The sequence below is a fragment of the Ranitomeya variabilis genome, chromosome 2, assembly GCF_051348905.1.
Source record: "Ranitomeya variabilis isolate aRanVar5 chromosome 2, aRanVar5.hap1, whole genome shotgun sequence".
Lineage (NCBI taxonomy): Eukaryota > Metazoa > Chordata > Amphibia > Anura > Dendrobatidae > Ranitomeya > Ranitomeya variabilis.
This window is the reverse complement of record NC_135233.1, coordinates 775,814,459-775,886,547: the sequence shown is the minus strand read 5'-3', so window position 1 is coordinate 775,886,547 and position 72,089 is coordinate 775,814,459. Positions and strand designations below refer to the sequence as shown.

At 46.2% G+C, this 72,089-nt stretch overlaps 1 protein-coding gene across 3 annotated transcripts; it reads left to right on the top strand.

Annotated features, from left to right (window-relative positions):
* The first annotated feature begins 40,730 nt into the window (after positions 1–40,730).
* SMIM8 (small integral membrane protein 8) lies at positions 40,731–59,291 on the top strand. Of its 3 annotated transcripts, none has more exons than XM_077289763.1 (3): positions 40,731–40,829; positions 45,429–45,626; positions 57,604–59,291. In XM_077289763.1, exons 2-3 carry the CDS (start codon positions 45,489–45,491, stop codon positions 57,760–57,762), a joined length of 297 nt encoding a protein of 98 aa, XP_077145878.1. In that variant the 5' UTR covers positions 40,731–40,829; positions 45,429–45,488; the 3' UTR covers positions 57,763–59,291. The 3 variants fall into 3 exon arrangements, with proteins under 3 accessions (XP_077145878.1, XP_077145876.1, XP_077145875.1); XM_077289761.1 differs by having other exon boundaries at positions 40,738–40,922; XM_077289760.1 differs by having other exon boundaries at positions 40,739–40,892.
* Positions 59,292–72,089: the final 12,798 nt, after the last annotated feature.

Below are 72,089 nucleotides of genomic sequence, written 5' to 3'. Positions count from 1 at the left end.
AAACTAAGGCCCGGCTGTTTCAACACTTCTATTGGCCTAAGATGGGGACAGATGTGTCAAACTACTGCCGCTCCTGTGTCACCTGTCAAAGAGTGGGGAAGGCGGGGCCTGCTCTTAAGGCTCCCCTGATCCCTTTGCCAGTGATAGAGGAGCCTTTCCAGAGGATTGCGGTGGACATTGTGGGCCCGCTGGCCGTCTCCAGCAGCTCTGGAAAGCGATTTATTCTTACTGTGGTAGACTACGCTACCCGGTACCCAGAGGCAGTAGCTCTGTCGTCAACTAGGGCAGATAAGGTGGCGGATGCCCTGTTGGCCATCTTTTCACGTGTAGGATTTCCCAGGGAAATGCTTACTGATCGAGGGACCCAATTTATGTCTCACCTAATGGAGGCTCTCTGTAAGAAAATGCAGGTGAAGCACCTGGTATCGAGTGCGTATCACCCACAGACCAATGGCTTGTGTGAACGTTTCAATGGTACCCTCAAACAGATGCTACGCATGCTGGTTGAGACACAAGGGCGCGACTGGGAGCGGTACCTCCCACACCTGCTATTCGCTTACCGAGAGGTTCCGCAGGCCTCGACGGGGTTCTCCCCCTTCGAGCTCCTATACGGCAGGCGAGTCCGGGGACCCCTTGGGTTGGTAAGAGAATCCTGGGAAGAGGAGCCGAACCCTTCTGAAGTGTCCATAGTGGAGTATGTCATGCGCTTCCGTGACAAGATGCAGACCTTGACGCAGTTGGTGCATGACAACATGACGCAGGCTCAGGCTGATCAGAAGCACTGGTACGACCAGAACGCCCGGGAGCGGACCTACCACGTGGGTCAAAAGGTGTGGGTGCTGGTTCCTGTACCAACGGATAAGCTTCAGGCAGCCTGGGAGGGCCCGTACGTCGTCCACCAACAGCTCAACCCGGTCACCTACGTGGTCACGCTTGACCACGCTCGGGGTAGGCGAAAGGCCTTTCACGTCAACATGATGAAGGCTCATCACGAACGTGAACCTTTCGTCCTACCGGTCTGCAGCTTACCCGAAGACGGGGAGGAAGACACCCTCCTGGACATGCTGGCCCAAGCCAAGGCCCGTGGGTCCATTGAGGACGTGGAGGTGAGCGCCTCGCTAGATGAACCACAGCGGTTGCAGTTGCAAACCACACTGGAACCCTTCCGGGTCGTGTTCTCCAACCGGCCTGGAAGGACTGAGTTAGCGGTCCATGAGGTGGACACCGGGAATCACGCCCCACTACGGCGAACACCCTATCGAATCTCTGACCAGGTGCAGCAGATTATGCGCCAGGAGATCGATGAGATGTTACAGCTGGGGGTGATTCGACGGTCAAAGAGCGCGTGGGCCTCACCTGTAGTTCTCGTGCCAAAGAAGGACCGGACCACCCGGTTCTGCGTGGACTACAGGGGGCTCAACGCCATTACAGCCTCTGACGCGCACCCAATGCCGCGCATCGAGGAGCTGCTTGAGAAGTTAGCTGGCGCAGAATACCTGACAATAATGGATCTGAGTCGCGGATACTGGCAGATTCCCCTGAGCCCCGAGGCGCAGGAGAAGTCCGCCTTTATCACACCCTTTGGACTGTACGAGTCCACGGTCATGCCCTTCGGCATGAAGAATGCCCCTGCCACTTTCCAGCGGATGGTCAATCTCCTGCTTCAGGGACTGGAGAAGTACGCTGTGGCGTACTTAGATGACATTGCCATCTTCAGTCCCTCCTGGGATGAACACCTGCAGCATCTCGAGGAGGTGCTCGGGCGAATTCACCGAGCAGGACTGACTATCAAGCCGGGAAGGTGCCAGATGGGCATGAGGGAGGTTCACTACCTGGGGCACCGGGTAGGTGGAAACACCCTAAAGCCAGAGCCTGACAAAGTGGGCGTGATCGTGAACTGGCCCACTCCCAGGAACAAGAAACAGGTGATGTCCTTCCTGGGCACTGCAGGGTACTATAGGCGCTTCGTGCAGCACTATAGTAGCCTGGCAAAACCTTTGACGGACCTCACCAGGAAGAAGCTACCCCACATCGTCAACTGGACAGATGGCTGTGAGGGGGCCTTCCAGGCGTTGAAAACCGCACTGTGCAACGCCCCTGTGTTGAAAGCAGTCGACAGCAGTCGACCATTCTTGGTACAGACCGACGCCAGCGAGTTTGGCCTTGGTGCTGTGCTCAGCCAGGTGGACTCGGAGGACCAAGAGCACCCCGTGTTGTACCTGAGCCGGAAACTTTTGCCGAGGGAAGTGGCCTACTCCACCATTGAGAAGGAGTGCCTGGCCATAGTCTGGGCCCTGCAGCGCTTGCAGCCCTACTTGTACGGGCGCACCTTCACTGTGGTGACCGACCACGACCCTCTGCGCTGGCTAAGCACCATGTGTGGAACCAATGGCAGGTTGCTACGCTGGAGCCTTGCCCTTCAGCAATTTGACTTCACCATTAAACACAAAGCGGGCAAAGAGCATGGTAATGCAGATGGACTCTCCCGCCAGGGTGAACCCACGGAGGTGCGCATGGAGGCATACCGAGAGGTCCTGCCGCCGTAGCGCACGCCAAAAGGGGGAGGTGTCACGATATGGTATGAAATATCATAAGTTAGTTTTCTTGCTAGCATGCGGGGGCTAAACCCCCCCTCTCTCTGGTTCTCTTTCCTTCCCTGTGTTTCTATCTGTCTGTGTAGAAGAGCTTGCCTTGTGGGGGAGTTTTATTGACGGAAGGTATTTACGACGGTCATAGCTGCAAGGGAAATTTGTGTTAGCAGGAACTGTTAGAGAAACTTCTAGAATCATGAAAGTCTTTTGTTCCATTTTTGTAAGATATTACGCAAACCGTTTACGTTAAAAACACGAAAATAGATGTTCTTATTCTCTCTCGGTGGATCTATCAATGACTCTAATCACAGGCTTGTAGCTCCCTCTGGTGAAGAAGTAGGGATTGCTCTGTAAATAATAGGACATATTTGATCTCATAAGAAAGCTCATGTTAATACAAGCTGAATGCTGGGTGTGCTATGATTCTGATATGTACTGGAACGGAGTTATAAGCATTAGACCAATTTGTATTCAAAGTACTCAGACTGAAAGGTAGGAGGATCTGGAAAAGCCAGCCCTTTCTGTGATGTCACTAGCTGTAGGTCTTAAGTTTGTGGCCAGATCCCCAGCTCCTTCTTCTTGTCTTTTCCTGTGAGGCCTGAGCAGCACGACAAATGAGCTGGGATGTCTGGTTGCCTGCAATGCAATGATCTGAGAATATGTGAGTGTTATCTTTTCTTCATTTAATCCTTTTATTTTCATAATTACCTTGTACATATTTACAATTGTCTCATTTGTAACATCTTTGTAAAATATTTTATAAACACTGCCTAAAAATCATTTATGGGGTATATTATTTAATACTAGTTCGTTCTTCCTGCCCTAAACCGTACCCTGTCTCTGAAGGGAATTACGCTACTGTTTTTTTGGGGTTTGCTCCAGACCCGTTCAATTGGAGCTGGTGGCAGCGACCGTGTGCCAGCTTTTGGGGGTCCCTGTAGCGACTGCGGCTTGATAATTATTGTTCCTGCCTGAGTGGGAGTAGTTATCGCGTTGCTGCAGTGCACCCAATAGCCAGTACATAGCAGGCAGCGTTTCTGGCGACTAATCACCCTAGGTGCAGTACCTAATCTGACCTGAGAGAAAGGGGGGCGCCAGAGAGCTGCAAGGTTTAAGTGGAACTGCAAGCGGGATATACACAAATCCCTGCAGTTCATGGTATACTGAAGAGCAGTGGGATACCTAAAATAAGCCCCTGCTGTAAACAAGAGGTCAATAGCCTCGTGTGTGTTTTTTTCATCACATTGTGGCAGTGGAGGGATAAGTAGGATAAGCCCCCCTGCACATGTGACAGCCGGCTGCTGGTCTAAAGTCACCCCGATCCGTGACATATTGTGGGCAGCGGCTAAGGGATCTTGACAGTCACGGTGTGAATCGTGACACCCCCTGTCTTAATTGGGTCTCTAATTGGTCCAGCCAGACCATCATTGACCTTGCCGTGCAGGCTGACGCCACCGCAGGTCTTAAGGAGCCGGCTGCCATTTCCCAGGTCCCCTTTAGGAAGGTATCCACTTTCCTATCCAGGGGATCCTTAAGCGTTCCCATATCTTCAAACGGGAGAGAGGACCGCTTTGCTACCTTGGCAATTGCCGCGTCCAGTTTTGGGGCCTTTTCCCAGTTACCCACTGCTGGGTCATCAAAAGGATACCTACGCTTCTGCGCAGGCGGTAAGGAGCCTTTTCTCTCTGGTTTTCTCCACTCCCTGTTGATAAGTTCCTGTATCTTTTCATTCAGGGGGAAAACTCTGCGCTTCCTCTGTTCTAAGCCACTGAACATCATTTGTTCTTTAGAAAGTTGAGGCTTGGGCTCTGTTATACCCATTGTGCCTCTGGTTGCCTTTATTAATTTGTCTACCCTCTCCAAGGGTAAGCAAAAACGAGCAGCGTCTTCTTCCGAGGAGGAGGATGATGCTGCTGAATCGTCCGATTCTTCGCTTTTGTCCTTATCCACAGACGAATCAGACGTCCACTGAGCTTTCTGCTTAGTCTCCTGTCTGTGAAAGGTTCTTAATGGACTGTCTGACCTCCATTCTAACCATTTCCTCTAGACTGGCCGCAATAGAAGAGGATTCTTCCGCTACCTAAGGGGATAAGTAAGGCAGACTAGTGTATAAGAACTAAATGCCATACCCCCTCCCCTCCTTCCAGGACCTCACCGTCTGCTGGATACAGGGGTCACATAGTTTTTTAGGGTGTGAGTCGGGCAAGGGAACCCCGCAGATGGCACACTCCCTATGCTTCGTCTTACTGACGTTTTTCCTTCCCTGCATAAAACATATGAGGGGAGACTAGTCACTAAGTGAACTTTCTCGGAGATCACTTACCAGTGCTGCCCACACCCAGAGAGATACCGAAGTACGAGGGGGATCTTTTTTGGCTGACACTCCAGACCCCTGTCTGGAGGAGCTTCTGCGGCCCGAACCATCGCTCCTTTTTTCGTGTTCCTTCTCTTTAGGCTTCTGGGATGCTTCGTCCAGCAGCACAATCTGCTGATCCTGATCAGACTCCATCTTCAGTAATCTGGAGCCAGAAGCCAGGAACACGCAGCTGGAGCTTCCTTATAAAGCCCCTCCTTCGCTCAGCACACCTTGCTCAGCGTTCGTTTTGACTTCCCCGCCTTTCCACAGCTGTGGGGAACCATCCGATGCTCTGGGGGAGAGCGGCATGAATCTCCGGTGGGCGCCGCCATCTTGGAGCCCCCGCGCATACGCAGGAGCTCCGTGACCCGGAAGCCATCGCCGGCTTCGCCTACCGACGTCACCACAGCTTACAGCGCTTCCTGTCAGCGCTGCAGCCATCGTGGGATGCCGAGGCCAGCCAGCTGTACTCCGGCCGGCGCCCCCTAGACGCTGCCACCCCCCACACGCAGGGAGATCCACAGCACACGAGGGGACTATACTTACCGCACGCTGGCTCCTGGAGACCGGACACCCCCTGGCGACCGCTCCTTGCTGATTAGTCACCGCCGTGCAGCCCTGCCAGGGCCACCGTGACCACCTCAGGTACACGCACCGGCCGAGGTAGGAGACCCCCTCGCTACCAGATTCGGTCCGGCTGACCTGGAAAACTGTAGAAAGTCTTCTGTAGGTATCCAGTCCCTTCAGGAACAGGAAACCAACTGATGCATGGGAGAGGTGCCGCCCTTTTTGTATCTGTAGGTTTCCTGTTCCTTAAGGGCGGATCCCCTCTCTCGTAGTGCTGTCATGGGAGTCCGAATAAAAATAGTTTTTGCGTCTCCACATTTTGAGAGCTATAATTTTTCCATATTTTGGTCCACAGAGTCATGTGAGGTCTTGTTTTTTTGCGGGACGAGTTGTCATTTTTATTGGTACCATTTTCGGGCACGTGACATTTTTTGATCGCTTTTTATTCTGATTTTTGTGAAGTAGAATGAACAAAAACCAGCTATTCATGAATTTCTTTTGGGGGAGGCGTTTATACCGTTCCGCGTTTGGTAAAATTGATAAAGCAGTTTTATTCTTCGGGTCAGAACGATTACAGCGATATCTCATTTATATCATTTTTTTATGTTTTGGCGCTTTTATACGATAAAAACTATTTTGTATAAAAAGTAATTATTTTTGCATCGCTTTATTCTGAGGACTATAACTTTTTTATTTTTTCGTTGATGATGCTGTGTGGCAGCTCGTTTTTTTGTGGGACAAGATAACGTTTTCAGCGGTACCATGGTTATTTATATCCATCTTTTTGATCGCATGTTATTCCACTTTTTGTTTTGGCGGTATGATAATAAAGCGTCATTTTTTGCCTCGTTTTATCACTGAAGGAGTTAACTAGTGGGACAGTTTTATAGGTCGGGTGGTTACGGATGTGGCGATACTAAATATGTGTACTTTTATTGTTTTTTTATTTAGATAAAGAAATGTATTTATTGTAACAATATATATTTTTTCTTTATTTAGGAATTTTTTTTTTTTTTTACACATGTGAATATATATTTTTTTACTTTTTTGCATTGCCCCAGGGGGGGACATCACTGTATAGTGTCAGATCAACGATCACACAGGCACAGAGGCTTCCCGACACCTGTTCTGAGCAGGCGGTTGAAAGCCACCTCCCTGCAGGAATCGGAAGGCCCCCCGCGGCCATTTTGGATCCGGGCCTGCAGGGAGGAGGAGGTAGGAGACCCTCGGAGCAATGCGATCACATTGCGTTGCTCCAAGGGTCTCAGGGAAGCACGCATGGAGCCCCCTTCCTGCACGATGCTGCCCTATGCCGCCGGAACGCTGCGATCATCTTTGATCGCAGCGTGCCGGGGGTTACTGTGCCAGGAGCGGTCCGTGACCGCTCCTGGCACATAGTCCTGGATGTCAGCCGCGATAGTCAGCTGACACCCGGCCGCGCTACCCCCATGAGTGCGGCTGATCGACTATGACATACTATCCCGTCACTGGGAATTACGTTCCAGGTCACCTCAACGGGATAGTACGTCATATGGGATTAAGGGGTTAAAGATGACATATTTCCTTTGTATTTTAGGCAAAAAAAATACATATTTTCATCTTTTACATTTTAAAAATTACAAAAAGTAAAATGTAGCAATGCAAATGTTTGGGCACTCTGCATGGTTATTACCAAGTAGCACCCTCTTTTGAAAGGATCATAGCTCGTAAACACTTTTTGCAGCCAGACAAGAGTCTTTCAATTTGAGGGATTTTCATCAATTCTTCCCAGGCCGCCTTGCATGCACTGCTCTTTTGAGGTCTAGCCACAGATTTTCAATGATGTACAGATCAGGAGGACTGTGAGGGCCATTGTAAAACCTTCAGCTTGTGCCTTTTGAGGTAGCCTATTGTGGATTTTGATGTGTGATTAGAGTTGAGCGAATTTGTTCAGGTTCCCTCTTATTCGCCAAGCTATAGCACTTATCGAATAAGCTGCAGAGGGAACCCGGCTTCCTGGATAGCGCTGGCTGATCGGCGCTGCAGCTGTATGTGTCGCGGCTGTGTCACAGCACATACATGGAGAGCCTCTTTCTCCTGATGACTCTTCCATGGAGGCCATAATTGTGCAGGTGTCTCTGAACAGTAGAACAATGTACCACAACTCCAGAGTTTGTAGTCAAGCGGGGGTTCTGATTTGATTCTCTAGCAATCCTACGAACACCTCTGACTGAACTTTTGCTTGGTCTTCAGACCTGATCTTGAACTCCACTGTTCATGTCTACTGTAATTTCTTAATTACACTTGGAACTGAGGAAACGCTTTGTTATCTTCTTATAGCTGTCTTCTGCTTTGTGGGCCTCCACCATTTTCATTTTCAGAGTGCTAGGCAGCTGCTTAGAAGAACCCATGTCTGCTGTTTTTTGGCACAAGGTTAGAAAAGACTGGGTTTTTATAAAGCTGGAAAATTTGCATCACCTGATCTTTCCTAACAATGACAATGAAGCCATCTGAGCAAATCTCTAAGGGTACCCAAGCCTTTGCATTGTCCCATTTTCCTTTTCATAAATTTTAACATGTTAAAAATGAAAATACATATATTTTTTTGCCTAAAATGCAAAGGAAATGTGCCATCGTTAACTTTAGCTCTTTCAGAGATCATATAATTTTCAACTTGCTTCACTGATCACAATAACAGTCATTTTGACCATTCCACTGTACCTTTATGTTCTCCAACACTTTCAAGGTCAGTAAGCTGTATGTAAAGTATAGAAGGGGTACAGTTGTACACCAGCTGGAGGCTTGACATCATGGAACAGCAGCCAAACAATGAAACTTATAACTAAAAAGTGTGCGCTGCAGGGTAAACATGATAAATAAATAAGACAGCTGTTTAAAGATGCATACACTGCTCAATGGATCGGGCAGGTGTGTACAGGTAACTATGGCACCGAAACCAGTCTGTAACTTGCAAACAGATCGGCTAAATGTTACCGCCACTCACTGATGTTCCTGCAAAAGGAAAACTAATGTTTATGAAGTTTTTAAAAGGAATCTGTAAGTAGGATGAACCCTCTTAAACTGTCTATATGGATATGCAGATCATAGACAATTGGATAAAATTATACCTTGATTTCTGCAATACACTTAATGGTTTAAAAAAAAAATCTATATTTTTCTTATTTTGTTAAGGAGATGTTAAGATCTATGGGCATGGCTTAGATCCCTATGGAGATGTCTTATCATTTAGGAATATATGGCATGCCCAAAGGATATACTATAAATGTCTAACAGATGCAGGGTTCCCACCTCTTGGACCCACAGCTATCTCAATAATTCCCCTGGTTCATCTAATCTAGGAGCTCCCATAAAAGAGAGATCCATGCTTACGCATCCACCTCTCCACCAACAGTGGCCATGAGACAGAGGACCTCAAAGTTCATTTTGTCATGTACTAATACTTTACAAAATTAATATAGAATAGAAACAGAAGTTTAACATTTGGACAGTTTCATGTCTCATGGTACTTATATTATTTTACATTTCTGAGAATGTGCGCCTCCTTTCTGGTAATTTGTTTAGCCGTAAATAAGGGAAGCAGCACATATCTAGCATGCTCTACATATTTACTAAAAACATATCTCCTCAGTCTTCAATCAGAACCATACACATGTGATATATAAGTCAGAAAAAAAGTGTATTTATATTGACAGGTGTCATTCCACAAAATCCAGACCTTGATATCAAGCACATTTCATACAGGTTACAATGGATGACACATCATGAAAACGTAATTCCCCACTAACCTAACTCATGAGCTCCAGAAATGAGAACCTTCATACAATCATCAGCAGATTGGGGAAACTGCTGTCTCACATACTGCTGTTAGACACTTTCTTACGCTAGATAAATGGCACAGTTCTCATTTGACCACATGATGGAGGTGCTTCTGTTTGTGTTTGCTGTAGTCTTGGCAGCAGAAAAAGATTTTGAAGGTTGTAGCTTTAGTTTGTTTGCATTCGCTTTCATGTGGAAAAGTAATCTCATGGGTAATCGTATAGGTAGAAATCTCAAAAGGTTTGTTTAATTTCATCCAATGATGTCCTCTACCCATTATCTCTACATTACAATGTTGTCATGATCTAGCCTCCGTCCTGGTCAGGTCAGGGTTAATGCGAGCTGCCGCTTTCTGGTTCTGGGGTGGCTATTTTATTCTGGTGGTTCTTGGGTCTGGTGTCGGTGACACTACCAAGTTCTCGGTTAGTGGTTGCTGACCCAGGTTACTCATCTGTAATCGTTGTGCCTTAGCCTCAGGTCCTGTGTGCACAGCATGCCCTGCTCCTTTCACCACCGGCTCTCGGTCTCGTGCCCTCAGTTTACGCCATCTGGGCTTTCCACAGTGACACTCTCTGTGTCATTACAAATGTGTTCTCCATATTCCCGTCATACTGTGTACATAAAGGAGTTTCAGAAAGTAACATGATGTCAACCTGGAGCTCCAGTTTCAGAATATGCCCAGGGCAGAGTTGGTTCATAGCTGGTAACCTACCGTCATGGTCCTGTAGCATGGCTAAAGGGTGTGTAGTCGACGGGAGGTATGTGCCACATAAGTGCCTTGTTGCTGTAATGTAGCCCGGAGTATTTCTTTGTTGTATATAACCATGTATATATGTGTGTTCCAGGACCTGTGGTGATGTCAGACCACATGGCTAATCATGTGATGGGTTACTGGGTGTGGTTAGCTCTATATAAGACAGGCAAATGCTTAACACAGTGGATATGTGTGGAGGTGAAACCCTCCTGAGTGTGTTAAGGCTACAGGAGTGAGCCTGGCGGACTGGACACTTTGTTTTTTCTTTTCCTGAACTTAAGGCTATTTGTTTGCTGTTATTTTTCCATGTGGTTTATGACGCAATAAACCCTGTGAACTTTAAAGAAACGTGCCTCCTGAGTGTCAGCCATCGCACCTGAGTGAGTGAAATCCCTACAATTGGTGGAGAATGCGAGCAGCATTCCCAGTGGAGACGTAAGTCTATTATTGGATGTCCTGGGTCAAGTCTGTTGTAAGCCAGCAAGCATTGCCGGGGAAAATGGAGGATCTGCTGAAACACTTGGTCCAGTTGCAGTCACAGCAGGAGCAATGGCAGAGCCAGCAGGAGCAACAGCAGCAAGAGACCAACAGGCTGTTGATGCAGCAGATACAACAGAGCCAGCAGGAGCAACGGCAGCAGATGCAACAGAACCAGCAGGAGCAACGGCAGCAGATGCAGCTTCTGGCAACCGCCATCCAGGGCAAGATGAGTGCCCCAACCCCAGGTTTGGCTGATGACACCCACGTCCGGAAGACGGTAAGACGCGCATTGCAGAAAATGACTCCCGGGGATGATGTTGAGGCCTTCCTGACGGTGTTTGAGAGGGTCGCTGAGAGGGAAAAACTCCCGCCAGAGCAGTGGGCAGAGGTACTGGCGCCATACCTGACGGGAGAACCCCAGAAGGCGTACTATGATTTGACCTTGCAGGATGCCAAAGAGTATCACAAATTGAAAGTCGAGATTCTCGCACGTTTGGGGGTGACACTGACTGTCAGGGCACAGCGAGTTCACAGCTGGGCCTATCACCGGGACAAACCGCCTCGCTCTCAAATGTTTGATCTGTTGCACCTGGTCCAGAAATGGCTGCAGCCAGAGTCGTGTACACCTGCACAGATGGTGGAACGGGTGATGATGGATCGGTTTGTGCATTCCCTCCCGAGGTCCATACAGACTTGGATTGCCCAGGGTGATCCCCAGAATGCCGACGAGCTGATCGGACTGGTTCAGAGATACCAAGGGTTGGAAGGCTCCTCCGGGAGGCAACCCATGCCGTACTGGGGGTTCCAGAAGGGAGCTGAGTCCCAAAAAGGGGTGGCGCGTCCAAGGTCACAAAGGGCGGGGGAGGTGGTGCCCAAGGTCCCTACGGGTGATATTATTTGTTGGAGGTGCCACAGGCCAGGACATATAGCTGCCCGTTGTTCCCAGACCACTGAGCAGATGGAATGCAGCATGGGACGCCGTTGTTCATACTATGCGTATCCAGCCTGCAGTGTGAACTCTCCGCCCAACGAGGGACCTCAAGCGTGTCCCGTAAAGGTGAACGGTCGAGCAGTCACGGCACTGTTAGACTCGGGGAGCCTAGTGACCCTGGTGAGGGCCACTTTTCCTCTCCACCTGCTCCCGGGAAAGAAGGTCAGACTGCGGTGCATACATGGTGATGCAAAGGACTACCCTTTGGCCAGGTTGGACATTGAAATGGCATGTGGCACTGAGTCCCACATAGTCGGCGTCGTGCAGGACTTGTTGCACCCTATAATTATTGGCCGGGATTTCTGTTTGTTTTGGGATTTGTGGGGAAAAGGTTCTGAGCTCCCTAGCAAGAGTAGGGAACCAATGAACCCTGGAAGGGTGTCGCCACACCCAGAGACAGACAGGTTTCCTTTTTGTGTTCTGGTTGGGGATGAGGAGGAAGTGTCCCCTGCATCTGACATTATGGAGTTAGAGGTAACCGGTGAAAATTTTGGGACTGCCCAACATAGGGACCCCACTCTGAGGGAAGCCTTTAATAATGTCACAGTTATTGACGGGGTGGTACAGGAGCCGGGGGCAGACACAAGATTTCCCCATTTTCTGATGAGTGGGGAGTTGTTGTACTGGGTCACGAAAATAAGGGAGGAGTTGGTAGAGCAATTGGTAGTGCCGGGTCCATATAGACGGAAGGTGTTGGACATGGCCCATTCACACATCTTGGGTGGACACCTAGGGGTGGAAAAAACGCAGGAACGGGTTGTTCAGAGGTTCTATTGGCCTGGGTGTCACCGGGAAATAGTGAACTATTGCAGGTCCTGCCCTACATGTCAGCTAACTGCTCCCACTCCTCATTTCCGGAACCCCCTTGTGCCACTGCCCATTATTGAGGTGCCATTCGAGAGAATTGCCATGGACTTGGTCGGTCCCTTAGTTAAATCAGCCCGGGGCCATCAGTATATATTAGTCATGCTGGACTATGCCACACGCTATCCTGAGGCAATTCCTCTGAGAAATTCTTCCTCGAAGAGTATAGCCCGCGAGTTGGTCCATGTCTTTTCCCGGACAGGTCTGCCGAAGGAAATCCTGACTGACCAGGGGACACCTTTCATGAGCAAAGTGATGAGGGAGTTGTGCAAAGCCCTGAAAATCTCCCAGTTGAGGACCTCGGTGTACCATCCCCAGTCAGATGGCCTTGTTGAGAGATTTAACAAGACACTGAAGAGCATGCTGAGAAAAGCTATAGAGAAAGATGGTAGAGACTGGGATTGTCTCTTACCCTACCTGATGTTTTCCATTCGTGACGTTCCACAGGCCTCCACAGGATTCTCACCGTTTGAGCTTCTATATGGCCGACATCCACGAGGACTCCTGGATATAGCCAAGGAAACCTGGGAAGCTGAAGTTACGCCCCACAGAAGTGTCATTAAGCATGTGGCCCTGATGCAGCAGAGGATTGCAAAGGTGATGCCTATTGTGAAAGAACACCTCCTCCAGGCACAAGAAGCTCAGGCCAGCGTCTACAACCAGTCTGCAAGAGTGAGGCAGTTCAATCTGGGAGACCGAGTTCTTGTGTTAGTTCCGACGGTCGAGAGCAAGTTCTTGGCCAAATGGCAAGGGCCATGTGAGGTTGTCGAGAAACTTGGTGAAGTAAATTATAAAATTCACCAACCAGGAAGACGGAAACCATTCCAAGTATACCATGTCAACCTCATCAAGCCGTGGCAAGATAGAGAGCCGACAGTAACTCCATCGTTGTTAAGCAACCCAGAAGGTGAGGTTGGAGCGGTTACTATAGCGGAGACGCTATCGAAGACCCAGAAACAGCAGTGCCGGGAGTTACTCCAGAAAAACAGGGACCTGTTTTCAGAGTTGCCAGGACACACGAAGGTCATAGAGCACGAGGTCCTAACAGAGCCACATGTGCGGGTGAACATGAAGCCCTATCGTATTCCTGAGGCTCGTCGAGAAGTTATCTCCAAGGAAGTGGAGCGTATGTTGAAGCTTGGAGTCATTGAGGAGAAGATGGATGCTTCCAGTATGTCCGGATGCCGTTTGGCCTACAGGGAGCTCCGGCGACCTTCCAGAGGGCTATGGATAGAGTCCTTGCACCCCATAAGGCCTACGCTGCTGCGTACCTAGATGATATCGTCATGTTTAGCCCGGACTGGGAGAGTCATCTGGAGAAAGTCCAAGCGGTGTTTGATGCTCTAAAAGAGGCGGGGTTTACAATAAACCTGAAGAAGTGTGCCTTGGGTAAGGAAGAAGCTAAATACCTAGGCTATATAGTGGGTCGTGGAGAAATAAAGCCCCAAATCAGGAAAGTGGAGGCAATCCTAACATGGCCGAAACCACTCTCCAAAAAGCAAGTTAAAGCCTTTCTGGGAATCGTGGGATATTACAGGAGGTTCATCCCGAACTTCGCCACAGTGGCTGCGCCTCTGACTGATCTGCTAAAGGGGACAAAATCGGTGATGGTTAAATGGGCCGAAGAGACAGAGTCAGCCTTCCAAGTTGAAAGGGGCTCTATGTAAGCAGCCCGTTCTGATGGCCCCAGACTTTAATAAAGAATTTATTCTTCAAACAGATGCCTCAGATGTTGGGGTAGGAGCAGTCCTTTCCCAAGAGCTACATGGGGAGGAGCATCCTGTTCTCTATCTGAGTAGAAAGCTGTCGTCATCTGAGAAGAACTACTCAGTCGTGGAAAAAGAGTGTTTGGCCATAAAGTGGGCGGTGGACACGTTACGGTACAATCTGCTGGGTCGTAAATTCAGATTGATATCTGACCGTGCCCCACTAAGATGGATGAGGGAAACAAAGGGTAGAAATGCTAGGGTCACCTGTTGGTTCTTAGCCCTGCAGGACTTCAGTTTCCATGTGGAACATAGGGCCGGAAAGCTGCACGGTAATGCGGATGCCCTATCAAGAATCCCTTGTTTAGTGGGGAAAAGTGCCAAGCCCCACGGCTTTAGGCAGAGGGGGGAGGTATGTAGCATGGCTAAAGGGTGTGTAGTCGACGGGAGGTATGTGCCACATAAGTGCCTTGTTGCTGTAATGTAGCCCGGAGTATTTCTTTGTTGTATATAACCATGTATATATGTGTGTTCCAGGACCTGTGGTGATGTCAGACCACACGGCTAATCATGTGATGGGTTACTGGGTGTGGTTAGCTCTATATAAGACAGGCAAATGCTTAACACAGTGGATATGTGTGGAGGTGAAACCCTCCTGAGTGTGTTAAGGCTACAGGAGTGAGCCTGGCGGACTGGACACTTTGTTTTTTCTTTTCCTGAACTTAAGGCTATTTGTTTGCTGTTATTTTTCCATGTGGTTTAAGACGCAATAAACCCTGTGAACTTTAAAGAAACGTGCCTCCTGAGTGTCAGCCGTCGCACCTGAGTGAGTGAAATCCCTACAGTCCTTACCGACTGACACTGGTCTTGCTGCTGCTGTCGCCAGTCTCCTCTTGGCAGGCAATGCTCTCCTCTTCCAGTTAACTGACGCTCTTCAGTTTTAGGACTGTTCTGGTTCGTCCTCTAATGTCCCTCTAGCACCCATCTGCTGGTTGTTTTAAAGAGCCAGCATATGCCAAAGCATTCATTCCAGCCAATGACAAATCACAAGTCTCTTAAGGAACCTTCCTCTATTGATCAGTGTCCACAGCAATAAGTCCTTTAGGTTACTATTTTGTGTAATGATGTTTACTTGTTTTGTATTCCTCTACATCAATCTGGCTTGTTTTTTTTCTACCCGCAACCAGGGAGAGTAATGGATGAAACTCATGCAATCCCTTAGATGTAGTCATTGCTCTTCAGTTTAGTCATTTCAGGTCCGTTTCCAATCATATTTTCATTGTATGTCAATATCTTACCAGTTAGGCCCCTTGTCACCTATACTAAAATTTTAGGAATAGCAGCTCAGCTCTTCCATAGAAAACCCCAATATGTGCAAGCAATTCAATTACTAAATCCAAGGATTCAAATCACGTGTCAAAACAGGCTACAGCATCCAAAAGTCGTAGTAAAGTATCCATTATGTACCAAACACACGTGGTTTCTGGAGTCTTTCTTGAGGTTGAGGGGTTGGCTCTAAATATATATATTAATGTTCAACAATACTGCTAGATAGGAAGTGGTTCACATAGGATTCTAACAGGAAAAAGCTTTCTCCCCCTTTCGGTGTCAGTGACATGCTTCACCCCTTCACGACCAGAGATATTTTTGTTTTTGCAATAATTCAGTAAAAAGTATGCAGCACTCACCATGGCAGCTTGAATGAAAAGTCCTTTATTTCATGACATTCATCTTAGATGGTAAGGTGCAGAGGGGTGCGGGGTGATTCACCTGGACCCGTTGAAGTGTAGTAACGCGAAATGGCCGTTGTCCTCTCTCCTCTCTCCCTGCACCTCTCTGCATCTTACCATCTAAGATGAAAGTCATGAAATAAAGGACTTTTCATACAAACTGCCATGGTGAGTGCTGCATACTTTTTTTCTGAATTATGTATATCTACATGTTGATATATACAGAGCCGTATTTAGAGTTTCTGCTGCCCTAGGCACTTTTAGTGCTGCCTCCCCCTTTGTCGAGTCTGACACTATCGGCAGTGACTTTGGCAAGAATCGCTGATGTGAAAGTAGCCTTTTGCAGCAGATCGGGCAGTTTTTCTGCATCTGCCACGTAAAGGATCACTTACGGCAACACTGCGCTCGGCCTCATTCATTCCCTATGGGATTTGCGGCACTTGCCGTGATCTGGCAAATGCGGTATCATACCTCCCAACTTTTGAAGAAGGGAAAGAGGTATAAAGTTTGTGGCGCGCGTAGTGCGCCGTGGCAAATTTTAGGCCACGACTCTGACCACATCCATTTCACAACTAGTCACACCCATATCCACGTCCCAACCACACCCATTTAGCACTGCTGATCACACTGTTTCATATACAATAATTATAAACAAAAAACAATATGGCCACACAGAGCTCCATACTGTATAATGGCCACATATGATGCTCAATACTGCATAATGGCCACATATGATGCTCAATACTGTATAATGGCCACACATGATGCTCCACACTGTATAAGGACCACACATGATGCTCCATACTGTATAATGGCCACACATGATGCTCCATACTGTATAATTGCCACACATGATGCTCCATACTGTATAATGGCCACACATGATGCTCCATAGTGTATAATGGCCACACATGATGCTCAATACTGTATAATGGCCACACATGATGCTCCATTCTGTATAATGGCCACACATGATGCTCCATACTGTATAATGACCACATATGATGCTCCATACTGTATAATGGCCCACATGATGCTCCATACTGTATAATGATGCTCAATACTGTATAATGGCCACACATGATGCTCCATACTGTATAATGACCCCACATGATGCTCCATACTGTATAATGGCCACACATGATGCTCCATACTGTATAATGGCCACACATGATGCTCCATAGTGTATAATGGCCACACATGATGCTCCATAGTGTATAATGGCCCCACATGATGCTCCATACTGTATAATGGCCCCACATGATGCTCCATACTGTATAATGGCCACACATGATGCTCCATACTGTATAATGGCCACACATGATGCTCCATACTGTATAATGGCCACACATGATGCTCCATACTGTATAATGGCCCCACATGATGTTCAATACTGTATAATGGCCCCACATGATGCTCAATACTGTATAATGGCCCCACATGATGCTCCATACTGTATAATGGCCCCATATGATGCTCCATACTGTATAATGGCCCTACATAATGCTCCATACTGTATAATGGCCACACATGATGCTTCATACTGTATAATGGCCACACATGATGCTCAACACTGTATAATGGCCACACATGATGCTCAATACTGTATAATGGCCACACATGATGCTCCTTACTGTATAATGGCCACACATGATGCTCAATACTGTATAATGACCCCACATGATGCTCAATACTGTATAATGGCCATACATGATGCTCCATACTGTATAATGGCCACACATGATGCTCCATACTGTATAATGGCCACACATTATGCTGCATACTGTATAATGGCCACACATGATGCTCCATACTGTATAATGACCCCACATGATGCTCCATACTGTATAATGGCCCCACATGATGCTCAATACTGTATAATGGCCACACATGATGTTCAATACTGTAAAATGGCCCCACATGATGCTCAATACTGTATAATGGCCACACATGATGCTCCATACTGTATAATGGCCACACATGATGCTCCATACTGTATAATGGCCACACATGATGCTTCATACTGTATAATAACCCCACATGATGCTCAATACTGTAATGCCCCCCTCCCATCTTGTATGCATGGCTCATCTCCCCCCATCCTGTATGCATGGCTCATCTCCCTCCCACCTGTATGCATGGCTCACATTCCCCCCCTCCTGTATGCATGGCTCATATTCCCCCCTCCTGTATGCATGGCTCATATTCCCTCCCCTCCTGTATGCATGGCTCACATTCCCCTCCCTCCTGTATGCATGGCTCATATCACCCCCTCCTGTTTGCATGACTCATATTCCCCCCGTCCTGTATGCATGGCTCATATCCCCCCTCCTGTATGCATGGCTCATATCCCCCCCTGTATGCATGGCTCATATTTCCCCCCCTGTATGCATGGCTCATATCCCCCCTCCTATAGGCATGGCTCATATTCCCCCCCCCTGTATGCGTGGCTCATATTCCCCCCCTCCTGTATGCATGGCTCATATTCCCCCCTGTTTGCATGGCTCATATTCCCCCATCCTGTATGCATGGCTCATATCCCCCCCTGTATGCATGGCTCATATTCCCCCCCTTGTATGCATGGCTCATATTCCCCCCCTGTATGCATGGCTCATATTCCCCCCTCCTGTATGCATGGCTCAAATCCCCCCCTCCTGTATGCATGGATCATATTCACCCCCTGTATGCATGGGTCATATTCCCCCCCCTCCTGTAGGCATGGCTCATATTCCCCCCTATATGCATGGCTCATATCCCCCCCTCCTGTATGCATGGGCTCATCTGTCAACCCCCCGCTCCCATCTTGCATGGCTCGGCTCCCTGTCCTCCTTCATCCCCCCGTCCCCTGTCCCCCCGTCCCTCATACTCACCTTTCCCACACCGCGTGGCCACGCCGAACATCCCTCTAGCTCTGTCCGACGCAGCACCTTCTTCCTGAGTGAGCGGTCAGGTGGTACCGCTCATTAAGGTCATGAATATGAGGGTGGGTGGGGCTGGGGGGCGGTCGGTCGGGAGGTGACCCAGGACTTAAATAAATTAAAAAAAAACCTTGCTCAGGTGCCGCCCCCCCGCATTGTCCCGCCCTAGGCACGTGCCCTCAAGTGCCTAGTGGCAATTACGGCCCTGGATATATGCTGAGCACCTCCAAATTGGACATTTATGCTGATAAAGGCTCTATAATCCGGCTCAACTCTTCCGTACAAAAGATTACATGTTTTAACACTGTTGCTGCTATTCACTTTCCTCTGTGACTTACAGATTTTCATTTTTGCGTTTTCGTTTTTTGCTCCCCTTCTTCCCACAGCCATAACTTTTTTATTTTTCTGTCCATATGGCCATGGGAGAGCTTTATTTTTGCAGGACAAGTTGTTCTTTTGAACAACACCATTGGTTTTACCATATCGTGTACTGAAAATGGGAAAAAAAATTCCAAGAGCAATTAAAAAGTGCAATTTCACAGTTGTTTTTTTAATCTTTTACCATGTTTACTAAATGCGAAAACTGACCTGCCATTATGATCTCCAGGTCATTACGAGGTCATGGACACCAAACATGCCTAGGTTCTTCTTTATTTAAAGGGAACCTGTCACCTGAATTTGGCGGGACCAGTTTTGGGTCATATGGGCGGGGTTTTTGGGTGTTTGATTCACCCTTTCCTTACCCGCTGGCTGCATGCTGGCCGCAATATTGGATTGAAGTTCATTCTCTGTCCTCCGAAGTACACGCCTGCGCAAGGCAATATTGCCTTACACAGGCGTGTACTATGGAGGACAGAGAATGAACTTCAATCCAATATTGCGGCCAGCATGCAGCCAGCGGGTAAGGAAAGGGTGAATCAAACACCCGAAAACCCCGCCCATATGACCCAAAACTGGTCCCGCCAAATTCAGGTGACAGGTTCCCTTTAAGTGCTGAAAAAAAATCCATAGTTTGGTTAAAAAAAATGGTGGCATTTTCCGAGATCTGTATAATCTCCATTTTTTGTGATCTGGGGCTGGTTGAGGGCTTATTTTTTGCGTGCCGAGCTGACGTTTTTATTGATACCATTTTGGTGTAGATACGATCTTTTGATCGCCCGCTATTGCATTTTATTACAATGTAACTGTGACCAAAAAATGTAATTCTGAGGTTTTGAATTTTTTTCTCGTTACGACGTTTAGCGTTTTTTTTTTTATATTCTGAACGTGGCAATACCAAATATGTGTATATTTGATTTTTTTAATTATTATTTTATTTTGAATGGGGCGAAAGGGGGGCGATTTGAACTTTATTTTTTTATTTAAAATTTTTAAAAACTTTTTCTTTACTTTTTGCATGCTTTAATAGTATCCATGGGAGACTACAAGCTGCATTACTTTGATCACCTCTGCTACACACAGACGATGATCAGATCGCCTATGTATAGCAGAAATGCTCACTTGCAATGAGTGCCGACTACTGGGCGGTGCTCATAGTAATCCTGCAATGACAACCATAGAGGTCTGCTGGAGACCTCTGGTTGTCATGCTGACTCATCGGTAACCCGTGATCATGTGACGGGGTCACCGATGGGCAGGATTAGTGACGCGCATGCGGTAAGCACGAGTTAAATGCTGCTGTTAGAAACTGACAGGCTGTAGGGCTGTAAAAAAAAGCCGACCGTAGTGTAGTGCTCACCAGTCCCATAGAAAACTAATGGAGCATGTGCACTGACGCTCCAGTTTGAAGGAGATAAAAGTTCCCTGTGCTGCCAAGCGGTGGGGATCCCAGTTGTTGTTCCCTCACCAATCATCAAATCATTAATCATCCTGTGTATGGGTGACAATGTATTTTTGATTAAACAACCCCTTTATTTAGTGCTCATAATAAGCTAAACTGGTGCCTGAAAAAGGAGGCACAGCTGTAGCCATTGGTTGGTGTTGATGGACTTCAGGAATTGACAGTAGTCATTCAGAGGAAGAAATTGGAAATTAACACCTTAAGGGTTCACGCACATTGCCGTATAACATGGCCAAGTACTATCCGATGTTTTATCGGATAGCACTCAGCCCAATGTTATACTATGGGGCAGTGCAGATCTACGATTATTTTTCATGCCGATTCAGCAAAAAATATTCGCAACATGCTGTAAGTGCATCCAATAATAATTAATAAGCCCATATCCAAGGGGAAACACTTCAATCACAAACAGACTACAAAACCGTATTCTTTATACACCAAATTCAGAAAAATAGGTGCCAAAGAAAAATTTAGAAATGACAACAAGAATGGTTTTAAACAATATTAGTTTTTATTCAGTCAAATACACACGCCCCCCGGAGAAGCAGGGCGGTGAAACGCGCGCGTCGGGGCGGGAGGTTAAGGCTTGTGACAGCGGCTGAGCTAGCGAGCATTGTGACATCCAGGTGACAATGATGCTTAGTGTTCTTACTTTCATGTAATGTTTCCCTAAATTATTTCATTCTTCTTTGCCATTCTAGTAGGATTTGCACTAGTCTAACTGGCTTTAATGTCAGAGATTAAAATATACTAATTATATAAATGTAGCGATGTCTGACTCTTAGTGAGCAATACTACCCTCTAGTGGCAATCTTAAATACTGATTTGGTTAAACTAGTGAAAGCACTTTATCATATTACTAATATAGCAATTACTTTTTTGCACAATGCACTTTATCACATATAAATATTGTTCATATTTTTGTAACACTCCAGGCAGCTACCTAATCATACTATCGAGTATAGCGTTGTTTGAGCAAAAACCCCAACGAGCCCTAGGAATGTGCCATCAGTGAGGAGAGACTGCCATCTGCTGGCCAGGCAAAATCAAGCCGAACTGGAAGATTTGCAGGGGGAGTGACTTTGTGTGCTGGACCTGATCAGATGACCCACAGGAAGGCCTTGCTAGATAAAAAAAAGCCCTGCGTGCCCGACTGCAGTCAGATTTGGTGCCAGAGAAGAGAGCAGAGGAGACATGTTCCAGGGATGTCTCTGAGGCCAGTGTAACAGGCCTCAGCGGAAAGCCTACTACAGTAAGGTGTTGGCTATCATCTGACAAGGCCTGGATTCCGCACAGGAGGACTCGGAGTTCCACCTGCTCTACTTGGGGCCAGGATCTGTGCCACTTGACCGTAAAGCTCAAGAGGCCAGACGTCACCCATTAAGAGCTGAGGTCTGGTCAACTCCAGTCCAATCCTGAAAGACAGTTCGATGACAGTCAAGCCGAGAAGATCCATGAGGTGACTGCAACAGGGACACTACTGTGATTACGGAAAGACAGTTCGTGTGAGCAGGGCCGTCACTTGCAGCTATCCTCTACAGTACCAGGCTCGGTTAGGATTAGGGTCTCAGGTTGGGAGAGGGCTGGTTGGGGCATGGGAGGCTCAACGGGCTTTGATAGACTATGTCAGAGAGAGACTTACTGCCTAGCGGGAAAACCTGGTGACCCCCGTAAGGGCCAGAACTGCAGAGAGAGAACTTACGTGGTGGCTCCTCATACTGGGTGCACCGCTGTTGTGAACAGTACATTGACATTAGATAGAGAAAGACTTATTTTGCTTTTCCAAGTTTATTGTTTTCTCTGTTTGAATGTTAAAGAGAAAAAAATGATGTTTTATCCATGGTCAGCATTCAGAACAGGGCTGTAGGTCCACCTTTTCAGAGTTACGAAGTCCATTCTCAGTGGTCAGAAATCCTCCACTTCCCAGCTCCTAGACCTGCAAGTTATCTCCTATCCATTGCATAGGGAATAACTTGGTATTTTGGGGGGATACAACCTTTTAACTCTGGGGGAAATGGGATAAAACTGCAATTTTGAAATATTCTTTTGTGTTTAAAATTTTGCGCTGTTCACCATATTGCTCATAATGTATTATCATTATTCTATGCATCAGTATGATTACAAATAAGTAAGAGCACTATAAAAATAAATAATAATAATAATAATAGGGTTTTGTTGTGTTTTATTACTTTTCCACAATAAATAACACTTAAATTGTTTTTGTGTTGTAAACTTTAAAAGCCAATACTTTTATATTTTCTGTTTTTATAACAAAACCCTTTTAGGTTCTATATATTTTATTGACCAAACTTCATTGATTAACCGCTTCCCGATATGCGCTGTACATGTATGGCACCGCAATCGCACAAGCTCACGCTAAGCTCAGTCACGATCGGGTGCAGGTGTCAACTCTATGCAGAGGTGTGTCTAGGTTTTCTGGCACCTGTGGTAACAATTCCGTTTGGCTTCCTCGCCTCCAAGAACATATGCAATTTACACACTTTGGGCAGAGACAGACTGCCGTATTTCTCGTGCGAGAGTCGCATCGTACTACAGAGACTGGCCTGGCACCTATCCTGACCTGAGCAAGACAGCGTGATCGATTACTATGCAGCTGTCAAGCTCAGGTCAGGAGAGCCGACAGCCAGTACGAGGTTTACGATGCGATTCTCACACGAGAAATACGGCAGTCTGTCTCTGCCCTTAGTCACATGCTGATGCAGCGCCCCAGAGTCCTGGTCGTTGCAGTACCGTGGCTCCGCCACTATGGGGAGCTATGGTGCGTCTGATGGCACTGAAGGAGTTCATCTGATCAGGTATCACAGACACCAATACATTTCACAGTCGGGCCTCCGGGGGGAGCTAAGGGTTCTATTCATTAGGCCACTCCCCACGATAGTGGGTAAACTGGGGGTCAGGCAGGAAGTTAGATCAGAAAGCTGACTGGGTTGGAACCAGGCAACACCTTGTGGCAGAGGGTGTTGTGGGGGAAGATACAGTAGGGTCTCTGTCAGGGGTGGGATCCTGACAGAGGCTTGGCAACTTGAACGAACATAACGGGACCGTGCCTGCTCCGGGTAGCGGCGGTGCCCAAGAAAGGATTAGAAGCGAGATAGATTGTGCTGAGTGAGAAACGAGATCACGCAAAAGGAGAAATACCAGTAGGAGTCGTGCTGTAAGACCGAAGCAACATCCTACTGAGGCGCACTACCGGTGGCCGGAACGCTGAGGGAGTATCATAACATTCAGCTTCAAGCAATACTCCAAACAGCGGCAGGACAGTCAGTCTAAGGCGGGCTGTCTAACTTTAATCACCTATGCAGTCTTGGGGGGCAACTTGTGGAGAGGGGCGACTCTAGGGTCCCGGAAGAGCTCCGAGCCTACCCGTCAAACGGGTGCCGTCCCAACCAGAACACCAGGGAGGGACGGAGGATTAGCAGAACATCATCTAATCGAGTTGTGAGGGAACTTAAGAAACAGACACAACAGTTGTGGGGACTTTCTGTAAGCACAGCAGGGAAGGACCACAACACCTAGCGCTAGAAGGAAGGCACAGATTTCCACCTGCTAGGAGAACTCCGGAGGTGCCATTGGACCGGCCGGACTTGCGCAGCCTGGTTATCCGGATTCCGGACTGAGGACCCAGAGATCTTCAGTAAAGAGGTAAAGAGACTGCAAACTTGGTGTCCTCGTTATTTACTGCACCGCACCACCACAGCCTCATCACCACCACCTTCTACATCATACCTATCACTGTACGCCCCGCGGCAGGGTCACGGACCGGTCCTAGCCACCGTGACAACCCCAGAGCAGAGACTCAGAGGCCCGGTACCGGGTACCCCTCGGCCCTGCAGCAGTGGGGGCGCTACAAACTTGGCGTCACGAACAGGATCTACTTAAGCCTGAAGAATCAGGTCATGTGTGCCTTGGAACTGTGATTTACTGTGCTTGGACTGTACTTTATTGCAAAGACTGTGGAGAGCGCAGGAGAAGAAGAAGGGCGTGGAAGTGGGCGTGAACAAGCTGAAGAGCGCGAAAGACAATGGCCGCCCAGTCTAAATATCTCGGCCCCTTGAGGACGTGTCCGTCAGCAGCCGAGATCCGCCTCCTGATCCTCAATGGTGGGCAGAGACAGAGAAAACGAAACCGCCCACAAAGGAGAGAGCGGGAAAAGGACCAGGAAGAAGTGAGCGACATGGAGGACGCCATGGCGAGCCGCCCGGAGCCGGAGCGTGGGGTCGGAGCAGAGGACTCCCCCAGCCACCCGGAGGGGCACCGCAACCAGGCCTCCACCGCTGATGCTGAATTCCTGCAGGCCGGAGTGGACGAGCTCAGCGACCGATCCCGGCGGACGCAGCTGAGCACTGAGGCCGGGTGGAAGAAGGCCATCATCAGGAGCCTCACCAGACATCTGTCGGCAGCCTCATCTGGTCCGGAGCAGGAAAGAAGTCCCAGCGCTCCGAAGCTGGAAAGCAAGGCCCTGCCGGAAAGTGAGATGCTGCGAGCAGAGATGACAACGTCGCAGCACAAGGCCCTGCAGCCAGCATTCCAGACCGGCACCGGAGGGACCGCATCTGAAGCAGGTATGAAGGATGACCCTGCCCTGACAACTGACACCACTCCCGCGACTGCTAGTGCCACAGCTGCTGATTCCGTTCCAGTGACTGATCTTGCAGCAGCCGCTACCTCTGCTGCAGCAAATGTCCATACTTAAGCTGCGCAGATCTCCATCGCTGCGCACGATTTAACAGTACATGCAAGACGGATTAACGGCGTTTGTTCAGCACTGGGTGTAACCCTGGACCTCACTCTTCCCAGGCCAAGAAGGGTTAAGTGCCAGGTGCAGCCCTGGAAGCCGTCCCACTAAACCTCGGAAACCTGAAACTGTACATAGTTAACTGTTTGTTTTCCTGATTTTGCTGCTGAACCCGTCCAGGGTTAACTTTTAAAGGGATTCCTTGTTGACCCGGGATCCCTGTTGTTTGTTTATTTTTCTGAGTTTTTGTTGCACAAGTTTCCAGAACTGCCGCAATCATGAACAGTGCATGATACAAACTTTTTGTACATAGTTTGCACCTTATTAAAGGTGCTCCCTACTGGTTTTACTTAAAGAAGGACTCTTTGTGAAGATACCACACTGGAACCTTTGCTGAGTACGGACTGGTAGCTTGAGAAGATATGCTACCTCATAGAGACTTGTTCCCCTCTTAAAGGGGATGTTCATTTGTCGCACTTAAACGATGATATTGCTTTAAGACAGGTAGCAATAATGTTTTGACGAAAGAAAGTGATGATAATGTTTACATGAGTAAGTTATATGTATTTAACTAGTTAATTGTGAAGAAATGCTGATGATGCTCTCTGAAAAGAAAAAGTGAAAGATAGAAGAAGGATGCAGTGGGCCCGTGGGGGTAGACGTGGTGTCCAGCATGCATGTTAGTGAGAAAGATAATGAGAAGGTTTGATGTTATATGAAGAAAATGGTTGATAACGTTGATAGGTAATTAGGATAGAAGGTAAACCCTGAGTCCTCATAGGAGCCATGAAGAGATGGCTCAGTGCTCTTAAACTGAAAGTAATGTTATGCTCTATACTGTGTATAGTAGTGGAAAAGGCAGTAGGCCCGGGCTGAACGGGGTGGTCCTGCATAGAAAGGAGAGGCAGTAGGTCTGGTGCCGTTAGGACAGGCGGTCCTGCAGATTTAAAGAAGGAGAATGAAAAAAAGTTAAATTACCTTATAATGTGATTATAAGAAGGTCTTTAGTGGATTCAGAGTGTATGTCCTTAAAGGCAATGTTAAATTATTGTTCAACAATTTTGCACTAAGTAGAATACCCGGTTGGGTAAGAAAAGTTATTTATAGCATGTTGCTATGATATCTAACCAAGTTTGTAACGTTCAAGTGTCCTCACCTCCCATAAAGGGAAGCTCTGTTTAAGTATACTTAATGTTCTTGCACTCAACAAAACTGTATGTCTTTTTGCTAACTTGTATTGTTGTTTTCTTCTCAGTCCCGGAGTACTGTGTTTAACCAGGGGGGAGTGCAGCGCCCCAGAGTCCTGGTCGTTGCAGTACCGTGGCTCCGCCACTATGGGGAGCTATGGTGCGTCTGATGGCACTGAAGGAGTTCATCTGATCAGGTATCACAGACACCAATACATTTCACAGTCGGGCCTCCGGGGGGAGCTAAGGGTTCTATTCATTAGGCCACTCCCCACGATAGTGGGTAAACTGGGGGTCAGGCAGGAAGTTAGATCAGAAACCTGACTGGGTTGGAACCAGGCAACACCTTGTGGCAGAGGGTGTTGTGGGGGAAGATACAGTAGGGTCTCTGTCAGGGGTGGGATCCTGACAGAGGCTTGGCAACTTGAACGAACGTAACGGGACCATGCCTGCTCCGGGTAGCGGCGGTGCCCAAGGAAGGATTAGAAGCGAGATAGATTGTGCTGAGTGAGAAACGAGATCACGCAAAAGGAGAAATACCAGTAGGAGTCGTGCTGTAAGACCGAAGCAACATCCTACTGAGGCGCACTACCGGTGGCCGGAACGCCGAGGGAGTATCATAACATTCAGCTTCAAGCAATACTCCAAACAGCGGCAGGACAGTCAGTCTAAGGCGGGCTGTCTAACTTTAATCACCTATGCAGTCTTGGGGGGCAACTTGTGGAGAGGGGCGACTCTAGGGTCCCGGAAGAGCTCCGAGCCTACCCGTCAAACGGGTGCCGTCCCAACCAGAACACCAGGGAGGGACGGAGGATTAGCAGAACATCATCTAATCGAGTTGTGAGGGAACTTAAGAAACAGACACAACAGTTGTGGGGACTTTCTGTAAGCACAGCAGGGAAGGACCACAACACCTAGCGCTAGAAGGAAGGCACAGATTTCCACCTGCTAGGAGAACTCCGGAGGTGCCATTGGACCGGCCGGACTTGCGCAGCCTGGTTATCCGGATTCCGGACTGAGGACCCAGAGATCTTCAGTAAAGAGGTAAAGAGACTGCAAACTTGGTGTCCTCGTTATTTACTGCACCGCACCACCACAGCCTCATCACTACCACCTTCTACATCATACCTATCACTGTACGCCCCTCGGCAGGGTCACGGACCGGGCCTAGCCACCGTGACAACCCCAGAGCAGAGACTCAGAGGCCCGGTACCAGGTACCCCTTGGCCCTGCGGCAGTGGGGGCGCTACACTGACAACCTGCTCGCCCTAATTCAATTCTCAGTGAAAAACTGAGAGAAGCAGAAAGTGAAGCTCGTTGTCATGTGACCGTAAATATGAAAATCGCATGAGTGATGTGGCCATGTGATGACTGCTGGAACCAGCAAGTAGAGCTGAATCCTGACAGTGAGTATATTACATGCTTTTAGAAATGGCTGCAGGGCTTTATTTTGCAATTAAAGGGTTTGTCCAGGTTTAAGATGAAAGTCTTTGAGATGCAAGCTTCTGAATTCTCACACAGCATGCACTGCGATGATCCCTTGCGCAAGCAAGGCCTTACTGCCCTTACTGGTGTACGGGGCCCGATGAGCAGAAGTGGCCCGCAGCGGGCCCCTTCTCCTCTGCTCACCGGGCCCCAGCGGCAAGATTCTGCCGACTCAGTAACTGCCCGTGCGTCCTCAGACCCACGAACAGTTAAAATTTGTTGTCCCGCACGGAAACAGTTAACAGCCGCCAGCCAATCACAGGCCGGCAGCTGACGTCAGCAGGTTCTCGGCTAGATACATCTAAGGCGCGTAGCGTCGTTCCGGCGTATGATAGTGATGTCATACGCCGGAATGACGCTACGCGCCTTAGATGTATCTAGCCGAGAACATTGCTGGATCTCGGCCAGGTAAGGAGAATGTTTTTTATATTTTTGTAAAACCGCGGTATGGGGTGCATTATATTATACCCCTATGCGAGAGCATTATATTATGGGGGAGCATTATACCCCTATGGGGGAGCATTACACCCTTATGGGGGAGCATTATACCCCTATGGGGGAGCATTAGACCCTTATGGGGAGCATTATACCCCTATGGGGGAGCATTACACCCTTATGAGGGGCATTATACCCTTATGGAGGAGCATTATACTATGGAGCTGCATTATACCCCTATGGGGAGCATTATATTATGGGGGTGCATTATACTCCTATGGGGGAGCATTATATTATGGGGGTGCATTATACCCCTATGGCATTGCATTATACCCCTATGGGGGAGCATTATATTATGGGGGTGCATTATATCATGTGGGTGCATTAAACCCCTATGGGGAGCATTATATTATGGGGTACATTATACTATGTGGGTGCATATGGGGAGCATTATATTATGGGAGTGCATTATAGTATGTGGGTGCATTATACCCCTATGAGGGAACATTATTTTTTAGGGCTGCATTATACCCCTATGGGGAAGCATTATATTATGGGGGTGCATTATTCTATGTGGGTGCATTATACCCTATGGGGCAGCATTATACCCCTATGGGGCTGCATTATACTGCTATGGGGCTGTATTATACTATGGGGTGCATTATACTGCTACGGGGATGCATTGTACTATGGGGGTGCATTATACCCCTATGGGGGAGCATTATATTATGGGGGAGCATTGTACCCTTATGGAGAAGCATTATACTGTACTATGGAGTACATTATACTATGGAGCTGCATTATACCCCTATGGGGGAGCATTATACCCCAATGGGGGAGCATTATATTATGGGGGTGCATTATACTCCTATGGGTGAGCATTATACCCATATGGGGATCATTATATTATGGGGGTGCATTATACTATGTGGGTGCATTATACCCCTATGGGGGAGCATTATAAAATATGGGTGTATTATACCCCTATGGGGGAGCATTATTTTATGGGGCTGCATTATACCCCTATGGGGGTGCATTATATTCCTATGGGGAGCATTATATTATGGGGGTGCATTATACCCCTATGGGGGAGCATTATATTATGTGGGTGCATTATACCCCTATGGGGGAGCATTATTTTATGATGCGGCATTATACCCCTATGGGGCTGCATTATACTGCCATGGGGCTGCATTATACTATGGGGGTGCATTATACTGCTATGGGACTGCATTATACTATGGGGGTGCAATATACCGTTATGGGGTTGCATTATACCGCTATGGGGTTTTATTATACTGCTATATATGACTATGTTGATGCATTATACTGCTATGGGGCTGCATTATACTGCTATGGGACTGCATTATACTACTATATATGACTATGGGGCTGCCTTATACTATTATGGATGACTATGGGGGCAATATGGAGAGACATGAGGCAGAATGGGTGGACACGTGGTGTGCAGAATGGGAGGACATGTGAGGTCCAGAATAGGAGGACATGTGAGGTCCAGAATGTGGGATATATTACTGTAGGGGCTAATTAAAGGATATTATTTTGAACATACTGTTTTCAGTGTGGGGGAGGGGGAGGAGAGGTCCTGTTATTGTGCAGGGCGACACGGTCGCTTTTTTCTTCATCTGGCTTAGTATAGAAGTTGGGGAAAAATTGGGGAATGTGCTCTAGATAACTGTGTTATTTTCTGCAGAGACGAGTCCTGGCTGGAAGAAGTGATGGTTGTCTGAACTGGATGAAGAAGAAAAGCGAAGATAAAGGACTTCAACTAGAGACGTCACCGGTGAGTCAGTGTGTTACCTGTACACACACTACTGTATACTATATACAGATCCTTTGTGTATAATGTCACTAGTGATCACGGTATTACCTGTACTCTGACACTATATACAGAGATCCTCAGTATAATGTCACTGGGGATCCCTGAACACTGACACTCTATACAGAGCTCCTGTGTATAATTTCACCAGTGATCACTGTATGACCTGTACACAGACACTATATAATAAGTACAGATCTTCTGTGTGTAATGGCATTAGTATTGTGTTTTTTTATCAATGAACAGTATTGTAGTATTTGGTCACTATATGGTGGTAATATGTGATCTGGTCATGATGTGGGGGTATTTGTTCCTTGCATGTGCTATTATTCGGTCACTGTGATGTTAATGTGTAGTCTGGTCATGGGGTGTTGGTATTTGTTCCTTGTATGTGGTATTATTGGTCTCCATGTGGTGGTAATTAGATATGACTGAATTTGATCATATCAGACCAAATTATTTTTCTAACCTGCATATATAACTATAGGATTAGTAATGGATAGGTGTTTTATAGATGTCACCTGACAATACAAAGGTGACATCAACCCCACAAATATTAACCACACTTGCCACCGATACAGGGCAAGTGGGAAGAGCCGGGCAAAGTGCCAGAAAAGGTGTATCTAATAGATGTGCTGTCACGCTCATGCCCTGACTGGTTGGCGTGAGCTCGGGGGGTTTGTGGCCCCACTGTGCCACAAACCAGACTACCCTGGAAGGGATGTGACTATGACAGCTGCCTGGGTTTTCACTGGAGCCTCTGATGGTGAGGTCAGGCTTGTGCAGCAGGCAGCTACCAGGTGCTACTCCAGGGTGGTGTCTGGCTGTGGCTGCTGATCCCACTTGGGAGACAGGAACACCAGGATTGGTGCGGGCATCAGGCAGGACTGGCAGAAGAGCATGGCTGAAACTCAGACGAGTAGGCTGGCACAGCTGAGACACAGGGCTGGCAGAGAACACAGGGCTGGCAGGCACGGCAGAGAACACAGGGCTGGCAGAGAACACAGAGCTGGCAGGCACGGCAGAGAACACAGAGCTGGTTGATGTGGTGTATGAAGGAACAGGTAGGGACCTGTTCACACTGGAGGTGCAGGTACGGATATGTAGTATGGAGGAACAGGTAGGGACCTGTTCACACATGAGGTGCAGGAATGGAAACAAGCAGAAAGGAATGAGGTATGAAGGAACAGGTTGGGACCTGTTCACACAGGAGATGGAGGTATGGAAACAAGCCAGGAGGAAATGAGAAAGAAGGAACAGGTTGGGACCTGTTCAGACAAGAAGAGAACCGCAAGGCTGCGGATAGGAGTGGTAGAGCAGCAAGAGATAGTGTAGCAATAAAAGCTAAGCAGAGCAGAACCACAAGGAATACGGAGAGGAGCTGCAGCAAGAGATTACTGCAGCAGCAGAAGCTTAAGCAGAGCGGAGCCACAAGGAATGTGGAGAGGAGCTGCAGCAAGAGGTTTCTGCAGCAGCAAAGCAGAGTAGGACCGCAAGGAATGCGGAGAGGAGCTGCAGCAAGATATTACTGCAGCCGCAGAAGATAAGCAGAGTAGAAAGGAGCAGAACCGCAGGAGTGCGGAGCAGAGGTAAAGCCACAAGGCTACAGAGCAGGCAGAGCCGTGAGAGTGCGGAGCATAAGCAGACTGAGAAACACAAGAACAGACACAACAGGGAAGGAAGCCACAGACAAGGAGACCGAGATAAGACTAGGTTCAGACAAGGGAATGGAACAAGACAAGAAACAAGAACAAAGACACAGGGACCAGGATATTCTGCCTCCTGGAGTGCGGACAACAAGATCAAGGCTAGAACACAGAGAAAAGCCTCTAGAGAGGGAGTAACACAGGGCAAGGCCTGGCAAACTCAGAAGCAAAATACAAACTGAGCTAACACATTGCACAGGCCCAGTCCACTGGGTGGAGCTGCTCTAAATACTGGAGACCTCTTGGTAATTGGTCAGGAACAGATTAGACAGGTGTACCTGATTCCTATAAGAACCAGAGAGTTCAGGCGCCGCCCCCCTATGCACACAGCCAGGAAGCATGCAGAGAGCAGAGACACAGAATTGTTATGATCCGGTGGTAGGATCTCAAAACTGACCTGACACATGTGACCAGAATATAGGACCAGTTCTGGGGAGGTGGAAGCTATACTGACCGCAATCCTGATCCTATCCACAAACACTAAAGGCAGCCGTGGAGCGTTCCTAAAATCCTAGACGCCACGTTCACAGCCTGAGAAACTGACTACCCTTAGAGAGAAAGCAAAGACCTCACTTGCCTCAGAGAATAACCCCAAAGATTTAGTCAGCCCCCCACAAATAATAACGGTGAGCTAAGGGGAAAAGACAAACGTAGAAATGAAACAGGTTTAGCAAATGAGGCCCGCTAACACTAGATAGACTGAAAATAGATAGGAGTCTGTGCGGTCAGTACAAAAACTATCAAAAATAAACCACGCAGAGAATACTAGAACCCCCACACCGACTCACGATGTGAGGGGCGCACTCTGCACCCCAGAACTAACCAGCAAGCGCAGGATCACATATAAGCAAGCTGGACTAAACTCATCATATACAGAGAAACATTTTCAAGGAAATAATGAGCAAAATGAACAAACAAACTTAACTTCTCAGTAGGAGATTGGTCACAAGGAATATTCAGGAGCTCTCAGAAACAGGACTGAATACACCGACAGCAGGCAACAAATGAAGGGCCAGGTGAATTAAATAGGCCTCAGCATAGCAGGAAATGAAGAAGCTGAGCCCAGCCAAGACCAGCCATATCGCTAAAGGCCACCAGAGGGAGCCCCAGAACAAACTCACACAATACCGCTCATGACCACAGGAGGGAGCCCGAGAACGGAATTCACAACAGTACCCCCCCCCTTGAGAAGGGGTCACCGAACCCTCACCAGAGCTCCCAGGCCGATCAGGACGAGCCGAATGAAAGGCACGAACCAAATCGGCCGCATGGACACCGGAGGCGACAACCCAGGAATTATCCTCCTGACCATAGCCCTTCCATTTAACTAAGTACTGAAGCTTCCGTCTCGAAATACGAGAATCCAAGATCTTCTCCACCACATACTCCAACTCCCCCTCGACCAAGACCGGAGCAGGAGGATCAACAGAAGGGACCACAGGCACCACGTATCTCCGCAACAAAGACCTATGGAACACATTATGAATGGTGTTATGATCCCTAGTGGCGGAGGATCACAAATAGATCAGCAAGTGATTAAACTAAGGACGAACTCTAGGGAGATGGTAACTGGACTGATCGCAAATCTGAACCTATCCAAAACAACTAGAGGTAGCCGGTGAACGTGCCTAAAAAATTCTTAGACGTCTCGAGCCAGCCTGAGGAACTAGCTACCCCTAAAGAGAAAGAAAGACCTCGCTTGCCTCCAGAGAAATAATCCCCAAAGATATAGAAGCCCCCAACAAATATTAACGGTGAAGTAAGAAGAAGGCACATACATAGGGATGAAATCAGATTCAGCAAAAGAGGCCCACTAGTACTAGAAAGCAGAAAATAGAGCAGGGGTCTATGCGATCAATAAAAAACCCTTACAAAATATCCATCCTGAGATTTCAAGAACCCACACACCAACTAACGGTGTGTGGGGAGAAACTCAGCCCACTAGAGCAACCAGCAAGCGAGGGAATTACATTTTAGCAAGCTGGAACAGAAAACATGATAAACACTGCTGATCAAAAAAATGAGCAAACAAAACTTAGCTTATCCTGGATGGACTGGGAGCAAGGTAGTCAGAAGGAATCTGAGTAGCACTGATTACACCGACAGCCGGCCACAAGTGGAAGTAAAACAGAGCTATAAAGGAACCTCCCAGAGGATAACGAACCAGCTGATAGCCAGAGACCAGCAGGATAACAAACAAAGCCACCAGGGGGAGGCCAACGCAAAAGTCACACAATACCACCAGTGACCACAAGAGGGAGCCCGAAAACAGAGTTCACAACAGAATGGCAAACGATGTTGGGAGGTCCAAACGAAATGACACAGGGTTGAGGATTTCCAAAATCTTATAAGGACCGATGAAACGAGGCTTGAACTTAGGAGAGGAAACCTTCATCGGGACATAACGAGAAGACAACCATACCAAATCCCCCACACGAAGACGGGGACCCACACAGCGACGGCGGTTAGCAAAGCGCTGAGCCTTCTCCTGGGACAACGTCAAATTGTCCACCACATGGTTCCAAATCTGCTGCAACCTATCCACCACAGAATCCACCCCAGGACAGTCAGAGGGCTCAACCTGACCCGAGGAAAAACGAGGATGAAAACCAGAATTGCAAAAGAACGGTGAAACCAAAGTAGCAGAACTAGCCCGATTATTGAGGGCGAACTCAGCCAATGGCAGAAAAGTCACCCAATCATCCTGATCAGCAGAAACAAAACATCTCAAATAAGTTTCCAAGGTCTGATTAGTTCGTTCGGTTTGGCCATTCGTCTGAGGATGGAAGGCCGACGAAAAAGACAATTCAATGCCCATCTTAGCACAAAAGGACCGCCAAAATCTGGACACAAACTGGGATCCTCTGTCAGACACAATGTTCTCCGGAATACCATGTAAACGAACCACATTCTGAAAAAACAGTGGCACCAAATCGGAGGAGGAAGGCAGCTTAGGCAAGGGTACCAAATGGACCATTTTAGAAAAACGATCACAAACCACCCAGATGACAGACATCCTCTGAGAGACAGGAAGATCCGAAATAAAATCCATGGAAATATGCGTCCAAGGCCTCTTCGGGACAGGCAAAGGCAAAAGCAATCCACTGGCACGAGAACAGCAAGGCTTGGCCCGAGCACAAATCCCACAGGACTGCACAAAGGAACGCACATCCCGTGACAAGGAAGGCCACCAAAAGAACCTCGCCACCAAATCCCTGGTACCAAAAATCCCAGGATGACCTGCCAACACTGAAGAATGAACCTCGGAAATAACTCTACTGGTGCATCTGTCCGGGACAAACAGTCTCTCCGGTGGACAACGGTCAGGTCTATTGGCCTGAAACTCCTGCAACACCCGTCGCAGATCAGGAGAGATGGCAGACAAAATCACCCCCTCTTTGAGGACACCAGTCGGTTCAGAAACTTCCGGGGAGTCAGGTACAAAACTCCTAGAAAGGGCATCAGCCTTCACGTTTCTCGAACCCGGAAGATATGAAACCACGAAACTGAAACGAGAGAAAAACAGCGACCATCGAGCCTGTCTCGGATTCAACCTTTTGGCAGACTCGAGATAAGTCAAATTCTTGTGATCAGTCAAGACCACCACACGATGCTTGGCTCCCTCAAGCCAATGTCGCCACTCCTCAAATGCCCACTTCATTGCTAACAACTCACGATTACCAACATCATAATTCCGCTCGGCAGGCGAAAACTTTCTAGAAAAGAAAGCACATGGTCTCATCACAGAGCCATCAGAGCTTCTCTGCGACAAGACAGCCCCTGCTCCAATCTCAGAAGCATCAACCTCGACCTGAAAGGGAAGAGAGACATCGGGCTGGCGCAAGACAGGAGCCGAAGAAAACCGACGTTTCAGCTCCTGAAAGGCCTCCACGGCCGCAGGAGACCAATTCGTCACATCAGAACCCTTCTTGGTCAAATCCGTCAAAGGCTTAACCACGCCAGAAAAATTAGAGATGAAGCGACGGTAAAAATTAGCAAAACCCAAGAACTTCTGAAGACTCTTCACAGATGTAGGTTGAGTCCAGTCATGAATAGCCTGGACATTGCCTGGATCCATCTCAATAGTAGAAGGAGAAAAAATAAAGCCCAAAAAATAATTTTCTTGACTCCGAAGAGACATTTAGAGCCCTTCACAAACAAGGCATTGGCACGCAGGACCTGAAATACCATCCTGACCTGCTTCACATGAGACTCCCAATCATCAGAAAAGACCAAAATATCATCCAGGTACACAATCATAAATCTATCCAGATACTCTCGGAAGATGTCGTGCATGAAGGACTGAAACACAGAGGGGGAATTAGAAAGCCCAAAAGGCATCACCAAGTACTCAAAATGGCCTTCGGGCGTATTAACTGCTGTTTTCCATTCATCGCCCTGCTTTATGCGCACAAGATTATACGCTCCTCGAAGATCTATCTTGGTGAACCAACTGGCCCCCCTAATCTGGGCAAACAGATCGGACAACAGTGGCAAGGGGTACTGAAATTTGACCGTGATGTTATTTAGAAGGCGATAATCTATACAGGGTCTCAGAGAACCATCCTTCTTGGCCACAAAAAAGAACCCCGCACCCAAAGGGGATGAGGACGGGCGAATATGCCCCTTCTCCAACGACTCCTTTACATAACTCCGCATAGCGGCATGTTCTGGTACAGACAAATTAAAAAGTCGTCCCTTAGGGAACTTACTACCAGGAATCAGATTTATAGCACAATCACAATCCCTATGAGGAGGTAGGGCACTGGATTTGGGCTCATCAAATACATCCTGGTAGTCCGACAAAAATTCAGGGACTTCAGAAGGAGTAGAAGAAGCAATTGACACCAAAGGGGCATCGCCATGAATTCCCTGGCAACCCCAACTTGACACAGACATTTCTTTCCAATCCAGGACTGGATTATGAGCCTGCAGCCATGGCAGACCCAACACGACAACATCATGCAAATTATGTAGCACAAGAAAGCGAATCACCTCCTGATGTGCAGGAGCCATGCACATGGTCACTTGAGTCCAATACTGAGGTTTATTCTTGGCCAATGGCGTAGCATCAATTTCCCTTAGTGGAATAAGGAATTGTAAAGGCTCCAAGATAAAACCACAGCGCCTGGCAAATGACAAATCCATCAAATTCAGGGCGGCACCTGAATCCACAAAAGCCATAACTGAGTAGGATGACAGAGAGCAAATCAAAGTAACAGACAAAATGAATTTAGGTTGTACAGTACCAATGGTGACAGACTTGGCGAACCTTTTTGTGCATTTAGAGCATGCTGAGATAACATGAGTAGAATCACCACAGTAAAAGCACAACCCATTCTGACGTCTGTGGTTTTGCCGTTCAACTCTGGTCAGAGTCCTGTCGCATTGCATAGGCTCAGGTTTCTGCTCAGAAAATACCGCCAGATGGTGCACAGGTTTGCGTTCCCGCAAACGCCGATCAATCTGAATGGCCAAAGACATTGACTCATTCAGACCCGCAGGCGTGGGGAACCCCACCATAACATCTTTAAGGGCTTCAGAAAGACCCTTTCTGAAAATCGCCGCCAGGGCGCACTCATTCCATTGAGTGAGCACAGACCACTTCCTAAACTTCTGACAGTAAACCTCTGCTTCATCTTGACCCTGAGAGAGAGCCAGCAAAACCTTCTCTGCTTGGTCTACCAGATTTGGTTCCTCATAAAGCACTCCTAGCGCCAGAAAAAACGCATCCACATTTAGCAATGCAGGATCTCCTGGCGCCAGAGAGAATGCCCAATCTTGAGGGTCACCACGTAACAAAGAAATAATAATTTTAACTTGCTGAACAGAGTCACCTGAGGAGCGAGGTCTCAGAGAAAGAAATAACTTACAATTATTCTTAAAGTTCAAAAACCTAGATCTATCTCTGGAGAACAGTTCAGGAATTGGTATTTTAGGCTCTGACACAGGACTGCGGACTACATAATCCTGAATGCCCTGTACCCTTGCAGTGAGATGATCCACACTAGAAGACAGACTCTGAATGTCCATATCTGCAACTGAATTCAGAACCACCCAAAGATTAAGGGGAGGGGAGAGGCTAAACACAGTGCAGAGGAAAAAAAAATGACTTTAGGATTTCTCTTCTCCCTCTTCTGCTGCATTAACACTTTCGGGCCTGCTGTACTGTTATGATCCGGTGGTAGGATCTCAAAACTGACCTGACACATGTGACCAGAATATAGGACCAGTTCTGGGGAGGTGGAAGCTATACTGACCGCAATCCTGATCCTATCCACAAACACTAAAGGCAGCCGTGGAGCATTCCTAAAATCCTAGATGCCTCTTCACAGCCTGAGAAACTGACTGCCCCTAGAGAGAAGCAAAGACCTCACTTGCCTCAGAGAAATAACCCCAAAGTTTTAGACAGCCCCCCACAAATAATAACGGTGAGCTAAGGGGAAAAGACAAACGTAGAAATGAAACAGGTTTAGCAAATGAGGCCCGCTAACACTAGATAGACTGAAAATAGATAGGAGTCTGTGCGGTCAGTACAAAAACTATCAAAAATAAACCACGCAGAGAATACAAGAACCCCCACACCGACTCACGATGTGAGGGGCGCACTCTGCACCCCAGAACTAACCAGCAAGCACAGGATCACATATAAGCAAGCTGGACTAAACTCATAATATACAGAGAAACGTTTTTAAGGAAATAATGAGCAAAATGAACAAACAAACTTAACTTCTCAGTAGGAGACTGGTCACAAGGAATATTCAGGAGCTCTCAGAAACAGGACTGAATACACCGACAGCAGGCAACAAATGAAGGGCCAGGTGAATTAAATAGGCCTCAGCATAGCAGGAAATGAAGAAGCTGAGCCCAGCCAAGACCAGCCATATCGCTAAAGGCCACCAGAGGGAGCCCCAGAACAAACTCACACAATACCGCTCATGACCACAGGAGGGAGCCCGAGAATGGAATTCACAACACAGAATATGGAGCTGGTGAGAAACAGAAATCGCAACATGACCCGGAGCAGTGGGTAAGATAGTGTGAGAGATGAGAGGCCATGCCGTGATGCCAGCAGAGTTGTTACATGTGCTTTTTCTGGGCAGCTGCGGGCTGCTGTTTTTAGGCTGGGGGGGGGGGCCTATATCAATGGCCCCTTACCAGCCTGAGAATACCAGCCTTAGCAAGGATGGTTGTCAAAAATGGGGGGGGGGCCCTCTATTCTTGATAACCAACCTTGTTGAAGGTGACAGCTGAGGGTTGCAGCTCCCCAGCTGTGAGTTTTGCCTGGTTGGTTCAAGAAAATAGGGGGAACCCACGTGGGGTTTTTCATTCATTTATTTTGTTAGATCACAGGCGGCAGCTGAGGAATACTCCGATCAGCCGCTCCTGCTGTCACTGTTATTAGCAGTAGCAAGTGTCAGATAATGGAAGTAATAGTCCCAAAAGCCCCTGTCTGCTGTCATCGTTCGGACTTTAATATAACTCTCATCATTCTCCTCAGCTTGCACCAATCGCCGGCAGAGCAGGGGAGAATGATGAGAGCCATCTTCCGCTCCAGCCACCAGGGAACAGCGCTTACTGTAGCGCTTCTTCCCTGGCAGCCGTCCGTGTGGTACTGATGCGGCACACGGTTGCCACACGTGCCACAAGTATTACATTCACAACACACGGACACGGTACTGGAAATATCAGGACGTGTGAAACCAGCCTTCGATACGCCTCTGCCATGATTTAAGTGACGAGTTCCCTTTAAAATCCACCATACGGCTCCAGAGATACGAGACTTTTTATTTAATGTACCTAATATGCTAATATTAATTGTCTTTACAAGTGGGTGTTGCTCATAGAATAATTATGCAGAGCAGCCTAAAGAAGCATCCGCAGAAAATCCTGTAGCAACAATAAAAATTAACACTAGAAAAAATGGTTGTTATAAATAATAATTCAATAAAACAGAATAGCCAAGGAAACCTTAGGAATAAATTAAGAGCGACAGGTCCTCTTTAACCCATATGGTAAATGCTGTAAAGAGAAAAAAAAGTTGAAACACCAAAATTGCTGTTTTTAACTTTCCTCACCTCACTCAAAAAATACAATAAAAAGGATCAAAACTTCATATGTGCTGCAAAAAGGGTTTCCATGAAAAAGCCAGCTCATCACACACAATACAAAGGACTATGGACGGAAAAACAAACCAGTTATGGGTCCCAGAAAATACAAAAAATCCTGTGCAAGTTTCGTCTCACAGTAATCGTTTACCGTACATAGAAAAACAATACCCAAAAAAACTATTTGGGAAGTGTGATCCCAACCCCCCGATATTTCCCACATTTTCCAATGGCGTCAGTCACAGCAACTCTTCTCGCACTAAAACAATACGGATCATTCTGATTGTGGCTGGTATCTTTAAACGCTTTTTATTGATAGCAAATGTCCCAATCAGCACCAATCAATAAGGTTTCCGCAGGGGCCCCTCATTAATGGTGCTGCACCTTGTTGGGTTATACTTCAGTCCAATTCTTAGGAACAATAATGTGAACATGACATCTTTAATACACATGGATATCAAATAATAAAATGACACAACATTGAGCACACAGGTCTTTATCGTGTTCCCAACCGCAATGAGGAGAGCGCCCTCCGGTGGCCAGAGTCAGGTCTTCTCATTAACTCTCCCTGCCAGATCAGTGAGTACGATGCTGTTCACACTCCAGCCGCAAGATGTCGCTGTGTACTTCACAGTTAGCCCTGGTTCCGACACTTCCGGTGTTTGCACGGCGTGACCCGATCTCGGACGGTGGAGCGAGGTGTGAGCACGTGACGTGTGACCTCCCGGGAGCCGTACACGGTGGATGTAATGTCAGTGCGGGGTGGGTGCCCGGTGCTTCTCTGCAGTGATGGTACAAGTGCACGGGCTGCTGGGAGGGATTAGCACGGCGGTCACCATTACCAAGCTGCGTTAACCCACTCACTCTCCGGCAATATTGAGTTTCTGTGCTTTCGTTTTTTCTTTATTGTTTTGTAATTACAGCAACCTAGACATCTGAGGGCTTGTGTTCTCCACAGGACGATTCGTAGGTTTAATGCGAGTCTGTCACTCCCAAAATGGCAAACTCCCTAAACTTTATTTGATATGCAGTGAGGGTGACTGGGTGCTTCCCTGGGCGTGGCCTGTGCCTGGGTGCACCCTGGGCGTGGCCTGTGCCTGGGTGCACCCTGGGCGTGGCCTGTGCCTGGGTGCACCCTGGGCGTGGCCTGTGCCTGGGTGCACCCTGGGCGTGGCCTGTGTCTGGGTGCACTCTGGGCGTGGCCTGTCTGGATGCACCCTGGGCGTGGCCTGTCTGGATGCACCCTGGGCGTGGCCTGTCTGGATGCACCCTGGGCGTGGCCTGTGTCTGGGCGTGGCCTTGTCTGGGTGTGGCCTGTGTCTGGGCGTGGCCTATGTCTGGGTGCACCCTGGGTGTGGCCTGTGTCTGGGTGCACCCTGGGCGTGGCCTGTGTCTGGGTGCCCCTTCACATCCTCCTATTTGCATAATAAAGCCGGTGCCTCCCAGTGAGTGACTTGTCTCTGAAGCCCAGATTGAACGCTGTGCCTTTTGTCTACGTCACCGGATGATTACGGCCACACGCTCATAGTGTCTTTGCAGGCTTCGATGTTTGCCGTCTGTGTAGTGATGTTTGACAACTGGAAGTGTAGCAAGTGGCGGCCACAGCCAGCCGTCAGGGCACGTCTGCAGCAGGGCTGGTTTTAGACAAAGTGGCGCCCCAAATGCTCACATATTGCACCATCACAGAAAAATTTCAGTTGTATTTACATGCGCTGATCGACAATATGGAAGTTGTTTGACGCTTGTTTCTTGGTCGGAGTAAAAATGATGGGGACAGATAGTCCTAGATACAGTATAATGCAGCTCCCATTATAATGCACTGACTATGGTCCTTGATAAAGAATACTGTAGTCCCATCATAGAGCATAATGCATCCCTCCTCAGAGTACAATGCAGCTCCCCCACACACAGAGTACAATGCAGCCCCCCCACACAGTATGATTCACCCCCAAACACGCACTCAGTATAATGCAGTCCCCCCCACACACACAGTATAGTACAGCATACACAAACACTACTTACCTCTCCTCCTGGTTCCCCTGCTGCTCTGGCTTCGGCCGGGGTCACACTTGCGAGAAACTCGCATCTCAATACCAAGCACTGGTGCCGGATATTGAGATGCAAGACTCGTGCGAGTTTCTCACTAGTGTGATCCTGGCCTTCTGCAGTGTCTCATCAGCTCCACTGCTGGCACACGCCGAGGGGAAGTGATGGGAGAGGGAGCGTCATCTGATGCTCTCTGCCTCTATCACTGCTTTCAACTGTATCTACATCTTTGATGCTGATAAGTTGAATGCGGGGGGCGCCGCCGATCCCCTCTTATGGGCCAGGTACCAACCATGTGGTGTGCCACTGTTAGCGTAGGTGCGGGGCCCTAGGCAGCTGCCTGGCCTACAGCCACTGTGTGCTCACCCACACTGACACTATGAGCGCGCTGCCGCCGCAGTCATCCATTGTCACAGTGCAGGCTGGAGGTACAGTATTAGGCCTCTTTCACACTAGCGTTGTGCACAGCACGCCGCAATGTGGAGAAAAAACGCATCCTGCAAAGTTGTCTGCAGGATGCGTTTTTTTCCCCATAGACATTTATTAGCGACGCATTGTGACGCAGTGCCACACGTTGCGACGTGTTTTGGCGCACCGCCGCCACAAAAAACATTACATGTAACTTTTTTGTGCGTCGGGACCGCCATTTTCGACCACGCATGCGCGGCCGAAACTCCGCTCCCTCCTCCCTGTAACTTACAATGAAGCAGCGGAAGCGTCTTAAGACTGCTTCCGCTGCCAACGTCGGGCATTTTCTTCACAGTATGCGTCGGTACGTCGGGCCGACGCTAGTGTGAAAGTAGTTAGCCTTAGAGACAAGTCAGTCAACGTGAGGTACTGACTTTATTAAGCAAATACAAGGGTGTGACCGTGCACCAAAGTGCCCTCATTTGCATGTCAAATAAAACTTGATTTTTTTTATTAATTATACAGTTAGGCTATACTTGCCTAGTATGATTTTACCCCTTCACGACCTTGGCATTTTCGATTTTGCTCCCCTTCTTCCCAACGCTATATAACTTTTTTATTTGTATACAAGAGTTATAAGGCGTGCGGACGGCACTAGGCTGTGCTGATACAAACTTTTTCTTTAAATTAGCACCAGAATTCGTTTGGTCTCATGTAGCAAGTGAATTCGCAGACATATGCGGGGGTGCTCAACGTGAAATTGCGGTAAATATCCATAAATGCTGAAAAGAAATGTGGCACTCACCCCAATGCACTGCTGAGTTAATGTCCTTTATTCATCTTGAAATAAAACAAACGTCATACGGAGAGGCGGCTGGGGTCGGGAGACGGTGTGAGGAGGAAAGGAAAGGACGACGGCCGTTTCGCGCAGATGCGCTTCCACGGGTCCACCACGGGTGGACCCGTGGAAGCGCATCGGCGCGAAACGGCCGTCGTCCTTTCCTTTCCTCCTCACACCGTCTCCCGACCCCAGCCGCCTCTCCGTATGACGTTTGTTTTATTTCAAGATGAATAAAGGACATTAACTCAGCAGTGCATTGGGGTGAGTGCCACATTTCTTTTCAGCATTTTTTATTTGTATGTCACTATGGCCATGTGAGGGCTTAGTTTTTGCGGAACGAGTTGTACTTTTGAACGACATCATTGGTTTTACCATACAGTGTACTGGAAACTGGAAAAAATTTCAAAGTGCGGTCAAATTGCAAAAAAAAGTGCAATTCCACAATTGTTTGAGTTTTTTTTTTTTTTTTTATGTTTTTTGCTTTTTTACTATGTTCACGACATGCTAAAATGAACCTGACACTATAATTCTCCAGGTCATTACGATTTTGTAGACACGAAACATGTCTAGGTTCTTCTTTATCTAAGTGGTGAAAAAAAATTCCAAACTTTGCTAAAAAAAAAAAAAAAAAAAAAGATCAAATCAGCTGTCATGTGCCTGAAAAGATGCAGGCTGAAACCCGCACCAAATGCCGGGACACGACCGATGACATATCTATATGTCATAGGTCATGAAGAGGTTAAATTATACCAATCGTTTTACTGTACAGTGTACTGGAAAATGAGGAAAAAACTCAAATGCGGTGAAAAATATGCAATTCCGACAGTTTATTGGGTTTTGTTTTTATTTGGTTTCTCCAGCATTACTGCTTTTGTCAAACTTTTTTTATTTATGGAGTGGAAACAAAAATGCTTTGTGTCACCATTTTCTATTTTGATCGCTTTATACATTTTTCTTTAGGGAGCAGTGGTGACTGTAAACCACAGTTACGGTGTTTTGTTTTTTCTCGTCCTGGCATTTATTGATTGTGTTAATTTGATATTTTGACTGGACTGTTACAGAAGCGGCGATATCTTTTTGTACAGAGCCGTATCGCATTGCACAGATTGGTCTCCCGACCCGAGCTTGACAGCCTCATTGAAATGAATGGGGAGACCCGTAGCCAGTCTGGGCATTTGCTGTCTGTGTTCAGGCCGATTTGCAAACCTGTCTGGGTGAGCCCTAACCCTATTATAGCCCACCACCTGACAGGTGCTGTTGTCGCCAGATAATAAATGATATTCCAATTTTTTTTCCCAAGTGGTTTTACTGTTTTCACTCATGACTAAGGTTGGGCCATACTTTGCCACCAAACTACTAACTTAAACCCACATCTTGAGCCAATAATGTGCCTTAAACCCACATCTTGAGCCAATAATGTGCCATGTGGAACTTCCAAATGCAATGTACTGCAGTAGGTGAAGATGCCTTATGTCATAGCATTTCCGAAAAAATGGAAGGTGTAAGGTGCTGGGAAACTCCAGAAATCCCATGGATCTGAGCAGGAGCACAGGTGGAGCGTACTCTTCTTAATCCAGTACTTCCGTTCATGGCTGCGAGGGGCGAGGGGTTGCGGATCCAATCAAAATTGAATACATTAGGGATCCAATATTTTTTTTATATATAATTTTAAACCCCCCCCCCCCCCCCCCCCCCCCATAGATTTGATTAGCCAAGTCTTATCCAATATATGGAAGAGGATATTGCATGATCTGAACAGCCCGTTGAATAACATTGGTCAGTGTGGTGTCCGACGATTCCGGACAGCAAACATCAGTACAATATGTTTGTCTGGACGAGCCCTAGATTTAGTTTTTGGTGGTGAACAAAATCACCAGTTTATGACAGTTTATTAGTCTCCTGGCGGTATTGTTTTAGTTTATCAGTACTGTAGTTTCTTTGTGTTTTGTTCTGGTAATTGTCCCCCCCCCATGCCTAATTTTCTCATTTTGTTTTTAAATCAGACTAAAAGTTAGCCATATCCCAGAAGGACCCAGAACCTGCTGCCAGTACTACCCGTGGAGATGTCCTCCTCATCCTCTGAACCTTCTGGTATTAAAGGTGATGTCCCCAAAGACAAGGACTATCGGACACCTGGATTTAGAGGGGTGAAGACGACCAGTCTGTTCCGAGCCGTGAACCCGGAGTTGTTTATCAAACCTGTAAGGCATAGTCTCGATTATGGTTCTGGTACAGTAATACCACCTCACACCTCCAGGCCCGTTCTTTCCTATTTTATTATTTAAGTGGTGAAAAAAAAAATCCAAAGTTTCTTAAAGACCCGTAGCGTCTCCATTTTTTGTGATCTTGGGCTGAGTGAGGGCTTATTTTTTGGTGCCGAGCTTATTTTATTGTTATCATTTTGGGGTAGATACCATCTTGATCACCCTTTATTGGATTTTATTGCAATGTTGCGGCGACCAAAAACAATAATTCTGGTGTTTTTAATTTTTTTTTTTATTGTTACTCAGTTTACTGATCGGATTAATTATTTTTGTATTTTGATCGGGCGTTACTGAACGTAGCGATACTAAATATGTGTGTTTTTTCATATTGTTTCATTTTGAATTAGGCAAGTGGGGTGATTTGAACTTCTTATAATTTTTAAAAAAATGTTAGTATTTTTAAAAACTTTTTTTTTTTTAACTTGCTTCAATAGTCTCCTTAGGAGAATTGAAGCTGTGATCATATGATTGCTTGTGCTTAAGCCCTGCTATGTGTAACAGAACACCGGCCACTGGGCAGCGTTCCTAGCAGATCTGCAATGACAACCACAGGGGGCTCCTGCAGACCCCAAGTTGTCATGCCAACTCATCAGTGACCCGCGGTCATGTGACCTGGGAGCCAATGGGCAGAGCTAGTGACGCACTTCCGGCTCAATCATGTTAAATGCCGCTGTCAGAGGTTGACAGTGGAATTTAAAATGTTTAACAACCGTGGGTGGGTACATGACAGCTGTTAAAATCAGCTGTCATATGCCAGAAAAGTGCGGGCTCAACACTGGAGCCTGCATCAAAGAAGGAGACATGATGTATATACGTTTTATATCGGGAAGGGGTTAATTTCACATGTCACTATATTAAGAAACTAAAATCTTGCCGTTGTTACAATGGTCACTTAGCCCAATATTAGACCAGCAATTCCTGCTCCTTACAGATACATTTTCATCTGTCTGATTATCGTCATTACAATACAGGTATCCGCTCTCTATACACAGTAGATGACACAGGATTCATCATTCACATTAATAATATAATTATAATAATAATCTTTATTTTTATATAGCGCTAACATATTCCGCAGCGCTTTACAGTTTGCACACATTATCATCGCTGTCCCCCATTAGATGATGGTCACAGTCTGCTCCCACCGCCATTCACAATCACACTGTGAGCACAAATGGCTTGTATATACCGTATATACTCGAGTATAAGCCGACCCGAGTATAAGCCGAGACCCCTAATTTTGCCACAAAAAACTGGGAAAACTTAATGACTCGAGTATAAGCCTGGGGTGGAAAATGCAGCAGCTACCGGTAAATTTCAAAAATAAAAATAGATACCAATAAAAGTAAAATTTATTGAGATGTCAGTAGGTTAAGTGTTTTTTAATATTCATATTGAATCAGGAGCCCCATAAGATGCTCCATACAGTTCATGATGGCCCCATAAGATGCTCCTTACAAAATACGCCCCATATAATGCTCCATACAGTTCATAATGGGCCCCATAAGATGCTCCATACAAATGACGCCCCATATAATGCTCCATACAGTTTATGATGGGCCCCATAAGATGCTCCATATTAAAATATGTCCAATATAATGCTGCACAAATGTTGATTATGACCCCATAAGATGCTCCATACAGACACTTGCCCCATATAGTGCTGCACAAATGTTGATTATGACCCCATAAGATGCTCCATAGACACATTTGCCCCGTGTAAGGCTCCACAAATGCTGATTATGGCCCCATAAGATGCTCCATAGAGATATTTGCCCCCATATAACTCTGCACATGGCCCCATAAGATGCTCCATAGAGATATTTGCCCCATATAATGCTGCACAATGCCCCATAAGATGCTCCATACAGATATTTGCCCCATATAATGCTGCACATGGCCCCATACAGATATTTGCCCCCATATAATGCTGCACATGGCCTCATACAGATATTTGCCCCATATAATGCTCCATACAGATATTTGCCCCATATAATGCTGCACATGGCCCCATACAGATATTTGCCCCATATAATGCTGCACATGGCCCCATACAGATATTTGCCCCATATAATGCTGCACATGGCCCCATAAGATGCTCCATACAGTCATTTGCCCCATATGCTGTTGCTGCGATAAAAAAAAAAAAAATCACATACTCGCCTCTCAGGCCTCCGGCACTTGCTATATTCACCTGTTCCTCGTTCCATTGACGGCCGCCGCTGTGTCTTCCCGGTCCTCTGCACTGACGTTCAGGCAGAGGGCGACGCGCACACTAATCGCGTTATCTCGCCCTCTGACCTGAGCGTCACTGCAGAGGACGGGAAAGACACAGCAGCGGCCGTCAGTGGAACGAGGGACAGGTGAATATTGCGTACTGCGTTATACTCACCTGCTCCTGGCGCGTTGCAGTCCCTGGTTCTCCTGCACCGGCAGCTTCTTCCTGTATTGAGCGGTCACATGGTACCGCTCATTACAATAATGAATATGTGGCTCCACCCCTATGGGAGTGGACCCAGGTCCATATTCATTACTGTAATGAGCGTTACCATGTGACTGCTCAATACAGGAAGAAGCTGTCAGCGCCCGGAGAACCAAGGACGTGCAGGAACCTCGCCAGGAGCAGGTGAGTATTATTACACAGCTGCTGCTCCCCCTCCCCTGCCGACCCCTGGGAATGACTCGAGTATTAGCCAAGAGGGGCAATTTCAGCCTAAAAAAATGGGCTGAAATTCTCGGCTTGTACTCGAGTACCGTATTTTCCGGCGTATAAGACGACTTTTTAACCCCTGAAAATCTTCTTAAAAGTCGGGGGTCGTCTTATACGCCGGGTATCGCCTTGCCGGGTGTATATGGTGGGTGGGGGGGGAGTGGGCCTGATGACGACGAGGGGGCGTCTCACAGGAAAGTGAGTATCCCCCATTACCTCATTGTATCACTGCAGCGTGGGGTCTCTGCTGGGAGCGGCGGCGGCTGTGCTGTGGGGCGGCGGCTCCTCTTCTTCAGTGTGGGGCCTCTGTGCTGCTGGGCGGCGGCGGCTTATCTTCAGGCAGTCGGGGCTCCTCCGGTATCTCCTTAAAGCCCAGAGGCCCTGCCGGCAACTCCATCGGTGCAATGCAGTGGCCTCCGGGAACATGGCCGCTGCTCAGATTCAGATCTGATTCAGATCTGAATCTGAGCATTGGCCGCTGCTCAGATTTAGATCTCGTCTCCCGAGATCTCGGGACGAGATCTGAATCTGAGCAGCGGCCATGTTCCCGGAGGCCACTGCATTGCACCGATGGAGTTGCCGGCAGGGCCTCCGGGCTTTAAGGAGATACCGGAGGAGCCCCGACTGCCTGAAGATAAGCCGCCGCCGCCCAGCAGCACAGAGGCCACACACTGAAGAAGAGGAGCCGCCGCCCCACAGCACCCACGCGGCACAATGAGGAGCAGCAGCCGCCGCTCCCAGCAGAGACCCCACGCTGCAGCGATACAATGAGGTAATGGGGGATACTCACTTTCCTGTGAGACGCCCCCTCGTCGTCATCAGGCCCCCTCCCCCCCCCCCCCCCAAAAGGCACAAAAGTCACCGGCCCTATAAGACGACACGGTTTATAAGAAGACCCCCGACTTTTAAGAAGATTTTACATTTTAACTGGAAAAGTTGGGGGGTCGTCTTATACGCCCAGTCGTCTTATATTCCGGAAAATACGGTATATACGGTAAGTATGTAGGTTAGATGCAGTCTATTGCTTTGTATGTCCATGTTGCTGCTGCTGCAAAAAAAAACCAGGAAGCATAAGTCTAGTATGACTTTGAAGCCAGTATGAAAATTTCAAGACTTTAAATTTATTTTAAGTGAATGTGTCATCCACATTTTTTTTTTTTTTAAATTAAAAAGTATGTATAATATTTTTTATTATACAGTATGAATATTTTAAGTAAAAATATATATTTTTTAAATGGTATAAAATATGAAAATAATTTAAACAGTTTTCTTACTTTTCACTTTTAAACACTAGGGGGAGCAGCTGCTGATATTTTCTGTGAAAACCGAGTGTAGTGGATAGGATCTGCTCACGTGTGTGACGTCACTTCTCTTTCCCTCTGGGTGTTTGTAAAAGGATAAAGGGGGATTATGTTTAGGATCACTGGAAGAGCCATTTTGTTCGTGACCTCATAGTGACACTTATTCGAGCAGTGTCACCGAGGACGGCTGGCAGCGCCAATCTGTTTATTCTGTTCACTATGTCATATGCTGGGATTAGATACGCGCAATGTATCACACCGCGGAATTACCGCAGATATGTGGAGTGTATCACACCCTGAGATTAGGTATGTAGAGTGTGTGACGCGCTGGGATTAGATGTACAGAGTGTGTGATGCGCTGGGATTAGATGCACAGAGCATGTGACGCGCTTGGATTAGATATACAGAGTGTGTGACGCATTGGGTTTAGATGTACAGAGTGTGTGACGCGCTGTGGCTAGATATACAGAGTATGAAGTGCTGGGATTAGATGCACAGAGTGTGACGCGCTTGGATTAGATATACAGAGTGTGATGCGCTGTGACTAGATGTACAGAGTGTGATGCGCTGGGATTAGATGCACAGAGTGTGACGCGCTTGGATTAGATATGCAGAGTGTGACGCGCTTGGATTAGATATACAGAGTGTGACGCGCTTGGAATAGATATAGAGTGTGACGCGCTTGGATTAGATATGCAGAGTGTGACGCGCTTGGATTAGATATACAGAGTGTGACGCGCTTGGATTAGATATACAGAGTGTGACGCGCTTGGATTAGATATACAGAGTGTGACGCGCTTGGATTAGATATACAGAGTGTGACGCGCTTGGATTAGATATACAGTGTGTGACGGCTGTGGCTAGATGTACAGAGTGTGATGCGCTTGGATTAGATATACAGAGTGTGACGCACTTGGATTAGATATACAGAGTGTGACGCGCTTGGATTAGATATACAGAGTGTGTGACGGCTGTGGCTAGATGTACAGAGTGTGACGTGCTTGAATTAGATATACAGAGTGTGATGCGCTGGGATTAGATGCACAGAGTGACGCGCTTGGATTAGATATACAGAGTGTGACGCGCTTGGATTAGATATACAGAATGTGTGACGGCTGTGGCTAGATGCACAGAGTGTGATGCGCTGGGATTAGATGCACAGAGTGTGATGCGCTGGGATTAGATATACAGTGTGACGCGCTTGGATTAGATATACAGAGTGTGACGTGCTTGGATTAGATATACAGAGTGTGACGCGCTTGGATTAGATATACAGAGTGTGACGCGCTTGGATTAGATATACAGAGTGTGACGCGCTTGGATTAGATATACAGAGTGTGTGACGGCTGTGGCTAGATGTACAGAGTGTGATGCGCTTGGATTAGATATACAGAGTGTGTGACGGCTGTGGCTAGATGTACAGAGTGTGATGCGCTGGGATTAGATGCACAGAGTGTGACGCGCTTGGATTAGATATACAGAGTGTGTGACGGCTGTGGCTAGATGTACAGAGTGTGATGCGCTGGGATTAGATGCACAGAGTGTGACGCGCTTGGATTAGATATACAGAGTGTGACGCGCTTGGATTAGATATACAGAGTGTGACGCGCTTGGATTAGATATACAGTGTGTGTGATGGCTGTGGCTAGATATACAGAGTGTGATGCGCTGGGATTAGATATACAGAGTGTGTGGCGGCTGTGGCTAGATGTACAGAGTGTGATGCGCTTGGATTAGATATACAGAGTGTGACGCGCTTGGATTAGATATACAGAGTGTGACGCGCTTGGATTAGATATACAGAGTGTGTGACGGCTGTGGCTAGATGTACAGAGTGTGATGCGCTGGGATTAGATGCACAGAGTGTGACGCGCTTGGATTAGATATACAGAGTGTGTGACGGCTGTGGCTAGATGTACAGAGTGTGATGCGCTTGGATTAGATATACAGAGTATGACGCTCTTGGATTAGATATACAGAGTGTGATGCGCTGGGATTAGATGCACAGAGTGTGACGCGCTTGGATTAGATATACAGAGTGTGACGCGCTTGGATTAGATATACAGAGTGTGAGTATGACGCGCTTGGATTAGATATACAGAGTGTGTGACGGCTGTGGCTAGATGTAGAGAGTGTGATGCGCTGGGATTAGATATACAGAGGGTGGCGCGCTTGGATTAGATATACAGAGTGTGACGCGCTTGGATTAGTTATACAGAGTGTGACGCGCTTGGATTAGATATACAGTGTGTGACGGCTGTGGCTAGATGTACAGAGTGTGATGCGCTGGGATTAGATATACAGAGTGTGACGCGCTTGGATTAGATATACAGAGTGTGACGCGCTTGGATTAGATATACAGAGTGTGTGACGGCTGTGGCTAGATGTACAGAGTGTGATGCGCTTGGATTAGATATACAGAGTGTGACGGGCTTGGATTAGATATACAGAGTGTGTGACGGCTGTGGCTAGATGTACAGAGTGTGATGCGCGGGGATTAGATGCACAGAGTGTGATGCGCTTGGATTAGATATACAGAGTGTGACGCGCTTGGATTAGATATACAGAGTGTGACGCGCTTGGATTAGATATACAGAGTGTGTGACGGCTGTGGCTAGATGTACAGAGTGTGATGCGCTTGGATTAGATATACAGAGTGTGACGCACTTGGATTAGATATACAGAGTGTGACGCGCTTGGATTAGATATACAGAGTGTGTGACGGCTGTGGCTAGATGTACAGAGTGTGATGCGCTTGGATTAGATATACAGAGTGTGACGCACTTGGATTAGATATACAGAGTGTGACGCGCTTGGATTAGATATACAGAGTGTGTGACGGCTGTGGCTAGATGTACAGAGTGTGATGCGCTGGGATTAGATATACAGAGTGTGACGCGCTTGGATTAGATATACAGAGTGTGTGGCGGCTGTGGCTAGATGTACAGAGTGTGATGCGCTGGGTTTAGATGCACAGATTGTGACGCGCTTGGATTAGATATACAGAGTGTGACGCGCTTGGATTAGATATACAGAGTGTGTGACGGCTGTGGCTAGATGCACAGAGTGTGATGCGCTGGGATTAGATGCACAGAGTGTGACGCGCTTGGATTAGATATACAGAGTGTGACGCGCTTGGATTAGATATACAGAGTGACGCGCTTGGATTAGATATACAGAGTGTGACGCGCTTGGATTAGATATACAGAGTGTGACGCGCTTGGATTAGATATACAGAGTGTGACGCGCTTGGATTAGATATACAGAGTGTGACGCGCTTGGATTAGATATACAGAGTGTGACGCGCTTGGATTAGATATACAGAGTGTGTGACGGCTGTGGCTAGATGTACAGAGTGTGACGCGCTGGGATTAGATATACAGAGTGTGACGCGCTTGGACTAGATATACAGAGTGTGATGCGCTTGGATTAGATATACAGAGTGTGACGCGCTTGGATTAGATATACAGAGTGTGACGCGCTTGGATTAGATATACAGAATGTGTGACGGCTGTGGCTAGATGTACAGAGTGTGATGCGCTGGGATTAGATGCACAGAGTGTGACGCGCTTGGATTAGATATACAGAGTGTGTGACGGCTGTGGCTAGATGTACAGAGTGTGATGCGCTTGGATTAGATATACAGAGTATGACGCTCTTGGATTAGATATACAGAGTGTGATGCGCTGGGATTAGATGCACAGAGTGTGACGCGCTTGGATTAGATATACAGAGTGTGACGCGCTTGGATTAGATATACAGAGTGTGAGTATGACGCGCTTGGATTAGATATACAGAATGTGTGACGGCTGTGGCTAGATGTACAGAGTGTGATGCGCTGGGATTAGATGCACAGAGTGTGACGCGCTTGGATTAGATATACAGAGTGACGCGCTTGGATTAGATATACAGAGTGTGTGACGGCTGTGGCTAGATGCACAGAGTGTGATGCGCTGGGATTAGATGCACAGAGTGTGACGCGCTTGGATTAGATATACAGAGTGTGACGCGCTTGGATTAGATATACAGAGTGTGATGCGCTTGGATTAGATATACAGAGTGTGTGACGGCTGTGGCTAGATGTACAGAGTGTGATGCGCTTGGATTAGATATACAGAGTGTGACGCGCTTGGATTAGATATACAGAGTGTGTGACGGCTGTGGCTAGATGTACAGAGTGTGATGCGCTTGGATTAGATATACAGAGTGTGACGCGCTTGGATTAGATATACAGAGTGTGTGACGGCTGTGGTTAGATGTACAGAGTGTGATGCGCTTGGATTAGATATATACAGAGTGTGACGCGCTTGGATTAGATATACAGAGTGTGATGCGCTGGGATTAGATGCACAGAGTGTGACGCGCTTGGATTAGATATACAGAGTGTGACGCGCTTTGATTAGATATACAGAATGTGTGACGGCTGTGGCTAGATGTACAGAGTGTGATGCACTGGGATTAGATGCACAGAGTGTGACGCGCTTGGATTAGATATACAGAGTGTGACGGCTGTGGCTAGATGTACAGAGTGTGATGCGCGGGGATTAGATGCACAGAGTGTGATGCGCTTGGATTAGATATACAGAGTGTGACGCGCTTTGATTAGATATACAGAATGTGTGACGGCTGTGGCTAGATGTACAGAGTGTGATGCGCTGGGATTAGATGCACAGAGTGTGACGCGCTTGAATTAGATATACAGAGTGACGTGCTTGGATTAGATATACAGAGTGTGTGACGGCTGTGGCTAGATGCACAGAGTGTGATGCGCTGGGATTAGATGCACAGAGTGTGACGCGCTTGGATTAGATATACAGAGTGTGACGCGCTTGGATTAGATATACAGAGTGTGACGCGCTTGGATTAGATATACAGAGTGTGACGCGCTTGGATTAGATATACAGAGTGTGACGCGCTTGGATTAGATATACAGAGTGTGACGCGCTTGGATTAGATATACAGAGTGTGTGACGGCTGTGGCTAGATGTACAGAGTGTGACGCGCTTGGATTAGATATACAGAGTGTGACGTGCTTGGATTAGATATACAGAGTGTGTGACGGCTGTGGCTAGATGCACAGAGTGTGATGCGCTGGGATTAGATGCACAGAGTGTGACGCGCTTGGATTAGATATACAGAGTGTGACGCGCTTGGATTAGATGCACAGAGTGTGACGCGCTTGGATTAGATATACAGAGTGTGACGCGCTTGGATTAGATTTACAGAGTGACGCGCTTGGATTAGATATACAGAGTGTGTGACGGCTGTGGCTAGATGTACAGAGTGTGACGCGCTGGGATTAGATATACAGAGTGTGACGCGCTTGGACTAGATATACAGAGTGTGATGCGCTTGGATTAGATATACAGAGTGTGACGCGCTTGGATTAGATATACAGAGTGTGTGACGGCTGTGGTTAGATGTACAGAGTGTGATGTGCTTGGATTAGATATACAGAGTGTGACGCGCTTGGATTAGATATACAGAGTGTGATGCGCTGGGATTAGATGCACAGAGTGACGCGCTTGGATTAGATATACAGAGTGTGACGCACTTGGATTAGATATACAGAATGTGTGACGGCTGTCGCTAGATGCACAGAGTGTGACGCGCTTGGATTAGATATACAGAGTGTGACGCGCTTGGATTAGATATACAGAGTGTGACGCGCTTGGATTAGATATACAGAGTGTGACGCGCTTGGATTAGATATACAGAGTGTGACGCGCTTGGATTAGATATACAGAGTGTGACGCGCTTGGATTAGATATACAGAGTGTGACGCGCTTGGATTAGATATACAGAGTGTGACGCGCTTGGATTAGATATACAGAGTGTGACGCGCTTGGATTAGATATACAGAGTGTGACGCGCTTGGATTAGATATACAGAGTGTGACGCGCTTGGATTAGATATACAGAGTGTGACGCGCTTGGATTAGATATACAGAGTGTGACGCGCTTGGATTAGATATACAGAGTGTGACGCGCTTGGATTAGATATACAGAGTGTGACGCGCTTGGATTAGATATACAGAGTGTGACGCGCTTGGATTAGATATACAGAGTGTGACGCGCTTGGATTAGATATACAGAGTGTGACGCGCTTGGATTAGATATACAGAGTGTGTGACGGCTGTGGCTAGATGTACAGAGTGTGATGCGCTTGGATTAGATATACAGAGTGTGTGACGCACTGGGATTAGATGCGTAGAGTGGGATTTGAAAGCTGTAACTCGTCCCTCTATTATTATACTTTTTTTTTTTATAGTGCCATTTATTCCATGGCGCTTTACATGTGAAAAAGGAGGCAAATATAGACAAATACAATAAACATGAGCAAAAAACAAGGTACTAACAGGTACAGAAGGAGGGAGGACCCTGCCCGCAAGGGCTCAGTCTGCAGGAGATGGGTGAGGATACACTAGGAGAGGGTAGAGCTGGTTGTGCCGCCGTGGTTCAGTAGGTTGAGGATCACTGCAGGCTGTAGGCTTGTCTAAATACAGGTCCACATACAGCTATGTCTACAGGAAAAAACAAACAAAAAGGTGATGGCTCTTGTTAGAAGGGAAGGGAAAAAAACAGACGTGCCGCAGGTAAAAAGACAGATTTTGCTCTCGTTTCATTCACACCGCTGAGTATTGCACTTTTCTCATTGAATTCCACCATATGGTCTCAATGACAAGGCTCCTTAAAGGGTCAACATTGACTTGTAGGATTGCTACCTTCCAATAGGTGGCACTAGAATTCTAGTTCTCTTCCTCGCTGAAGAGACAATATGCATAATTAGTATATTTCCCAGAGGAGCATTGCAGCTTTAAGTCTCCTCATCTCGGCATGCTTAGCATGTCAATCTCCGCAAGGAGAAACAATACTTCCTGGATACCATATGGTCTCAAAATTGTAGGCCTTTCTGGTTGGTGCTAATTGTTATGGTCTTTACTTTGCGTACAGATTCTCTGGGGGCGTGGCTGTTGAATGCTCTGTATAATTACTCTTCAAGCCATGCCCCCTTGATAAAGAAAGTAAGAATTAGCGCTTAATGAACAAAGCTCATATCTCTGGAACCATATGGTAGATTTGAAATTTGTGAAATACTAGGAAGAGCAGCAGGAATGAAATGAGAGCAAAAACGGGTCACTTTTCACCTGTTCCTTTTTAACAGAGTATTCTCAAGTTAATAAATTGCTTTAATTAGTTAGACTGTATGAAAATAAACTTGCAAATTTATTTGTTTTTTTTTTCATCTGTTATTCTTTTTTAGTGAGAGCTTTTATCTTTCACAGTGTACAGCTGGTTTCCACAGAGCTTCACCACCAGTGTCTGCCTGGGCCATGGCAGAGTATGCTTCGTAGTTACATTTTAGGAAAGGAGTTAAATCTTAAAATACCTTTCAGCTTTCTCTGCCTCATTAATTTCTATACAGCAGGTATCTACTCATATTCCTCCCCTCACATCTGCGTACTAGCTGTTTTTATCAATTTCTGCAAAACTGGATTTGGACTTATGTGCCAACAGGGGCATAGGCTATAATGGTGCTGACAGAGCAAACGTGCTCTCTGTTGTGCATCATTTTCAGGTGTGTACGCCTACTGGAAGTGGATACTCAGACTTAGTAGATTGCGTCTGAGTGTCAGCCTCTAGTAAAATTATGCACATTTCCTCTGTCAGCACCGTTACAGTCAATGTGCCGTCAGTGCATACATCCAAATCCTGTTTTGTGGGGGTTTCGGACGTAAACCCCGACTGAGCCACCGAGCGTGTACTAAAAGCGATGTGAAAGTACATTAAAAATTCACTCAAGCTGTGTGCTGCTCAGGAGACCACTTGAGAATAACCCTTTCATTTTAGCCTGAATAAATTACATATTTACATTTTATTTTGTTTTTTTCTCTATTTTGCAGAACAAACCAGTTATGGCATTTGGACTTTTTTCGATTACAGCGTGTGTTGCCTATATTGCCTATTTACATGCAACAGAGGAAAATAAGAGAGAAGTGTATGAAGCCGTTGACAGTGAAGGAAACAGATACACCAGAAGAAAAGCATCCAAGTGGGATTGAATCACTAGAATTCCCTTTTGGCTCCTTCTCGACAATATTTAGCAAGTTTTGTCATAAGCAGCAAGCAATAATGCTATAAAATCTAAGAAACATTATAAATAGAGCAAATTGTAGCTGCATAAAGCTGACATTGTCCCGGAATTCAATGGCAAAGATAAAATCATGCATGGGGAAGATTTTGCTACTTTTCTCTGAATAGGACACTTGAGCGTAACGTGCTCTGTTTTGACTTTTGAATTATATGGTTGTTACCCTATAAAATAGCCCAATCATATAATTGTAAGCCGTGTTAACACTTGAACTCATAGGCAGGATGTTAAAGGGAATCTGTCACCCCCGGACGATTGTGATCTATTACTATGGGCATACAGGTAACTGAATGATTAAACCAGTCTTTCCTGTATGCCTCACAGCTGCGGTGTAGATGTTGAGAAATTCGTTTATAATGTTATATGCTAATTATTTCTCCAAAGCTTCTGGGTGTGCGGTGCCTGAAAGAAATCACTGCCTCCTGACTTCATTATAATGGTATCCCCCTCCTATCCACGTCACACTGACCTGTTCGATGCTGTAATCCAGCGCACGCACTATGCACGCCCGCGGTTAAGCGAACCCTATCCGATGGGCAGTGTCTGCATTGAACTTCTGCGCAGGTGTCGGCGAGTTTCTGCTACTGCACAGTGCACAGGAAACTGTCACAAGTTGCATTGTGTGAACAAGTTCTTAACATAACCAGACAATGCAAAAATCGGTCTCTGGAAGAAGTAATTTGCCACAGAGGCAAAATGCTGCAGATGTGAAGTGTGAACCCAGACTAACGTCTCTTAGGCTACGTTCACATTAGCGTTGCGTCAGGTGCAGCCACGGCGACGCATGCGTCATGCGCTCCTATATTTAACATGGGGGGCGCATGGATATGCGTTGCACTTGTGTTTTGTGACGCATGCGTCAATGTGGTGCATGCGTTGGCGCAGAGGATGCTGCAAGATGCAGTTTTTTCTGCGCCAAAAACCATGCAAAAGTGGACGCATGCGTCACAAAACGCTGCGTTGTGCATGCGTTTACATTTGCGTTGTGCGTTGCGTCGCCGACGCTGCACCGCACAACGCAAATGTGAACTTAGCCTTACTGCTGTGAACCAGGCATTTTTATGCGTATCCGATGGATGCAAAAGCCGGACATCCCGCTGTTTATCACAACTAGAGACGAGCGAATATTTCAATATTCGGTACAAATTACAATCGCTGTATTTGCAATATTCGCCGAACTCCATTGGAGTCAGTGGGAATACAGATGAGCGAATATGTTCGGAAACAATCGTCAAACATAAAATCGGCACAAATATGGCAAATTTGGATTTGGCGAACGTTTTCTGAACATATTCGCTTATCTCTAATCACAGTCAAATGTTTGTCATCTATAAAATGTTTAGTTTTTTTCCTACAGGCAAATGAAAGGTTTGGTCATAGAGAACAACATTTATTCTAAACTTCACATCTTCTTGCAAAAAAAATGAAGAACTTTTAAAAGACCTTTACCTGTGAATATATTAGGGAATTACTGGAAATGCGTATTAAATGTAATAAATCATGTTTTATTTGACTGTGTTTTGATTTCAGTACAGATCTTTTAATTAATAAAGCGTATCAGGGAGATTAATACATTTATTGTGAGGATAATGTGTGATCAACCTAAAGATTTTGGAAGAAGTACCGTATTTTTCGGACTACACCGGACCATAAGATTCACCTAGGTTTTAGAGGAGGAAATTAGGAAAAAAAAACTGAAGCAAAAAATGTGGTCAATTCTGTAGTTAAGACCACCTATCCTGGTAAATATGGTCCCCTCATCCCCATCCTGGTATGCATGGCCCCATCCTTATTCTGGTATGCATGGTCTCATTCTTAGGGTACTGTCACACAGTGCAATTTTCGTCGCTACGATGGCACGATCCGTGACGTCGCAGCGTCGTATGATTATCGCTCCAGCGTCGTAGACTGCGGTCACACTTTGCAATCACGGCGCTGGAGCGATGCCGAAGTCCCCGGGTAACCAGGGTAAACATCGGGTAACTAAGAGCAGGGCCGCGCTTAGTAACCCGATGTTTACCCTGGTTACCAGCGTAAACGTTAAAAAAACAAACAGTACATACTTACATTCCGGTGTCTGTCCCCGGCGTCTCAGCTTCTCTGCACTGTGTAAGCACCATAGCCGGAAAGCAGAGCGGTGACGTCACCGCTGTGCTCGCTTTCCGGCCGGCAGGCGCTCACACAGTGCAGAGAAGCTGAGACGCACGGGACAGACACCGGAATGTGAGTATGTACTGTTTGTTTTTTTAACGTTTACGCTGGTAACCAGGGTAAACATCGGGTTACTAAGCGCGGCCCTGCGCTTAGTTACCCGATGTTTACCCTGGTTACAAGCGAACACATCGCTGGATCGCTGTCACACACAACGATCCAGCGATGTCAGCGGGTGATCAAGCGACGAAAGAAAGTTCCAAACGATCTGCTACGACGTACGATTCTCAGCAGGGTCCCTGATCGCTGCTGCATGTCAGACACTGCGATATCGTAACGATATCGCTAGAACGTCACGAATCGTACCGTCGTAGCGATCAAAATTGCACTGTGTGACAGTACCTAAGCTTAGGCTGCCGTCACACTAGCAGTAGTTGGTCAGTATTTTACATCAGTATTTGTAAGCCAAAACCAGAAGTGGAGCAATCAGAGGAAAAGTATAATAGAAACATATGCTCCACTTCTGCTTTTATCACCCACTCCTGGTTTTGGCTTACAAATACTGATGTAAAATACTGACCAACTACTGCTAGTGTGACGGCAGCCTTAGACTGATATGATTGATTGGCCCCATCCCGTTCCTGGTTTGATTGGCATGATGTCCCTGCCATGCGCTGCTTACAAGGATTAAGCAGCTGCTGGCACTAGAGCAGGATGCTGTGACTGAGAGGGAGCGGAGGAAGGTAAGAGTAAAGGTTCGTTTTTTTTAATCTTTTCTGATGGGGGCCATGAATACCAGGACTGGGATGGGGCCAATCATACCAGCAAGGGGATGGGATCAATCATACCAGGAAGAAATTAATATTCATTGCCCTCCACGCCCATGGGCATGGAATGCAGTGCATATTCATTTCGCTTTAGCAGCGGGCACAGGAGTTAGCCAGAGCCACCGGCTCCTGCCTCTGTGACCCGCTGCTCCTCCGATATCGTTCCCCACCACAGCCAATATATCTGGACTTTAAGACGCACCCCCCATTTTCCTCCACATTTTGGGAGGAAAAAAAGTGTGTCTTATAATCCGACAAATACGTAATTTTTTTGGAGATTTTGTTGCATGCTAGTAAATGTACGCTTATCTGATATAATATGTTTCAGATGTCAACTTATAGTAATGCAAAAAACAATACCTAATCATTGATATGTCTGTATTATTTCAAAGTGATGCAGGAGCAGCAATGGATTTCAACATTTTTTTGCGGCAGTCATAAAAGTATACTTTTGAAGTAATTTGAAAAAATTATCTTCCAGTACAAAAGTTTCTCCATCCACAGTACAAGAGACTCCATTTAATGGAGCTTATCAGCACAGAATGACTTTTCATACCAAGTACAGGCGCTCAGTGCACATTTGGTGTGGCCAAGGAGTTCAGTGCACCCTCCCGCCTCCTTGTTTTCCATAGCTCTCTGCCCTTCTCTGGTTCTATAAAGCCAGAGCTGTCAATCAAAATAGAGGGGGTGGAGTAGATAGGAAGGTGCACTTAAAGGCTACGTGCACACGTTGCTGATCTGCAGCGGATCTGCAGCTGCGGATCCGCAGCAGCTTTCCGTGCGTTTACACTATGTTCCAAATTATTATGCAAATTACATTTTTATCAGATTTTCGTAAATGGTCGGTGCAAATGACAGTCAGTCTAATAAAAGTCATCACCCGTTGGATTATACATCGAATTTTATTGAAGAAACCTCCCAATGATAACAGTATAATCTCCAAAATGAATAAAAACTCAAAATGCACTGTTCCAAATTATTATGCACAGTAGAATTTCTGAACATTTGATATGTTTTAAAGAACTGAAAATGCTCATTTGTGGAATTTGCAGCATTAGGAGGTCACATTCACTGAACAAAAAAGCTATTTAACGCCAAAACATCCTAACAGGCCAAGTTACATGTTAACATAGGACCCTTCTTTGATGTCACCTTCACAATTCTTGTATCCATTGAACTTGTGAGTTTTTGGAGAGTTTCTGCTTGTATTTCTTTGCATGAAGTCAGAATAGCCTCCCAGAGCTGCTGTTTGGATGTGAACTGCCTCCCACCCTCATAGATCTTTTGCTTGATGATCCTCTAAAGGTTCTCTACAGGGTTGAGGTCAGGGGAAGATGGTGGCCACACCATGAGTTTATCTCCTTTTATGCCCATAGCAGCTAATGACTCAGAGGTATTCTTTGCAGCATGAGATGGGGCATTGTCAGCATGAAGATGATTTTGCTCCTGAAGGCACGTTTCTGCTTTTTAGACCATAGAAGAAAGTTGTCAGTCAGAAACTATATATACTTTGCAGAGGTCATTTTCACACCTTCAGGAACCTTAACCCTCCGTCACATACAACTGATCTGACAGGCGCTTCTCTTTTACTTTCATTTCTCCTTCCTCACCAGATTGTGAGGAAAGCCCCTCCCTCCAGGTAGTCTCCTGTCTCTTGAAGGTCTGTGAAACCTGATATCACAGTTGGATTTCAGAGCTTCAGGGGAGAGGATATACAGGTCCTTCTAAAAAAATTAGCATATAGTGTTAAATTTCATTATTTACCATAATGTAATGATTACAATTAAACTTTCATATATTATAGATTCATTATCCAGCAACTGAAATTTGTCAGGTCTTTTATTGTTTTAATGCTGATTATTTTGGCATACAACTCCTGATAACCCAAAAAACCTGTCTCAATAAATTAGCATATCAAGAAAAGGTTCTCTAAACGACCTATTACCCTAATCTTCTGAATCAACTAATTAACTCTAAACACATGCAAAAGATACCTGAGGCTTTTAAAAACTCCCTGCCTGGTTCATTACTCAAAACCCCCATCATGGGTAAGACTAGCGACCTGACAGATGTCAAGAAGGCCATCATTGACACCCTCAAGCAAGAGGGTAAGACCCAGAAAGAAATTTCTCAACAAATAGGCTGTTCCCAGAGTGCTGTATCAAGGCACCTCAATGGTAAGTCTGTTGGAAGGAAACAATGTGGCAGAAAACGCTGTACAACAAGAAGAGGTGACCGGACCCTGAGGAAGATTGTGGACTGAGTCTGGTGTGGAAACATCCAGAGCCACCGTGCACAGGCGTGTGCAGGAAATGGGCTACAGGTGCCGCATTCCCCAGGTAAAGCCACTTTTGAACCATAAACAGCGGCAGAAGCGCCTGACCTGGGCTACAGAGAAGCAGCACTGGACTGTTGCTAAGTGGTCCCAAGTACTTTTTTCTGATGAAAGCAAATTTTGCATGTCATTTGGAAATCAAGGTGCCAGAGTCTGGAGGAAGACTGGGGAGAAGGAAATGCCAAAATGCCTGAAGTCCAGTGTCAAGTACCCACAGTCAGTGATGGTGTGGGGTGCCATGTCAGCTGCTGGTGTTGGTCCACTGTGTTTCATCAAGGGCAGGGTCAATGCAGCTAGCTATCAGGAGATTTTGGAGCACTTCATGCTTCCATCGGCTGAAATGCTTTATGGAGATGAAGATTTCATTTTCCAGCACGACCTGGCACCTGCTCACAGTGCCAAAACCACTGGTAAATGGTTTACTGACCATGGTATTACTGTGCTCAATTGGCCTGCCAACTCTCCTGACCTGAACCCCATAGAGAATCTGTGGGATATTGTGAAGAGAAAGTTGAGAGACGCAAGACCCAACACTCTGGATGAGCTTAAGGCCGCTATTGAAGCATCCTGGGCCTCCATAACATCTCAGCAGTGTCACAGGCTGATTGCCTCCATGCCACGCCGCATTGAAGCAGTCATTTCTGCCAAAGGATTCCCGACCAAGTATTGAGTGCATAACTGAACATTATTATTTGATGGTTTTTTTGTTTGTTATTAAAAAACACTTTTATTTGATTGGACGGGTGAAATATGCTAATTTATTGAGACAGGTTTTTTGGGTTTTCAGGAGTTGTATGCCAAAATCATCAGTATTAAAACAATAAAAGACCTGACAAATTTCAGTTGGTGGATAATGAATCTATAATATATGAAAGTTTAATTGTAATCATTACATTATGGTAAATAATGAAATTTAACACTATATGCTAATTTTTTGAGAAGGACCTGTAGCTGCACAGATCTCTCAGGCTCATTGTATGTGAATACGTCACATTCAGTAAGGTTGGTATTTTATGTTTTTATTCATCACAATAGTTTATTTAGCTTGTTTTATGAATGTATAGCACAAAATGTGAGGATATTTCATAGAAATAAGGGAGATTTTATAAAAGAAAGTGTGCTACTCAGGCATATACAGTAGTTCCCTAACATATTCCTTCTCTTGCTTCAGATTATCTGCTGAAATGGAGAGGAAAATGTACAATTTATCCAAACAACTTGATGTTGAGGAAGTAACAAACATGCTGTTAGATGATAGAGACATCACACTGAATGAGGATTTAGGAGAGGAAAGTGAGATTGATTCTCATGATGAGGTGGAAGAATGTGTCCTGGATTCTGAAACAGATCAAGATGGTGACAGTGGTGAGGATGAAGAAGTTGGATCATATTATATTGGAAAAGATAAAAATACTAAATGGAACAAGAAGCCATTCCAGAAAAAAACGTAGGGAACCTTTAAACATTATTACTCACCTTCCTGCAGTAACAGGAACTGCACGTAATGCAAAAACTGCAGTTGAATGCTGGAACAGTATATTTACAGATGACATTCTGGACTCTATTGTCACATATACCAACCAATATATAGACATTATAAAGGACAAGTACATCTGCAACAGAACCATCAAGCCCACAGATGAAATAGAACTGCGTGCTTTTTTTGGATTACTGTACCTTGCAGGAGCTTATAGGGCAAATAGACAAAGTTTGGAGGAACTTTGGGGTAAAGATGGGGATGGAGTTGAAAAATTTAGCCTTGTTATGTCCATAAACAGATTCAAGATTCTAATTCGTTGCCTTCGGTTTGACGACAGAACTACCCGAACCGAACGCAAAACACATGACCGACTTGCTCCAATTCGTGATATATTTCAAAGATTTGTTGTAAACTGTAAACAAAGTTATTACCCTGGAGAGAATCTCACTATTGACGAAATGCTCCCTGGTTTTCGTGGTAGATGTGCCTTTCGTCAATATATTCCATCAAAGCCAAACAAATATGGAATAAAAATGTATGCCCTTGTTGATGCCAGTAAGACCTACACTTACAACCTGGAAGTTTATGCAGGAAAACAACCAGAAGGTCCTTACTGTGTGAGCAACAAACCCATTGATGTTGTAAAAAGACTGGCTGAACCCTTATTTGGATCGGGTCGCAATATTACAGCTGACAATTGGTTTACAAGTTGTGATCTGATTGATTATCTGAAAATTCAGAAGCTGTCATATGTGGGAACTGTAAGAAAAAACAAAAGGGAATTGCCGCCACAGTTTGTAAGTGTGAAAGACAGACAACAGTACAGCAGTATGTTTGCATTCCATAATGGAAAGGCTTTAGTTTCCTATGTACCACATGCCAAAAAAATCGTACTTCTATCAACACTTCATGATGATGCTGCCATCGATCCTGGGACTGGGGCAGAAAAAAAACCGGAGATAATTACATTTTACAATGCCACCAAAGGGGGTGTGGATACAGCAGATCAGATGTGCTCCACTTTCAACGTCAGCAGAAACATCAAACGCTGGCCAATGGTCATATTTTTTGCTATGTTGAATTTGGGTGGTATAAATTCACAAGTGATTTATCTTGAAAACAAGCTTGAACCACTCCGTAGACGATTGTATCTGAAAAAATTGGCCCATGAACTAGTACTTGGAGAGCTACGCAGGAGAAGCGTGAAAACAATCGGTATCCCCTCTCGCCTTCAAGTTCAGCTCAAAAGGTTCCGCCCAGAAGATGATGGTGAAAAGTCACCATCTGCACCACCTCACAAAAGAAGGAGATGCACCACCTGCCAAACGGAAAGCGGAACCAGAAGGCTTTCAAATTATGAATGTCTCAAATGTCATAAAGCAATTTGCCTGACACATGCAAAAATGGTGTGTAATTCTTGCTATTTGCTCTGCAAGTGTGACTTTTCTGGGGAAACCTCAGCATCTACTTCTGATTGAATATGTTTTTAATAGTACTTAAGGTACCTTAAAATTAAGTTTGTGTTCAAAAATTTTCTTTGTACATTTTTTTGAGAGAGTCGAACCGGGGACTATTTGGCGGGAGTTTTGAAAAGTTTGTATTTCATAGTTATTAGTTTTATGTTAAGTAAATGTTTTTTTTTGCAACTGATTATGTGTAGTCTCTTTTATTACATCCCTATGAAGGTCACTGATCACTTTTAGAGCACTGAAATTGCAAACATTAGATATTATAGGTATATTTCCAGCAGGCGCCTGACAGGCACATTGTATGTGAACTCGTTAGTCCGAATATTGTATGTGATGGAGGGTTAAAGGGCCTTACCAGCTGTTTCCCATGATTCTGGCCCAAAACATGACTCCTCCACCTCCTCGCTGACTTTGCAGCCTTGTTGGGACACGGTGGCCATCCACCAACCATCCACTACTCCATCCATCTGGACCATCCAGGGTTGCTCAACACTTATCAGTAAACAAGACTATTTGGAAATTAGTCTTCATGTATGTGTGGGCCCAATACAATCATTTCTGCTTGTGAACACTGTTTAACCCCTTTCTGCCATTGGACGTACTATTCCGTCCATGTGGGGTGGGCCCTAATTCCCAAGGACGGAATAGTACGTCCAGCACGATCGGCCGCTCTCACGGGGGGAGCGCGGCCGGGTGTCAGCTGCCTATCGCAGCTGACATCCGGCACTATGTGCCAGGAGCGGTCACGGACCGCCCCGGGCACATTAACCCCCGGCACACCGCGATCAAACATGATCGCGGTGTGCCGGCGGTACAGGGAAGCATCGCGCAGGGAGGGGGCTCCCTGCGCGCTTCCCTGAGACCCCCGGAGCAACGCGATGTGATCGCGTTGCTGCGAGGGTCTCCTACCTCCTATCCCTGCAGGCCCCGGATCCAAAATGGCCGCGGGGCTGCATCCGGGTCCTGCAGGGATTACTTCCGGGTGCCGTGCAGGCTGCAGAAGAAAGCTGCAGCCTGCACGGCTGTGAGATCGGTGATCTGACAGAGTGCTGTGCACACTGTCAGATCAACGATCTGTAATGTCCTCCCCTGGGACAAAGTAAAAAAGTAAAAAAAAAAATTCCCACATGTGTAAAAAAAAAAGAAAAAAAAAATCCTAAATAAAGAAAAAAAATATATATATTATTCCCATAAATACATTCCTTTATCTAAATAAAAAAAATCAAACAATGAAAGTACACATAATTAGTATCGCCCCGTCCGTAACGACCCCACCTATAAAACTATATCACTAGTTAACCCCTTCAGTGAACACCGTAAAAAAAAAAAAAAAAACGAGGCAAAAAACCGCTTTATTCTCATACCGCCAAACAAAAAGTAGAATAACACGCGATCAAAAAGACGGATATAAATAACCTTGGTACCGCTGAAAACGTCATCTTGTCCCGCAAAAAACGAGCCGCAATATAGCATCATCAGCGAAAAAATAAAAAAGTTATAGTCCTCAGAATAAAGCGATGCCAAAATAATTATTTTTTCTATATAATAGTTTTCATCGTATAAAAGCGCCAAAACATAAAAAAAGATATAAATGAGATATCGCTGTAATCGTACTGACCCAAAGAATAAAACTGCTTTATCAATTTTACCAAACGCGGAACGGTATAAACGCCTCCCCCAAAACAAATTCATGAACAGCTGGTTTTTGGTTATTCTGCCTCACAAAAATCGGAATAAAAAGCGATCAAAAAATCTCCCGTGCCCGAGCATGTTGCCAATAAAAACGTCAACTCGTTCCGCAAAAAACAAGACCTCACATGACTCTGTGGACTCAAATATGGAAAAATTATAGCTCTCAAAATGTGGTAACGCAAAAAATATTTTTTGCAATAAAAAGCTTCTTTCAGTGTGTGACGGCTGCCAATCATAAAAATCAGCTAAAAAAACAGCTATAAAAGTAAATCAAACCCCCCTTCATCACCCCCTTAGTTAGGGAAAAATAAAAAAATTTAAAAAATGTATTTATTTCCATTTTACCATTAGGGTTAGGGCTAGGGTTAGGGCTAGGGTTAGGGCTAGGGTTGGGGCTAGGGTTAGGGCTAGGGTTGGGGCTAGGGTTAGGGCTGGGGCTGGGGTTAGGGTTGGGGCTAGGGTTAGGGTTGAGGCTAGGGTTAGGGCTACAGTTAGGGTTGGAGCTAAAGTTAGGGTTGGGGCTAAAGTTAGGGTTAGGGTTTGGATTACATCTACGGTTGGGAATAGGGTTGGGATTAGGGTTAGGGGTGTGTCTGGGCTAGAGGTGTGGTTAGGGTTACCATTGGGATTAGGGTTAGGGGTGTGTTTGGATTAGGGTTTCAGTTATAATTGGGGGGTTTCCACTGTTTAGGCACATCAGGGGCTCTCCAAATGCGACATGGCGTCCGATCTCAATTTCAGCCAATTTTGCGTTGAAAAAGTAAAACAGTGCTGCTTCTCTTCCGAGCTCTCCCGTGCACCCAAACAGGGGTTTACCCCAACATATGGGGTATCAGCGTACTCGGAACACATTGGAGAACAACTTTTGGGGTCCAATTTCTCCTGTTACCCTTGGGAAAATACAAAACTGGGGGCTAAAAAATAATTTTGGGGGGAATTTTTTATTTTTTTATTTTCACAGCTATGCGTTATAAACTGTAGTGAAACACTTGAGGGTTCAAAACTCTCACAACACAACTCTAGATGAGTTGCTTAGGGGGTCTACTTTCCAAAATGGTGTCACTTGTGTTTTTTTTTTTACTGTTTAGGTACATTAGGGCTCTGCAAACGCAATGTGACGCCTGCAGACCATTCCATCTAAGTCTACATTCAAAATGGCGCTCCATCCCTTCCGAGCCCTCCCATGCGCCCAAACAGTGGTTCCCCCCCACATATGGGGTATCAGCGTACTCAGGACAAATTGGACAACAACTTTTGGGGTCCAATTTCTCCTGTTACCCTCGGGAAAATACAAAACTGGGGGCTAAAAAATTATTTTTGTGGCAAAAAAATATTTTTTATTTGCATGGCTCTGCGTTATAAACTGTAGTGAAACAATTGGGGGTTCAAAGCTCTCACAACACATCTAGATGAGTTCCTTAGGGGGTCTACTTTCCAAAATGGTGTCACTTGTGGGGGGTTTCTACTATTTAGGTACATTAGGGCCTCTGCAAATGCAATGTGACGCCTGCAGACCATTCCATCTAAGTCTGCATTCCAAATGGCGCTCCATCCTTTCCGAGCCCTCCCATGCGCCCAAACAGTGGTTCCCCCCACATATGGGGTATCAGCGTACTCAGGACAAATTGGACAACAACTTTTGGGGTCCAATTTCTCCTGTTACCCTCGGGAAAATACAAAACTGGCGGCTAAAAAATAATTTTTGTGGGAAAAAAAATGTTTGTTTTATTTTTATGGCTCTGCATTATAAACTTCTGTGAAGCACTTGGTGGGTCAAAGTGCTCACCACACCTCCAGATAAGTTCCTTAGGGGGTCTACTTTCCAAAATGGTGTCACTTGTGGGGGGTTTCAATGTTTAGGCACATTAGTTGCTCTCCAAACGCAACATGGCGTCCCACCTCAATTCCTGTCAATTTTGCATTGAAAAGTCAAACGGCGCTCCTTCCCTTCCGAGCTCTCCTATGCGCCCAAACAGTGGTTTACCCCCACATATGGGGTATCAGCGTACTCAGGACAAATTGGACAACAACTTTTGGGGTCCAATTTCTTCTCTTACCCTTGGGAAAATAAAAAATTGGGGGCGAAAAGATCATTTTTGTGAAAAAATATGATTTTTTATTTTTACGGTTCTGCATTATAAACTTCTGTGAAGCACTTGGTGAGTCAAAGTGCTCACCACACCTCTAGATAAGCTCCTTAGGGGGTCTACTTTCCAAAATGGTGTCACTTGTGGGGGGTTTCAATGTTTAGGCATATCAGGGGCTCTCCAAACGCAACATGGCGTCCCATCTCAATTCCAGTCAATTTTGCATTGAAAAGTAAAATGGCGCTCATTCGCTTCCGAGCTCTGTCATGCGCCCAAACAGTGGTTTACCCCCACATATGGGGTATCAGCGTACTCAGGACAAATTGTACAACATCTTTTGGGGTCCATTTTCTCCTGTTACCCTTGGTAAAATAAAACAAATTGGAGCTGAAGTAAATTTTGTGTGAAAAAAAAGTTAAATGCTCATTTTTATTTAAACATTCCAAAAATTCCTGTGAAACACATAAAAGGTTAATAAACTTCTTGAATGTGGTTTTGAGCACCTTGAGGGGTGCAGTTTTTAGAATGGTGTCACACACGGGTATTTTCTATCATATAGACCCCTCAAAATGACTTCAAATGAGATGTGGTCCCTAAAAAAAAAAATGGTGTTGTGAAAATGAGAAATTGCTGGTCAAATTTTAACCCTTATAACTCCCTAACAAAAAAAAATTTTGGTTCCAAAATTGTGCTGATGTAAAGTAGACATGTGGGAAATGTTACTTATTAAGTATTTTGTGTGACATATCACTGTGATTTAATTGCATAAAAATTCAAAGTTGGAAAATTGCGAAATTTTCAAAATTTTCGCCAAATTTCCCTTTTTTTCACAAATAAACGCAGGTAATATCAAATAAATTTTACCACTATCATGAAGTACAATATGTCACGAGAAAACAGTGTCAGAGTCACCAGGATCCGTTGAAGCGTTCCAGAGTTATAACCTCATAAATGGACAGTGGTCAGAATTGTAAAAATTGGCCCGGTCCATAACGTGCAAACCACCCTTGGGGTGAAGGGGTTAAGCGTGGCCGAATAGTAGGTTTATGCACCACAGCAAGCCTTTGAAGGAGCCTACACCTTGAGGTGCGAGGGACTCCAGAGGCACCAGCAGCTTCAAATATCTGTTTGCTGCTTTGTAATGGCTTTTTAGCAGCTGCACTCTTAATCCGATGAACTTGCCTGGCAGAAATCTTCCTCATTATGCCTTTATCAGCACAAACACATTTGTGCTCAGATACAGCCACAGATCTCTTAACAGCACGATGATCACGCTTATGTTTTTGAAACATTTCTAATGTTTTCATCCCTTCACCAAGGCATTGCACTATTTGATGCTTTTCAGCAGCAGAGAGATCCTTTTTCTTTCCCATGTTACTTGAAAACTGTGACCTGCTTAATAATGTGGAACACCATTTTTAAGTAGTTTTCCTTTAATTAGAATCACCTGGAAAACCAATTATCACATGTGTTTAAGATTGATTTCAGTGATCCATTGAGCCCTGAGACACAATACCATCCACGAGTTTATTTGAAAAACAAAACAATTAAATCTTTATGACACTTAAATCCAATTTGCATAATAATTTGGAACACAGTGTACAGTACAATGTAAATCTATGGAAAACGCAATCCGCAGTGCCCATGCTGCAGAAAAAAACACGCGGAACCGCTGCGGGCTACATTCCGCAGCATGTCAATTCTTTGTGCGGATTCCGCAGCGGTTTACACCTGCTCTATAGGAATCCGCAGGTGAAATCCGCATAAAAGCCGTGGTAAAGCCGCATGTAAAACGCAGTGCCTTTTACCTGCGGATTTCTCAAATCTGCAGAAAAATCTGCAGAGCTCAAAACTACGTGTGCACATACCCAAACGGTCTCTGTCAGCACAGAATGGGATTGTTCTAATGAAGTCCTGCTGCTTGGTGCTTCAAGGCTGCGCCAATCATTTCATAGGGGTTATTTGGTCCAAATCAATAAGTCTACAGTCACTCTGTGTGACTGCAGACTTATGATTCCCCCCAGCTTCGGTGGTTTGTAACCTGGGACCGGAGGGTATGTACGAGTCATACATTCTCCTGGCCAGTGGACACAGCCTTGCTTCCATATACTTGTATGGAGCGAGGCTGTGTCCTGGGTTGCGGCCTTGCTCAATACATGCGTATGGAGTGAGGCCACGCCCACTGGACGGACCCTGG

Bases quoted from the DNA above. Each gene is read 5' to 3' on its own strand.
- SMIM8 (XM_077289763.1), top strand. From the start codon at position 45,489: ATGTCCTCCTCATCCTCTGAACCTTCTGGTATTAAAGGTGATGTCCCC. The intron at 45,627-57,603 runs GTAAGGCATAGT...TCTATTTTGCAG, and splicing joins CGGAGTTGTTTATCAAACCT to AACAAACCAGTTATGGCATT.